The sequence below is a fragment of the Mustela putorius genome, unplaced genomic scaffold (assembly GCF_011764305.1).
Source record: "Mustela putorius furo isolate JIRA1106 unplaced genomic scaffold, ASM1176430v1.1 tig00003863_pilon_pilon_pilon, whole genome shotgun sequence".
Lineage (NCBI taxonomy): Eukaryota > Metazoa > Chordata > Mammalia > Carnivora > Mustelidae > Mustela > Mustela putorius.
In genome coordinates, this window is record NW_025422015.1 from 14600487 (window position 1) to 14672575 (window position 72089).

General features: G+C 35.2%; 1 protein-coding gene across 1 annotated transcript; it reads right to left on the bottom strand.

The window, feature by feature from the left end:
* Window positions 1-4199: 4199 nt before the first annotated feature.
* LOC123387827 (short coiled-coil protein B-like) lies at window positions 4200-39279 on the bottom strand. The gene is made up of 4 exons (XM_045066217.1): window positions 39187-39279; window positions 38963-39139; window positions 4724-4808; window positions 4200-4277 (listed from the first exon to the last, which is right to left on the bottom strand). The coding sequence occupies exons 1-4, from the start codon at window positions 39252-39254 to the stop codon at window positions 4200-4202; spliced, it is 408 nt and encodes a 135-aa protein (XP_044922152.1). The 5' UTR covers window positions 39255-39279.
* Window positions 39280-72089: the final 32810 nt, after the last annotated feature.

Genomic DNA, 72089 nt, shown 5'->3' on the forward strand with positions numbered 1-72089 from the left:
TGGGTCTTAACAACAAAATGAAATGTAGTGACACCATTTTGTTCCAGATTCTGTGCTAGGCATTAGATTTACAGAGAAAGAGTCCTTAGGAAAACACTTTCTTCTTAAGGAATTTCCCTTGTGAAATTAATTAATGTGAGTTTGTTCCTGAAAGGTTAATATACTCCCTCTATGTGCTCAGAAAATCATATCCATGAGCCTACAGCATCAAAAAACAGACTAGATGGGACTAAATTCATCACGTGAAATAGCATCTTATGAAGTCTCATGAGGACCAAACACTGATCTCAACTGATGAAAATCCCCCATCATAATTCTTTTCATATATACATAAAGTCTTAGTCATCATGAAAAGTCCTCACCACTGAGCTAAAAATCAGACAATCCAAGTCCACTACTTATTAGATCTGATGAGTGTCAATAAGTTAACCTCTTTGAGATTCAGTTTTCTTGCTTACAAAATAAGGCTAATCATTCTTCCTATTACTCCACAGAGATCTCATGAGGATGGCACAGGAGGTCAGAAACAAGGACCCACTCTCTCAACAATGTTATGCCAGGCATGGTGTTAGGTGATTCCCCATGTCTTCTCCATTACCCCTCACAGCAAACTTCACTTAGGCATCATTACCTTAAAAGTTAACTTTCTCTCAGCCACATCACATGGTGGCAGAGCTAGAATTTGAAGAACTATCTGTCTGCCTGTAGGATCCTTGCTCTCCCTCACCCTCCCCGTGTAACACCTAATGTAAGTCTGTAAGCCTCTTTGAACATTGGAAGGGATTCTATAATTACCATACAAGTCTGTGTTCTGGGAATGAAGATATCCCCTAACGCACTACTCTGTTCCTTTGCTGATGGCAGTTTTTCTGCTAGGATGTTTCTGGGCTTTTGTGTGTGTGTGTGTGTGTGATAGAATTCATTCATTATTCCCAGTGGAACCCCAGGGGGAAAAGAGACCATAAATACATGTATCAACACACCATCTCTATCTCTAAAGCCCAGTATTTAACTATAGTGCTTTAACTGACTACTTAAGAAGTTTCTAGTTTTTCAGTTTTATAAACTTTGAACATCTTCATGGCTAAGTAGAAATCATAATTATTTCTTAAGTTATACTAAATTTCAAGTTCTCGGATAAAAGGGTTTACAAATTTTCTAATGCATTTGATCAAAATTTCCAAGCATACTCATTCCCCATTTCTACATAACAACTTTTTACAAACTGAGGAGCTATCCCTGTTTCCAGGGGTCAGGAATCTGAATATGGCTTAACTGGGTCCCCTGCTCAGGACTCCATAAGGCTGCAGTTCAGGTGGTGCACAGGACATCATTCCCATATGAGGCCCAGGATCCTCTTCCAAACTAGCATGACTGGCAGAATTTATTTCCTTGCAGCTATAGAACTCATGGTAACTTATTTCTCTAAAGCCAAGAGGAAATGGGATATCTGATCTCAGGGAAGATCTAAGCCTTCTTTCAAACTAATTAAAGACCTTGATTCCATATTGTAAATTTCTTCATCTTGGACATATAATGGAGTATATGTCCAGTGTTTGGTCCTCATTAGGCTACATGAAACGGAGTCATGAAAATGACTTCTACCATATTCAAAGGTCCATCCCCTGCTGAAGAGAGGGCATGAACATACAGGGCATGAACACCTGGCAGGAAAAGCAGAGAAGAAGGATCATCTCAGAATTTTGCCTACCACAACAAGTTACCCTACAAAAAAGGTATGTATTACTATATACCAGTCTCAAAATCGTTTTAATTAACACATAAAAATTCAGACAAATGCAAGAACTATTTACTCCCAGTACATTTATTCTGATTTTTCTTCCATTCTGTTTGTTTTCGTTACCTGTGCAGCAAAATTTTGACAAACCTCTATCCCTTACTTTCCTTCTGTTTGCCATGACTTTTCAATGACCCTATTTAATTCTTAAATAAGATCCTATTCATTTTTCAAAAAGTAAAAGAAAACACAGTGGAATTACGTCTAGATTTTTACCAAAAATGTAATTAGTCATTAATATGTTTCCAGGAATTCTGCTAGTCAGTGATTATTGGGAAAGAATAAGAAAGTAAACCAAAGTCCTTGGTTTTGTAGGTGCATGTAGTCCATGATGAACAGTGAATGACAAATATAACAGGTATTCTGACTAAAATAAAACATTCCTGGTGGGGAAAAAAAGCTATTCATTCATTCATTCATTCATCCATTCATTCATTTTTAGAGAGGGAGAGAGAGAATCCCAAGCAGGCTCCACACTCAGCCCAGAGCCTGATGCTGGGTTCCATCTCATAATTTTGAAATCATGACCTGAGCCAAAATCAAGAGTCTGACACTTAACTAACTGAGCCATGCAGGAACAGTGAGAAAAAAACTTTTAAAGCATAAAACCAGTAGAAGCTCATGAAGAAAAAAAATGATGAATTTCACTGCATAAAAAGTAAGTCCCTCAGTTTTCAAAATAAAAATATGTCGATTGCATTAAAAAATATTTATTCATAGTATATATAGATACAAAAATACACACACTTAACAAAAAAATAGGTAAAACATAAAAACATGAATAGGAAAAATTGTAAAGGATATGGATCCAAACTTCAAGGAAAATTACAAATAATAAATGCTTGAGAAGCTATTCTACTTCACTGGTAGTGAAAGAAATACAAAGACAATATATTCATTTTTAAAATAGATAATTTTACAAAATGTTATCACCAAGTTCCAGTGAAGTGTGACAAACTAGTCTCTTCTACCTATCATATGGAAGAATAGATACAGCCACCTTTTTAAAAATGAATTTATTAAAATTAAGCAGAATGAAAGATCTTATACTTTGATCCTGTAATTCCAAAATGAAAAAAAAAATGGAAGGAATTGAAGACTTCAACAAGAAAGGAATCTTTAAGTAAATGAAATACTATAGTCAATATTCTAAAAAGTCATGGCTTTAAAATTATTTTAATGATGTGGGAAAACAAATGCATTGACATGTTAAAATAATGAAGTATACAACAAATTTCATCCCTTCTAGATAATCAATGCAGATAGAAAAAAAAATAAACTGAAAATAAATACCCTAAAAATTTTAGCCATAATTATCTCAAATGTAGGTATGTTATTTTTATTTTCTTACTGCAAACATTCTCTGTTAGCAAAAAATTCTTAAAAAAATAAAACAGGTACCCCCCCCAAAAAATAATAAAACTGGCCCATAAAGTTATGAAGTTGATAAACAGATTAGAAAAAGTTAATATCGGGGCACCTGGGCGGCTCAGTGGGTTAAAGCCTCTGCCTTAGCTCAGGTCATGATCCCAGGGTCCTGGGATGGAGCCCCGCATCAGGCTCTCGGCTCAGCAGGAAGCCCACTTCCTCCTCTCTCTCTACCTGCCTCTCTGCCTACTTGCTATCTCTGTCAAATAAATAAATAAATAAATCTTAAAAAAAAAAGAAAAGAAAAAGTTAATGTCCTTCACATCTACAAGCAAAAGATTTGGTCAGAATTAAAGCCCTTAGGCTTCAGGCACATTATTGGAAAGCAGAAAGTGAGCATGAAATCTACTTCCTGTTTGAAGACATGGCACCGAGGACCGCGGAGGGGGCGTAATTTATAATGCCGTGTTGATCAGAGAACTACCAACAATGTAGACCATGTGGATGAAATTCAAAAGCTGGAGAAACCAGCCCACCTCGAGAAGCACTTTTTGGCACAGCCTGATTAATTCTATCACAAGGTAGATCACACTGTCTTCACCATATCAGTAAAACCCACAACGGAACAATTGTTCTAGTTTGCCGGTGTGTGGATTAAAAACAATATACACAATTATTCATTGTTGACTTTTTAAATGAAAAATGAAGGGGTGCCTGGGTGGCTCAGTGGGTTAAGCCTCTGCCTTCGGCTTGGGTCATGATCCCAGGGTCCTGGGATCGAGTCCGGCATCAGACTCTCTTCTTGGCAGGGACCCTGCTTCCTCCTCTCTCTCTGCCTGCCTCTCTGCCTACTTGTGATCGCTCTCTGTCAAATAAATAAATAAAATCTTTAAAAAAATAATGAAAAAGGTGAAACAAAGCAGAAGAGACTACAGAAAAAGTCGAGATCATTTATATGAACCTTTATTTTTTCCAAAATTTTTATAAGAACTATGTCAACAAAATTTTCAAAAATTTATTTGAATTTTGATGATTAACACTTATATTTAAGGATATGAAGAGTTATGATGAAGTTGCCAACAATTTGTTCTGCATCTTCATAAACGATTAACTAAAGGAAGAGAAAACAAGCTTAAATCACAGTTAAGAGAGAATTTTTTTTTTTTGGAGGGGAGGAGCATAAATAAAAAAGATCATGATGAAATTATTGCAGCCGATTGCTTTCAAGTTTATTGTCTTGCCAGACTCAGAGATCTTCAAATTAGCACATTCAGCAGTCTGGCTTGCTTTATTTAGGCTTGCACCTCAAGCCTTAAGTGTCTGTCTAAAAGCAGAGGAATAGATAGAATGACCTGTTCCTCTCCCTTAAAATTCCTATGTTAATAGACCACAAAACATTGCGTAAGAGAGAGATTAAATAAATAGCATGCTATATTTTAGTCTTGAAAAAACAGTTAATAGATATTGCATTAAAAAGATGCCAGATACATATTGGACCATTTGCCTTTAATTGCACATCACATCTCTAAATAGTCAGCCACAGTGGATGGGGCATACCTGGAAGAGGACTTTGGGAGAATAGACGTGAGGCCTGTGGGTGGGCCTTGCAACTGTTAAACCATTAGTGAATGGAATCTCTTTCCTAGAGGAGAAATGTAATTTTGTCAGGAGAAAGAGAGAACTGTTTTCTTTTTTTATGAAGCAGAATTCCATTCTAATTCTCTGAGCCTTTTACTATAACTGCTGTAGCATGTGTTTTAAATTACATTGTATGCATGTGTTCCCCATAAAATTAGCCATCCTGACCCATTGTTCCACAGTCCTTCCTTTCATCACATTTTAGAGGCCTGTGTTCCATATTAGCAAATAACCCTTAGGGAAAATTATGCATTTTCCGTACACCAGCTTTGTTACATATTTGATAACACTTATTGTATATTTAAGGATATGGTCGATATAAAAATTTTTTTTAAATAATAAAACAAGTGGCCAATTGTTTCCTTGTGGAAAACAAACTAGGAAGTCAAAATGAATATATCTAGCATCAATATCAAAACAGAATTAGCAGCTCCAGTTTTAACCCATATGTTTGTGAATATATAACTCCATCAATATGTTAACTAGGGTGAAGGCACATTGCCAAGTTTAGAACCCACTCAAATTCCTTGGGTTCTGAGTTTAAAATGAAATTTGAAACTTTCCAGGTTCAAGGTCCTTTTTGGTGCTGTAAAAATGTGACTTCCTGGTTGAAAAAACTAAAATTTTTTGGACACCAGCTTGCTCACACAAAACAATATGATAAGTGTGAATAAATCAGTAACATATGGTTACATTTTCTTTTTAAAAATCTATGATTTTTTTTAAAACATTCTAAATGGAAAATTCATGGTAAAAACATGCATTGGATTTAGCCAACTCTAAATCATTTTAAAAATATTTTTAAGGCATTTTTCTCTCAATGGATATGTGGCAGAATTTCCAGCCCATAATGTTAGTGTAACTGCACTCTTTTCCCCAACCCTCCCCCAAGACCTTCAAATTAATGCACAAGAGAAAACAAAGCGCTGCTAAGTTCTCCTGTCTCCTGCTCTTTTTCTCTCCTACTTCCTTGAGTGTGTCCTGAAAAACTTTATGTATCATTTCTGCAATGGCACAGATGTTTTTAAATTAAATTGTGCTTCAAACTGCTCTAAATGTAAAGCTCTAGGGAATAGCAGCAAAGGCTGTACATTAATGATGAAAAAGAATACATTTGTTAGTAATTCAGAATAGACGTCCCAGAGATGAGAAGTGTTTCCTTGTCCTCAACCTATAATCTATCAATCCATTCATCAAAATTAACTACTACACGGATATTTTCTCAAAATGACTCCTGAGTACCCAAGAGTGGTAAATAAAAATACAACAAAATAATCGAATATTGTAGCATCGCAAATCTCAGTATGTTGGTTTGTGTGTATGTGTGTGTAAAATACTATTTTCTGTATTTTATTTCCTTTAAAATGCTTTCTGTCATCAAGTACCTAGAATTACACTTTGACATTAAGAAAGTTTCTAGGCTGTAGTCAACCTTATATGCAAGCTCACTTAATTGTCTACCTAAATGGTTTCTGAAAACAAGATTATATTATCCCTGTGAGCTTATGACTGCAATTCTATTCAGTTTTCTAGAACTCTACATGTTCATTTCTCTGAATACTGCATGTTTTCTGAATTTGGTCAGGGCACTTTGCCAACTGCACATTTTGAGAGTTGTACTGACTTACTTACTAAGCTCAAACATTGCAGAGATCTGACCTAGGTTTGGACTACCTATCAGAATTTATTACTTAATGGATTTCTAATTTCAGAGTACTAAAAACAATATCCTATTTCTTCTAAACACTAATTACCTTAGTATCGTTGTGACAGACCACTTATTTATCTTAATTTTCATTCAAATAATATATATAACCATATGGACATTGTATATGGAATATTTACTACCGTAGTGTATAATATTCAACTAGGTTATTTACAGAGAGGGAAAAAAAAACAAGGAAATTATTTAATAAACCAAGAAGACTGTAAGTTTTTATATTTTATGTGATAGTACAAATTTGGCAATACCACACAGCATTTATCTATATAAAACTTAGTTCTAAGCCACAGAGAGTTACAGTTCCCTAAACTGTAGCAGATTAATCCATGAAGGTTGTCTCCCAAATCTCTAATTATAATTAATAAATCAAATTACTATGATGACTTAAGTATTTTGTATCATAATATAGTGTGTCTGTTTTCTGCTTCCCATGAAAAGAACATCACCCTACAATTTTCAGGAATGGTGAAAATTTCCTAAAAAAATGGAAATTCAACTGTAATAATGTTGAGTGTAGTTATTCAACTCTTAACAAAGTTTTATTGTGTATCTGTAAAGGAGGAGGTATCTTCCTACATTCTGGAGGTTTTCAATAGCTACATAGATTTTATGCCATACATGTTGAGAAATATCATTCTGCTATGACTATGATTTTTTTCATGTTTCCAAAAATTACCCAGTTTTCAACTTTGTCTTCTTTAGATTTTATTTACATTTAACATCATATTATATGAAAGACATATTTTAACATCCTCCTCCTAAATAAAATTTTATTTAAGTAAAAAGGGAAACAGCATAAAGCAACATCCCTATGTTATAATTACTTGCTAAGTTCTTATACATTTTTAAAAGCTGGAAGAAGTGATGTCTTAATAGATGGATTTGGGAAATTTGATTTCTATTGATCAATTCTTAATCAAGATTAAAGTATCACTCAAACTGAAAATGAGAAGTACATCTTCAAAATGTTTTATTCCATTACCAATCAAGTTAAGAATGACTCTTGTGTTTTACCCTGGCAAGTTTGGGTTCCGTGTAATTGTGAATAATCAAAGTGAATGAAATAATAAAACATTTACAAATGATGAGTATTTCTAATTAACAGGTTATATTAGCAAACATGTATATGCCTAGATTTATGAATCAACAAATAAAAACAATTTTAGTGTCACTTCCTATGTTTAATGACTTTTTCTCTTATTCAGCATCCTCCCACTCAGGAAGAAGATACAGTAATAAAGTAATTGCTGAAAGTGATGCTGCATTTTTTTTTCAAAGTGAAGAAACAGATCTGGTTGAGAAATGTACCTACAGAGTGTAATACCGGCCATTCAGCTTACTCACTTAAATTATCCATATTATTGAACACAGAAACCTAAGGATTGGAGACGAGTGTCAGAAATAGTTAAAGGAAGAGCAAACCTTCTAAAAATGTGTAGGAGTTGGAAATATTGTAAAGAACATCCATGGGTATAGACGCATAGAATTCAAGAGGCTTTAATTTGAAAGAAACCTCCTTTACACATGTAGTTGTTTATTATCAAATTTCTGTCAGATCGCTATGTGTTCCAGTTTACATCGTTTTGATAACTGGGAATCCACTGCTTCATAAGGGCAGCTGAATTCATTTTTTAAAGAGTTCTAGCTATTTTAAACCTCTTGCTTCATCTGCCTCACTAAAAATTCTACTTCTGGATCTGAGTTCTTTCCTCTAAAGTTAAACAGAAATCCACTTTATACATCATTCCTTCATATATATAATCACCACGTCTACTGTCTTCACTTCTTCACTTCTACAAGAGAAATATCCTCGATTCATATAAATATTCCTCAAAGGGCTTGGCCTGCAACCCATTCAATCATCTTGATGCCACTTTTGTCATTATCCTCTGGGAAGAAATTTTCTGGTGATTTAGCAAGAGCGAATTCAATAAAGGATATATGTACAAATATGTCCACTGATGTGTATATGTTCACTTAATTTGGTAATTCAGGATTACGAATGAACAATGAATGTCCATTGGGTGAGAAAGCATGGAAGTGTGATCTTGACCAAATGTTCTCAATGAAATCTGTTTATATCATTAAGGGACTTGGCATAGTGGCTGAAGGTGATTTCAGGTATCCAAGAACAGAGCTTACCCTCACCCCTGATGATGTCACCATGGAAGTGTATGAATATAAGTGGATGGAAGATACATGATAATGGAAGCAAATCTATAGAGTGATTACCATGGTGCCAAACATGGAGTTTTGCACTGCTGTGGACCCTCACTCTGCCCACACATATATGTGTGTGAATCCAAAAGGAAAACCTTACTATTAACTTCTATATCAATATTACCTTTCCTGACTAGCTGTCCAAAAAATTAGTCTCACCATTCTAAAAGAATAGTCTCACCAGTGGAGAAGAAAAAGTTTAAGACCTTCTTTCCCCCACCTGAAGTGTGGACGCTACAATATAGCCAGAAGAAGAGAAGAATCAATGAGCATCACAAAAATCCAATATTTCTGTACTGAATGTTGAAAAAAAACAAAAGTCGGGTTGCTTGATTTTATTTTTTGTTTGTGAGTTTGACTTTGGAACCCACAGGTCCATGAGATGGAGCAATGGGAAACAGGCAGCTACAGCCAATTTGTTGACATTTTTGGCCAAATACAAGACTCTAGATGGCAGCATGTCACTGAGTAGGGTAAAAAGCTAGTTGTTCAAAGGTGACTCGTGTTGAGCACCGAAATAGGTAGTGATGGTCAAGGCATTCATGATTACATACATAGAGCTTAGCACTGCTTACCTAACTAGAACAGCCAGTGACCATGGCTGCAGCAAACATTCACAGCTGCTCTCCCCAGGCCCACAGTGAGCATACTGAGAGTCTTCAAAGGGTAATAGAATCCCAGAAATTTGAGTAAGTAGGAAAATGTCAGAGTTGACTTCTGAGTTGACTTTGGGGGGAAAAAAATTCCATGCTTGGGAACTAGACACCATCTCCCATTCTCCTAGATGTGAATACATACAAAATACATGTAAAATAACAAAATACTACATCTGCATTTCACAGCACAAAGTTCCTTGACCTCATTGGGCAGCTGAAGAGGTGTATTTACTAAAACATACCAGGCTGAAGGAGACAGGATTTTGGCCCAGGGACAGGGGTGAACACATCTATTAGCTCAAGGACTTTGGAAACACTGACAAACATTAAAAGGAAATAGTTGATTGGTGTAGGTTCTCAACTAGATGCTTTTAAATTAATACTATTAGAAAAAAATATTACAAACCCTTTAAAAATCTCCCACTGCCCCCAATTCCATTTTTCTTTTAGCCGCGTATCTCATGCTCTACTTATTTTTCACAATCAATTCATATTATAAGCTCATTTGGTTTGGGTCAACAAAAATTCCAAGATAGATTTTATATGAATTATATTCTGGACTTGTCTTTTCTCTCCTACAGGTGGAATTAATAGCATGAACCTAAATGTAGGTATCAAGGTTGATTCTCATTAAATTTTATCTTGTTAGTTTTGGTCCATTATTTGAGCCTATTGAAATAATTTTTCATCTTGGTTCTCTCATCCATTATATTCTCTCTCATTCTCATCACTGTATAAATTAGTTGATAAATAGTATCCTTTATCCTTGAGGTCCAAATGGGCCAATAATAAATAGAAAATGTTCCTTAAGAAGTGATTTTCTTCAGTCTATTGACTTTTGAGTGCAATCCATTTGCCTATTTCAGGCTTAATGAATGTACAGGTTATGGTCTGAGGTTTTGTCTAAAGACTAATATATATAGCTTTTGGAATAAAGCATCATTAACCATGATTTGTAGAATGATGATCAGTCAAACCATTCTTCTTATTTACTTCCATTTTCATTAATGCACTTAACTTTTATTATTTTTTTCTTCACATACTTTCATTTTTCTATGACACATTCTCTGAAATGTTTAATAGTTTAATCCATAGAAAGAAAAGGAGAAGAGAACTAAAGTCATTGTTATTCCATATGATTCAGGAACTTTGTATGACATATGCTTGATATCTTTCATCTCCACAATCCCATGCATAATGTTTTATTCTCATACTTTTTAATAGGTGAGGAAACTGAGATTCTAAAAAGAATTATGCACATTGGCTAAAAGCACTGAAGTGATAAATGGTGAATCTCTAACCCAGAACCAGGTTGACCTGCTTTGAAAGGTTGCTTATCTTGCTTTCTATGAAGGGTGCACTCATCTGACTTCACAAGTATTCTTTGATGATGTGTTTTAAAATACTGTGCAAAAAAGGCCCTGGAATACAAGGAGAAACAAAACAAAACAACAGAAGTGAGGATAGTAAGGATAAGACAGGTATAAGAATATCATGAATACAAGGTGAATGGGATTGGCAACAAGAAAGACACAAACGCTGCGGTTGGAAAAGAAGGAGAAGGAAAGCTACCTTTGGTTGAGAAAGCTGTGTGTGTCCCATGCCACTTCTTTCATCTGGACTTGCATCTCTGATTGCGTGGATCACTCTGACTTCTCCCCACCCCTTCCAGTGCTGTGAACAACTGCCCTGCACAGGAAAAGAGAGCATGCTTTGGAATCAAGTACACCTGGATCTGTTCCCTGGGCATGTCACTTTACATTTCTAAGGCCTCAGTTCCTTTTTGCAGGAAAACTGTCACATTAACACCTAAACACAAGATTGTAATAACAAATTAAGTTACATCATACATGTCATATTGGTCCACAGTATATATTCTCAAAATGGTTTTCCATAATCTTACTGTGTCTCAAACTATTTTTTCCTGAACATTATGTGCTATGTGTAAGTCCTGTTTTTTGGTGTTATGTCTCATTTCTCTGCTAAGAATCATTAATTACTCAGTTTGCCTTCCTCATCATTTTGTGCCAGATTGATAAAATCTTCCCCAATCCATTCTTTCCTACCTATGGACTTTATGACTACAACTGTGTATGAGTCAGACCAAGAACACTACTGACTTATGAATATGTCTCATCCTCATCCCAGTCTCAGGGCTTTGGCCATTTTTACTCTTCCTCCTCCTCTACTTATTCTTCACACAAAATTGATTCATCACCAAAGATTCAGCTCTGGTCCCATAGTCACAATTAACATCTCCCACCTTTATTGATTTCTTCTTCTTCCTGTGAACTCTTACAGTGATTAGTATTCATAGAAAAGAATTTAGCACTTTATTTCAGACCTTTTCCCAGATTCTACCTTTTTCCTTCAGACAAACCCCCAAACTAGGCCTTCCAACTTAATCCTGTCCTAATTCTCAGGCCAATCAGGATATGAGGCCTATAGGCCTACAAATATCATGTAGGCTCAAACTATGCTATTATTCATACAAATTGGCCCAACATAAGACCCCACGGGTCCAGGCCCCCAATCCAGCACAGCCTCTTAGGCTCCCTGAGTCTGTCAAATAACATCCCCTCAGTTCATCCTTGATGTCAGTGTGTTTTCAGTGTATCTGTTCCTTTTGTTCTCTAATGTTGCCCCAGTTCACACAGTTGAATATCTGCCTTGCTCCTCAGATAGCAGCATTCAAAGTTTGCTTGGAAACTACCTAATTCATACATATACTTCTCCACTCCCTTTGAGTTCTTCGCTGCTCTTACTAGTTATAGTACCCCAAATTAAAAATAACCATAACAACAAAAATAACAATAATATATAACCTCTGCTGAGTGCTTACCTCGTTTTAGGCACTGTTCCAAAAATTTTACATGTCTTATTTCCGTTAATCTCTACAGCAATCCTATGAAGCTTATTAAAATGAAAACTGAAGCTGCAAAGGATATCTCTTCCCCGGTCATAGGGCTAATAAGTGAATAATCCAGGAGAGGATGCAAAGCAAGGTAAACAGCGTCCACAGCGTACCCTCATAGGACTGCTTCAGAATTAAGAGTTGTGTCACTTCATACCCATTAAAGGATTCCCTGAAAGGTAATCAGTTCTGTCAGCTGGACTCAAGATATGAGTATAGCCTAGCTTACCCACTCTGAGCTTCATTTTAATCAACTGAAAATTCTTGAAACCAAACTTGGGCCTCATGCACCAGCTCTAGCATTCGAACTGGTCCCAGCTGGGTCAGTCCCCAGTATCTGACAAGCCCAGTTAGACAGCACAGTCCAGCTCTCATCTGCCTCATGCCATAATACAGGCAAAGTCTTAATCTGAATTAAGAGTCCTAAAGTCAAATAGTATGCAATCTAATTGGTACACCATCCTATATCTGCAAAAAAACAAACCATACAGAATAAACAAGATGTGTAACCCTATACACACGCATATATTCAAGCCCTTTGGGAGAAAGATCACGCCGTGGGAGCAAGATCTGAAGTCTTCAAATGATTTTAAGAGAATTGTAAAAAAAAAAAAAATGTCTGATACAAAAGAAACATAAGAAGCAGGAAAAAAGAAAACAGAACATATAATAAAGAGATTCAATATGTGACCTCTCCAACAGTAGGTTTAAGTAGGGACACTGTTGTCACCTTTATTAGCTATATAATTTTGGGCAACCAAACCTGAGTATTCTCAGTTGTAAATTAAGAATGAAAATCTAGAACTAACTGCAATGTCTTATGGGAAGGATAAAAAAAGAATAATACATATAAAAACATCTGTTACCCTTAAATTGCTATATAAATATTGTATTGAAGCTTTACTCAAATTTATTTACACGTCAAACAACCCCATTGAAATTATCACCTCAAATTCCGCAAACAAATAATTCTAAACACACAACCTCTATCTATACATACAAAGTTAATTACTCAGTACTTTTTGGTAAGTCCTTTAAAGTTTGTGTTGGAGAAAATATTTAGTGAGTTGTTCTCTTTATTTTGCATGTACAGAGTCAACCATGTTCTTAATTCTCCCAACTCTGACCTCAACCTCTGGTTCTCAGTAGTTCTTGGACAATGTCCCCTGAAGGAGTTGTCACCTGAGAAAAATGCACTGGTCCTCCCTCTATTCTCAGGCTAAATCTAACAGAGTTTTTCATGGAGTCCCCTTATTTCTACTGCACAGAAATTCAATGTATTAAAAAATATTCAAAATTCAAGCAAAAACAGCATTTATATGTCTTTATTTTAAAACATCCACATTAACTTCTTGTTCTTTGGTTTTCCTTTTGGACAGTAGAATGACACTGAATACCTGAAAACACTATTACTTTGATTGCCAGAATAATGTACTATTTTCTCTTCTATTTGGTACAGGGTTAGGATTCCATCTTGAGTCTGGAATAACTCTGAGATGGGTTACATAAGCATGAAAACACCTTGTCATCATTTGCTTTAAGACTTTATTTGAGAATGTTTTAAATCCTAGAAAATCAGAGAAGTGTCAGCAAAACCTAAATTTGGTATGGCATTTGAGAATCGCGCGATTAGAGTCCTCTGTTGAAAAGATGACTGAAAACACGGTTGTTCAGAGACGTCTGTGCTATGAATGTGGTAAGAGGCTGCAGCGAGAGAGCTTGGCTTTGATGATGAAGCAGCAGAAACGTGAAATGCCAAAACAGCTCTGCACTTTCACAGAACTGGTTAGAAGTACAGGAGATCATAGGCAAGGAATCATAATCTTGTTTGGCATTTGAGAGTATTAAGTAAAACAACAGCCCTGGGTTTATTTTGTGGACTATTCTATAGGAAGAAGGAAGTGACTGGATTAACAACAACAACAATTTATTTGTTTGGTTCATAGCCCTTTTCTTTGGGACTATTGCTTCAGAAAGCTTGCTTTAGTTGTCACTTAGAATGATAAATATTAATGATTTGAGGACTGTTTTGCATCCCAATCCTTGGAGAAGAAATTGGACCTAATTTTAAAGAATTTCAGATCTACTAACTTTGTTAGCCAAGCTAAGAAGATAAGGACTGCTAGGCTTTTCTTGGGACGGACAATTTTTACATGGTTAAAACATTCTGCCAAAACGTTGTAAGCACACAAAATTTTGATAGGAGAATTTTCTTTTATCAATGGTGTTGATATTAAAAGCAAAAGAGCCAGTTATTTTACCAGAAAAATTAGTTTATTCAGGGATAGCAGAAGAACAGCAATTTGGGAAAAGCAAACTATGGCAAACCATAGACAATTCTGAAGAACAGAGGAGAGGGGCTTGCTTCTATAGGGGAAAGGAGAAAGTTGAGTGGGGCTGTTTTGCTGAGTTATCATTGGCTGGTCAATGACAAATTCTTCTTTCCTTCTACTGAGGTATGTAAAGTAAGTTTCTTTATATGGGGAAGTGCAAGATCTGCTTAGTATTATGAGTGGTAGTACATGAAATCTCACCCTTCAGGTTTAAATGAGGTTTCCTTTATTTTTACTGTGGCAAAAGCAGGTATGATTATCACATTTAGGTTTACAAACCAATTTCTGGTCACTCTTTTCCAGCCTCAAAACTTATTTATCGCTGGCTCGATACAGGAAAAGAGAACTGCCTCTAAAGCACTCGTGGGAGGCCATTGAGCATTTGGAGAGATTTTAGGTCAGTATGTCTTAGCAAGAGGGGGCGTCTCCTCCTAATGTAATAACTGAGGAGCAATTTCATTAACAAATGCCAGTTTGAAGCCTGTCTGGTCCTGGTTTGGCTACATAGAGATAAATATTAATCAGAATCCACTTACTGACATTTTTCTATCAAAATAAGCAGAAGCATAATTCAGATATGAGGAAGTTTTGCAGAAATAGCAAGGGATAAGTTTTGGAAACAGTAACCAAATGTAAGCTCTGATGACAAAGCCAATTCATTAGAATGTACTAGCCCATCATCAACCTCTCCGGCAGCTAGAGGGGACCACACTATCCCATGAAAAGATAGAAGAGGTGGAGGCTTACATTACTATAAACATATTATGAGGAATGGCTAAGAATTGGGAAAATGATACTACCCTATCACCATGTCCCCAAATCCATGACACCCCCAAAGGGCTCTACAATACAGCCTTTGTAACAGCAAACACATACTTTGGATTCAATGCTCTTCTTAACCTACATAAGAAACACCAAAACTTTCAGCCTTACCTGAACCAAATGAAAATTAGATCAAAGAAAACGGAAGTATTCAAAAATTGTGTAGGTGGACTTTCATATCTTTCATCTATAATAAAAGTGAAATGGGACCCCCAACTCCTATTACAGAAATAAAACAGAATGTAATTTTGAGGAAAATTCATGTAGTTCTAAGAATAAAAGTGGAAGAATCACCATTCCAAACCAGTTAGTGGAATTTCCTCTCCAGAATTTTTCCTTCCAAATAGATACAGCTAGAAAATATGAGAAGGTTATTTTAGGCTTCTTGAAACACAACATAAAGAGCAAGAGACACACAAACATGCAGTCTTTCTTAATGAGCTCAAATTGTTGGCTTTGCAGTAACACCACCTGGATTCAAATCTTAGCTTGTTTGCTATGTGAAAATGGGAGTGTTACCTAACCTCTCTGGGCTGAAATTCTCCACTTTAAAAAAAGGGAGTTAAAAAGAGTTAAAAAAAGGAAATAACTCAAAGATAGGCTATAAGAATTAAGTGAAACTCTTAAAGTGATTAGAATGCTTCCCAACATATTTCTAATACTTCATTCACTCATTTTATTTATTGAACACCTGCTCTGTGCAATTAGGATCCTAGTGCTTGGGTTACAGCAGTGAAAAGAACAATGTTTCTGCCCTCATGAACTTTATATTCTAGTGGATTTTATCTATTATGTGATTAAGCTATTATCCAAGAATTTATTAAAAATTAAAATTAAATGTTTTTCATTTCAACATGTACCAATGCACTAATGCATTATAGACATAAGACACAGTCCAGCACTCATTTTAAAGTAACTGAAGCCTGAGGAGGAGAAGTGAGAAAAGACTTTAAAATAACCAAAAACATCTGCACACATGCCCTGAAAGCAATGTTTAAAAAAAAAAATTAAATTTGGGATGTAGAGATCTTTTTGAGAGTTTATTAAATACCACAGATCTGTTTCTAATCAAGTTAAAATACCTACCTAAAGAACCAACAGTTCCACTTCTAGGTAGTTACACTCCCCCCCCAAAATTAAAAGATATGTCCACAAAAATACATGTACAAGAATGTTCATAGCATCCTTATTCATAATAGTCGAAAGCAAGTCAAATGTCTGGCAATAGTAAAGAGGATAGTGGAATTGTGATATAGTCATATGGAAGAACACTGCTCAGCAATGAATAGGAATTAACTATTGATAGATGCAATAACATAATGAAGCTCAAAAACATTAGAAATTAGACAGAAATGAATGTATATTATATGACTTCATTAAGGTGAGTTTAAAAAATAAGCAAAACTAATTTATAGTGATAAAAATCAGTAAGTAGTCACACTATGGTAGGTGGAAAATTGATTGGAAAAGGTGCCCAGGAAACTCCAGATAATGGAAATCTTTTATATATATTTTTTTAAATAATAACTACACAGGTGTATATAATTGTCACAACTCATAGAAATCAACTTTTAAGGTGGTTCCACTCCAATTATCAATTATACATATTAAAAAAGTAAGTCATTAAAAACTAAAAGTAAAAACTAAAGTACAGTAAAACTAAAAGTAAGTCATTAAAAACTTCTCCAGATACCCACATACTATATGTAATATTTCAGATGAAAAATGGACCCCAAGGTAAAATTTTCTCATATAGGTATTAGTGACAATAAGTTAAATATAAATGTTATAATTTTAAAAATGTGTATAGATAATTCAAGAAGAATCTTGTAAAGAAAAGGCTTGGTCTAATTCACTGACATTTTCTATATACTAAATCTGTTTTGACTTGCTTTCCCCACAGATAGTGAAAACAGAAGGCTGTACTTGATCAGGACATATTCACCATTAATTTTGAAAGGTGTGGATTTTGGTCATTTTTACTATTTCTCCTGGAAGGTACGTTGGGTGGAAAAGAAAGTTGTTAAGTGTACTGACTATGAGGGAATCTATTCAAATCTCTCCTTAATCACCATATTGTTCCTTGAACAATATTTTTACACATTCTAAAGAAATATGTGCTCGCGCACTTTAAAAAAAAAAAAAGCAATTTTCTATCAGGGATCTGTGACCCAGACCAAGCCATACAACTGCAAAAAATGCCTATAGAGACTAATAAGGAACCCGACTGTATGCTAATTTCAAATTAGCTTTTATACTAGCTTCAGGCTTCAAAGGGGGCTAGGAGGGAAGAAATACTTATACGAAAGAAAATTACTGTTGATTAGAAAAAGATCATCAGGAGAGAAAAAGACCATCCCATTTCTCTCTCCCTTCTGATTGGAGCAAAAGGCCATGGAGAGAAGAAAACAGAATTTTGTGGAAAAGGAGACAGAAGAAGAAAGCTAAATATAAAAGTGGCAGACTGGCCCAAAGGAGAGAGAGAAAAAAAAAAATCATTCAGACTGAAAGTTTGTATTTATTTCTATGAGAAAAAAAAAAGGGATTAGGTTAAAGAATGAGTTTTAATGAGAAGTTATCTAATAATATTGGCAAATATTTTCTGGGTATTATCTGGATAATAATTTATTATTTAACAGTGCTGCTTATTGATTTACAAAAGAGTTCAGTTTTTACAGAATAACATAATATCACAGGACAAGTGGTTCTATTTTATATATGCCTATGAGCAGTTTATACCTTTAATTCCTTATCCTGAGTCTACTGGCTTCTGTCCCCCTGAGGAAACCAGCTTTTGCTGCAGGTATAGAACCTGAGAGACAATAATCTGTACCCATAGATCTTATTCCTCTAATCCAAGCCTATAAAAAATGACTATTTTTATACATCTTACCTAAACTATTAGTATAGACCAATAGCTTTAAAACTTTTGACCAAGACCCTCAGTAAAAGACACATTTTACTTCATGACCCAAAATACACATCTACGTCACTGAAAGAGAAATCCAAAAAATAAATTAAATCCTTACCCATTGGGATTTGCTTGGATGGATTTTATTCTGTACCGCTTTTTCTGTTCCATTAACGCTAATTGTTGCCCACCGAAATGATTTCCCTATTGCAGTTTAAGAAGCACTTATTACAAATGCTTAATCCACTTCTCTTTGCCTAACCTATCTTTATGATTGGTAAAATGGCACTAAGTGTCCTTTGGCAATATGCTAGATACTGAGGGCCTTAAGACTAACTGAGCCATGAACTTTGGATCTGCAAAAGACCTCAGGAGAACTTGTCAAAAGCAGTTGTGGAGCTAGTAAGATATCTTTTCCCCCTGCCCTTCCTTTTGCTAACTCTGATGCTCATACTGTCCCCCTCTGAAATATGATCGGCCTCCACTCCCAGTGTCTAAGAGCAGGACCCAGCATCCTGCTTTTTCTCAACTGGGCAATTCAACTTGGCCTAATCAGAAACGGAGATTTACTGATTTAATACAGCTACACATTTTAATCAAATTGTGGTAGTTTCCAGCCCCTCAACAAAGGATTTATTGTTCTTTTCATTAACTATGTTTTGCCCTCAAATCTGTATTACCATCCTGAGTATAAATGGTGCAGATGGCAAATCAAAGGAAGGAAGGCTTTTCCTTATAGGAAATGCAGTGTATGGGGTGCCTGGGTAGCTCAGTGGGTTAAGCTTCTGCCTTTGGCTCGGGTCATGATCTCTGGGCCCTGGGATCAAGCCCCACATCGGAGTCTCTGCTCAGCGGGGAGCCTGCTTCCCCCTCTCTCTCTGCCTGCTGCTCTGCCTACTTGTGATCTCTGTCTGTCAAATAAATAAATAAAATCTTTAAAAAAAAAAAAAAAGGAAATGCTGTGTAATTATATGGAGCCAAAGCACAGCGTCTGAACCAAACCTATGTCTCTACAAGATGTCTAAGAGAAAAAAGGACAGTCTCCCAGCATGTTCACTCAGGGCAGCACGAGAAGGATGTATGACAGTGGGAAATGTAGAAGGAGGGTAGGCAGACAGCAAATTAAGCTAGTTGTTGGTGAAGCAATAGGGACCAGATACTCTTTAAGTGCACAAGTTCCAGTCCAGTCATTCCTCATCTCGGAGCACATTCGAACCACCTAAGAAGTCTGCTTAAACCATGATTAGCTGACCAGTGCGCTGTACAATCCAAGCCCTAACACTGGGCCACAGCCCAGAGATAGGGAGAGGCAGATGCACAGAGTCCTAAAGAAGCAGGAAGCAAGTAAATGTAGAGAAGGAAAGTATAAGCCATACGCCGGCCATATTTTCCTAGGATAGGTGTTTCCCCAGGATCCTATGGCTGCTGAATCATAACACAGACCTAATCTAAACTGCTGACACTGTAAGACTCTTAAGTAAGTTAGTAAGAAAAATGGTGGAAAGTTACCCCAAAAGGCACTACCAACTTGAGCAGATCATTATCATCATTAAAACCATATACTATTCTAACTTACACACTCATGTCTTAGTCCTTACCCCTTATGTGAGGAATAATAGCAGCTCACTGCTGTTGTAGCTGGGTTATTCTATCCTGCTTATGATGCTACCCAGCACCCTATAGCCACTGTCTTGAGGGTATTATGGCCATAATAGTACCCTAAATTATCACAGAACAGTATGAGTAAAACAGTTCTATAGTGCAGCTACTCCACGAGACACATGGCCTCCAAGCATTGACCTTAGAACTGAACAACCATTCATAATATTTCTATGAAAAATATGTTCCAGGCTCCAAACATTCTTTCAGGCAAACTTTTAAAACACCGTCTGCTTAGGAACTGTCCCTACTGATCTGAGATACATTTGTTTCGCTGAAGTTTGCTTCAGACTCTTTTTTACAAAGACATTTCCTGCTCTCCCTTGGAAGATGACTTCAAATAATAAATTGTCACCAAAAATGGACATGGAACTTTTAGAAAACAGTCGGGAGGAGGAAAAGATGAACAAGCTGAAAACAAGTCCATTTTGGGAAGGTTCTGAATGTCCTGGTTAAGGGAGCTTTTCACTTTAAAGGACAAACTACTCATCTAATGTGTGTTTCTTCATTCGAGGTCCTTAATATAGAACGCTACAATGTGAAAATAGGAAGCTGCATTTCTATGGCTTTAGCTCTAATGATACGAAGCTGCCTGGAATTTGTAGTGCACGCTATAGCAAGTTTCAGTTATTAAAAGAAAAACTATACTACCAAACCCCTTCCTAAAGTTTTATATGAGGTCCCAGGCTTTATGGACATTCAAGAGCAAATTGGGGCAAATACAGGAAATTCATAGACAGTTTAGCAGATTCAAGCTTCCCAATTATATTAAAAAGTTGAAAAGATGCTCTGGCAGAATCATTCCCTCTCTGGTTACAAGTCATAAATTCCAAAGTGTTGGTGTCAAACTGAGTCGATTGCACTCATTTATTAATATTTGGGATTCAATAAATGAGCTTGCTGAACATTAAGTATTAGCCACTTACTCTTTTACTGTGGTCTAATATAACAGCTCCAGCCAGCGTTTTCAGACCTCTCCCTGAAACCATACATGCATTGCCCCAGGGGGACTTACATAAGCCCCATCTGAGGAGAGGGGAGGGGGCAGGAGGAAATAGCAAATTGCAGGATCTGCTGATCTTGGATATAGGTCTCTGCAGGAGCTCCCAAATGTGTCTTTGTTTATGTTCTGGGCTCTGTGTTGTTGTGGGGCACACATCTAGAGGAAGGAATTTGTTACCTCAATAAAAAAAAAAAAATGTGTAATTAAGATTCAGATGTGGAAGAAAGGTAAAGTGAAAGGAATTAGGAATTTAAGGGCTATCCCAGTGTATTCCAAAGAAAACATTTACACATTTATAAAACATCTTTTTTTTTCTTTTTTAATATCTTGTCTTTAGTCTTATATAATGGTTAATAAATCTCCATTTCTCCACACAAAATAAAAAAAAGGTATGCCAATGATGCATGCATTCAGACCCAAAAACTACCCTACATGATCCATTCATATAATTAATGCAGTGTTTCTTGGCTAGTGTTACTGAACACACTGTGGAACTTACTATGTAGCAGAAAGATCACTGGCTCTGCTTCCTCACCATGCAATGTGAGTAAATTAGTCAACCTGTCTGACCCTTAGTTTTATTTTATTTAAAATGTGCATTATAAGGAAATATTAATGTGATGATTAAAGAATGAAAAAAATTAAGCAACCCAAGTACCTCTAAGATGCAGTTTCTTCCCCCCCTTCCCTTCTCTTTCTACTTTAAGAGCTATAGGTACATTTTTAAAAAGAAATGATATAAACGATCACAGCAATTCTCCAGAAAGCATAATATTTCATTGCAGCTATTGGTAGTGCACGCCACATACCGTTGGGCATGAGTAAATGGGACACCACTTTGGTGGCTGAATCCCGGGGCGGGGGGAGGGGGAAGAGGAGAAGGCAGGGAGGAGGGAAACAGTGGGTTTAAGTGTTAGCCAGAGGGTGGTCATTCCATGTGTGAAGCTCCATGGTGTTTCTTCTTAGACTCCAATCAGGCAGGAAGTGATCCTGTCAGTCCAATGATGTTTAACTGTCCTACTCTCCTTACACAGCCACGCAGTAGGAAAGTCAGGCCACAGAATATTCATGAGAAAGGGACCAGCATTTCCCTGGATAATAAATATGGCAAGCAAGTGAGCCACATGTCATGTAGCATATTGGAAGGAAGCAAAGCCTCTAGCAACATAACATTAAAAGGACTCAACTGATACTAAGCCCTGAGTACTTGCATATGTACACACAAAGAAAGTGACACAAACAGAAACAAAAATCTCCAGTATCTGTTCCATCTCAGTTTAGGAATATGAAACAGAGAATTACCCAGAAGTGCACATGCACTCCCACCCTGTCCCTGTAGACCAGGCATGTGCACATGTTGGACAATGAAGGAAAAGAAATTCACACTATAGCAGAACACAGACAAGAGTTCTGTAAGTGCCCTCACTGTAAGCTGAGTGGAGAAAAATAGATAAGGTATATCAGAACTTCATTACAGAGCATTCTAAATCTATGACACATATTTATGCTAGCCAAGTTTGTAACATTCTCTTTCATTCTTACTGCCAGCATTTATTTTCTCTTGGCTAGAGGAGGGCATGAGCTTTGTCTTTATTGCCCACTTTCAGACTTGTGATTTCCTTGTGTAGTAGATGCTCAGGAACTATCTGCTGAATGAATTAATGAATTTCTCCAGTTCTAAAGAAGACTCTGTCATTTTAGGGGCACCTGGGTGGCTCAGTCAGCTAAGTGTCTGCCTTACATCCAGGTCGCAATCCTGAGTCCTGGGATCGAGGTTTGCAATGGCCTCCCTGCTCAGTGGGGAGCCAGCCAGCTTCTCCCTCTCCTTCCGCCTGCTGCTCCCCCTGCTTGTGCTCTCTCTCAAATAAATAAATAAAACCATAAAGAAGAAGAGAAGAAGGAGGAGGAGGAGGAGGAGGAGGAAGAGAAGAGAAGAGGAAGAGGAAGAAGACTGTCATTTTAGATTAGCAGTTATGTTGACTGACATGAAAATGGACTCATGAAGAGCAGATCAGGAGAAAGGAGCCTCAGCCTGTGGATTAGGTTATTTCTTATTGTAGAGCCAGTATTTTCACTTAATGCATTTGTACTTTTCTATAGTTATTACACAAAGATTTCTTTAGGTCTGGGCTAATGTGACTATATCATCATTTTCTCTTAGTGATTGTAGTCAAGATTTTAATATTCAAAGGAATCCAAACCCCTTTTGTTAGTAGTTTCCTTTCTAGAACATGTGTCCATCGGCCCTGTTTCTGTATGGCTTTGTTTCAGGTGACTGAGGAAAAGCACATTTAGTATGTTAGTATAGTAGCCTGTTGAGAAGTAGCACCTTGAAAGATATAGACATTGGTTATATTTGCATGGGTATCTACTCCAGGGTATAAGTGAGTAAATCTCTGCCTCCCACTAATCAGTAATTTATGAACTTATCTAAATTGATCTTACACTAATTTATGTTTCCAACGTATTCTCTTTCTAGGCAGTGAGTTTCATATCATTATTCCCCTTTCTCCAAAATAATACATTTTATTTTGTCAGAATTTACCACAAGCTATTCATTAAAAGCTAATTAGTCTCCTACAAAATACAACAATACCAAAATGTTATCTTCATCAATACAAAGACTTTTAGTTTTACTATGGTTTAAATTTTATCTGTGTCTTTCCCATTTGTCATGACCTTACAAAGAACCATAATAGTCCAGTCATCATGATTTCCTCTTACAAAAACCGCATTTTTCCCCATGAGGTCATGTATGTTTAACCACTAATTGACTCCCTCATCATAACCTTCAGTGGATGGTGAAGGGGCTTGAGGGAGAATTACCAGTTTCTTTATGGAAAGGAATTTCATTAACAACCCCCCAAAAGTGTCACAAGTTAACCCCTAACACTCCAGCCACTTTTTTATTATTAAGGTATATGTCCTAATGTATATATGTGAAACCCTATAGAATGAACAACACCAACAGTGAACCCTAATGTAAATTATAGACTTTGGGTGATAATGACATATCAGGGTAGGTTCATCAGTTGTAACAAATATAACATTCACTCTGGTAAATGATGTACATAATAGGGGAGGCCATGCATGTGTGGGACAAGGGGTATATAGGAAATCTCTGACAAAGTACAGAGATTTTCCTGTAAACCTGACACTGATTTAAAAATTAGTCTATTTTTAAAAAACAAAGAAAACTACATAGAACATAAACACTGGACACTGTTTGGAGTACCATATATATATTTGCACACACAAAATAATATATACATATTATTATATATAATAATATATTATAATATATACACAAAATAATATATATTATTATATACATATATTATATACATATACATATATTATATATATGTATACATATGTATGTATAAATGCATATACATATATTATATATTATTATATATATATTATATATTATATATATATGTATACATATGTATGTATAAATGCACACACAAAATAATATATATTATTTTGTGTGTGCATTTATACATACATATGTATACATATATATATAAAGATTTTATTTATTGAGAGAGAGCATAAGCAGGCATAGGAGAAAAAGAGAGGGAGAAGCAGATGCTCAGCTAAGCAGGGAGCCTGACACAGTGCTCCATCTCAGGACCCTGGGAGCATGACGCTTTGGCACACAGGCGCTCTGCACTGTATACATTTTATGAAGCTGAATTTATGTAATCCTAGAACAACCTTATGAGAGAGAGATTGATACTGATATACCCTTTCTGATGATGAGGAGACCATAGCAGAGAAAGATGACCTGACCCTGAAAGGCACAACTTCCAAGTGTCTCTGCTGCCCTCTGATAGAGTCTGTGTACTCATCATTACTCTGCTGGATTACTTCTTAGTCATAAACGAGCAAGTCTCTACTCATATATTTCCCTTCCCCACCCTGAGCACACTTCTTTAAAGTCTTAGCTGCAGTTGCTTTCACGGAAGAATTGTATACTTTACATAAATATATTCTTAAAAATTCTGCATGTGTCAGTCTCAAGGATATGCTTCATAAGGGAAAGTGGAAGTGAAATCTCTAATGGTTTTCTCAGTCAAGATGAACATAAGGAGTCATTGGGGTTTTTCATTTGCATCAAATCAGCAGGTTGCCTCACTGGTTCTTTGGCTATCTGCCCAATTCTAAACTACTATACAAGTTCACATTTACTGAGTTGGCACCTTATTGCCTTGGTTATCCCATGATTATTTGGGGACGTTTTTATTTTCTTCTTTTACATTTTCTGTTTTAAGAATTATCTCGATGACCTGAATCACTTCTAAAAAGAGAAAAAAATCATTAAAAAAAATGTCCTTGAAAGAGAGACAACTGAAATTTTTAGGTAATTGGGGTGGCACAGATTGAGAGCTTTCAGGAATAACTGTCTCTCCCCAAAGTTCAGGTTTCTTTCTAAATAGTTTCATGAAAATTATTTTTAAAAATACATATATAAATATGTATATTTACATGCAGGGTTATGTTCTGAATATATCATCTATACACAAAAAAAAGTCACTTTATAAGGAGAGTTGCTTGGAAACAAGAAGAATCTTACAGAATACAAATGAACATGGAAGAATTAGCAATACTTCAAAAACAATAGAGAAATGATAGTAAGAATTAAAGAGATAATTGAAATCTGTCTTTGATGGAAATAGTATCTAAAAGAAATGTTGTAAGCATCTGTTGGTAGCTTTTAAAAATATTAATGATTACAGACATTGAGAAATGCCAACAGTATGGAGTGAATAAAAACTCCTTCCCTAATGAGAATTCATAAGATGAGCAATTGTTTTTATATTTTCTAAACTTTATTTTTATATTTGAGTATTAAAAAATAAAACAGTGCAAAGAGTGTTTAAATGTTAAAAAAAAAGACATAGCAAATTCAGATTTTGATATAATTGACCATTAAAATATAAATCTCTACTTTAACCAAGAAAATGAATAGAGAAATAATAACTTGTGCTCTCTGTGGCATGTTTTTACAAAGAAAAAGTAGAGTGTTTACTTGAAATAATATTGGTCTTCAGTGTTGAAATTTACAGCAGAGAAAAATATAGAAATAATGTGTTCATAGACAGCCCCAGGATGCACACAGTGGATGCATTGTGCTCTCTCGGGTTGCATAACTACTTTGAAAGAAGTTTTCTTTTCTGTGTCATCAAAGAAGAATTTTTGGCACTGCCAGGATACTCCACCATTTGGCCCCGTAGACTCTAAGCATGCCGAGAGACATGTGCCCGTTGGTTGTTGGTTTTTGAAGAGCATTCTGATCTATGCTGAGCTACCCCACTAGACTCAGAAGACTCTGACCCACATGTCACATTCCAGCTGTTGGCTTGTTTGTTTTCAATCTCGATCTAGTTTAATTGGAATAAGGTGAATCACCTTGCAGGTATGTCAGCTGACAAGTGTGCCGTGATAACTGATTAAAGGGGTTGGACTTGAACAGAGAAGACGGAGATTTAATGGGCCCATAGGAACTGTGTTTTGTTTTGTTCTTCTTTTCCCTACTTGTAAACAGATTCCTTAAACTTTAAACTACGAGTCTTAATCTTTGACATGTATGGAGACTTTCCTCTGTAAGACAGTTATTTGGGATGTCTGGCAGTATCCGGACTCCCGTCTTTATCATCATAATACTTGCTACATGTTAAGTAGTATTCAATGTGCTTTCATAGATTACCTCATTTAGTCATGAAAATGCCCCTATTGATTTGATTCTATGTTTTTATTCTTTTTATGGAGAGGAAACAAACAAAAAAAGGCTAAATGACTTTCCCAAGGACATCCAGCTTAGATGGGGAAGAGACAAGGTACAGATACAAGCAATCACAGACACAAACAAGTTTTCCGGCAATAGAGACCCGGCCTTACTGCCCTGCAATGTAAATTACAGATGTGAAAATTATTCACTGAATCAACAAAATGGAAAAAGAAAACGACTTTCCTAGCTGATTTGGTAATTACTAATGGCCAAAATAGTTATCAGGCAGTCTTGGTTGAGATAATTTAATGAGTTTTTAACAATAGCTCTCCTTCCATCAACATAACAATAGATTCCTAATACCTGGCTGAACAATAAAAATGGGACAAAAAATATATCGTCATTTGTGCTTGTGGTCTCAATTTCAAATTTCAGAATGCTGTAACTCATAATAAGTTGTACAACACTCACAGTTCTTAGAACAGGCCTAGGATGGCTAGACAAAGGTTGAATATTTCATGATTAAAAAATAATAACAGGGGGCACCTGGGTGGCTCAGTAGGTTAAGTCACTACCTTCGGCTCAGGTCATGATCTCAGGGTCCTGGGATCAAGTACCGCATCGGGCTCTCCACTCAGCGGGGAGCCTGCTTCTCTCTCTCTCTCTCTCTCTCTCTCTGTCTACTTGTGATCTTTCTCTGTCAAATAAATAAATAAAATCTTTAAAAAATAATAATAATAATAACAGAACACACCAGTTCTCACTCAAAATAAATATGCTTTTTAAGATACCTATATATTTTAAATTACTTCTAATTAGGGGCGCCTGGGTGGCTCAGTGGGTTAAAGCCTCTGCCTTCAGCTCAGGTCATGGTCCCAGGGTCCTGAGATCGAGCCCCACATCTGGCTCCTTGCTCAGCAGGAAGCCTGCTTCTCCCTCTCCCACTCCCTCTGCTGTGTTCCCTCTCTTGCTGTGTCTCTCCCTGTCAAATAAATAAAATCTTTAAAAAAAAATAAAATAATAAAATAAAATAAATTACTTCTAATTAGAGAGGTGTCATTGAGTATATTTTAAAGAGGCTTGTCATAACCAAAATCCTCTAAGGTCATTGCGTCGAATTTCATTTGTTTTTATATGCACAGAGTAGAATTTGATTGAGATTAATGAGTGCAAAGATAAATAAAGATACCAAGCCTGATCTTTGATACTTAGGAAAATACTTCTCCTAGGAAATCAGGAAATCTTTTCCATTTAGTCTAGATCATCTAGTACTCAGACTGAGCTAAGATACAGAAGTGATCTGAGGGTAAGAAAAAAAGATCCTTCCTTCAGACTTTTGAGTTCCCCCTGGAAGGGCCCAGGAAATAATCCCCAGCATGGGGAAAACCCCAGACCAACAGCAACATGGTACTTGAAGGTCAAAAATAAATCTCCTCAAAGGAGAACTGGAAAAATCAGATAGGGAGAAGGGAAAGACAAGGGAGAAGAAAACGGAGGACCTGGGATCTGAGGCAGCAAAGGAAAAAGGGAAGAGAACAGAGGAGCAGGAGGAAAATGGGAAGAGAACAGAGGAGCAGGAGGAAAATGGGAGTGAGGAAGGGTGATGGAGGCCAGAAGAAGAAAAAGAGAAGATGGGCAGAAGGGTGAGCATAGTTTCATTTTCTTTCCTCATCAATGAGCTAGCTTTAAAACCCTGAACTGTACTCTGTAAAAATGAAATGCATGAGGTAGGAAAATACTTATAAATAATTTAAAAATAATAACAGCTTGCTGTCATGATAGTAGAGACTATAGGTCCCAACTACCATAACTGATTTCAAATGTCGCTTTTTAAAAGATGGATAAAAATATCTATCTTCCCCTTGAAAAAAATTCCCATTCCTAATGGAGCTGAATGGGGTTGAAGCCATTTATTACAGATTGTACTTTCTTTGCATTGTCTCCACCCCAAACTACAGTCATAAGCAACCTTCACCAGAGCTGAGGGATTGTTAGACTCTGACCTGTCACATATATAACCAACTTTTATAAAATGCAAGTGGAAGCTAGTGCATTGTCAGTGGCCACTTGTGAACATAAGGAATTCACAAAAAAGGCAACTGAAAATGGATTCTCATGTAATTTAGGTAATAGCACATCTGAAATAGTGAAAAGATTTGGGTGTTCTATAAACACCAAATAAAGCCACAATGGTGACTACGTGTTCGTGTGATATGCATATGTGTGTACCCATACCTATACCACTTAAAAAGGAGGATCAGAAGAGCTAAAAATATCCTGACTTGATGACAGCTGAAGAGCTGATTATTGTCTTCCACTGCTTGCACTGTTACAGTGCTGTAACAAAGTAAATGCCAAGAGGGGAGGAATTGCTCAGGTGGGGGGTGGGGGTTATAAGATTTAATGGAATCAGTTGAGAAGAGGAACATTAAGCCTATCTGGGAAATTTCCTCCCAATGAAAACTGTTAGATAATGGAATCACCTCCTAAGAGAGAGCTCAGAAATTTATCACTGAAGATGTTGAGAACTCAGCTGGACACAACAAGACATTCCATTGTCCCAGAATTCAAGCCTTTTTTCTTTTTAATTTTTTTTTAAAATTCTCTGAATCTCAGTCCTTTGTCTTCATTTTTTAATTATTTTTTAAATTTAATTTTATTTTTTCAGTGTTCCAAGATTCACTGTTTATGCACCACATCCAGTGCTCCATGGAATATGTACCCTCCTTAATACCCACCACCAAGCTCACCCATCCCCCAACCCCCACCCCCTAAAACCCTCAGTCTGTTTTTCAGAGTCCACAGTCTTTCATGCTTCATCTCCCCCTCCGATTTCCCCCAATTCACTTTTCCTTTCCTTCTCCTAATTCATGCCTGTTTATGTCCAAATTTTTATTTGATAAATGTATTCAAGTCCCTTCTATGGGGACTATATATAAAGAAAAAGTGTATATATATATATATATATATATATATATATATATACCATATGTATTCATATATATGTTTATATATTTATATAAATATCTATGTGTGTGTGTGTGTATTACAGGATTTCTAGTGCCTGTGGTTCTTTGAAGAGTGAAGAGGTAGACTAAATGAAGAGTTTTGGGCAGCAAAGCAAAGTTTATGGAGCAATGATACAGAGCTTCCAAATGGGGAGGTGGCGGATTTGGCATTTAGATGTGGTAGTTTTTATGGGCTGTTTTAATCTGATTAACCCTCTAAGTACCTGTCACCCAATCAGGTCTTTATCATCTACTTATCATGTGGGAAGAGGTAGAGGTCTCCCTCCAGGGTGTATAAAATTCTTTTAAGTGTGGTTTCCTCTTGGGGGTCTTCCTTTCTTCCACTTATCTTTCATTACATACACACAACATTTATGCATGTGCATATGTATATATGGCCTCTCTATGTATAGTCTGTGCATACATATATGTATGAATATATGTTACCTACATGTGTGTATATATTACATAAATACATATAGTCTTTACATTCTTTGTGTGTGTTTGTATACATCACACACTGACTACATAGAGATTATGTCTATGTACACATATATAACATATATAATATATTATATATACATATGCACACTCACAGACTACATGTATATATGACATATATATGTGAGAAAAAACTTTGAGATATAAAGTTCTTTTCTATGTATACTTTTAAACTTGTAGGTCACAAATGAAAACACTAAAAGCTGTGATTGATGGATATTTAAGAAATATGCTAAGATTAACAAGACACTTCATTTTCCTTATTACTCTAATTATACCCTAAAAGTCAGAAGTGACCAGGTTTGCATTTCGTGTCAGTTAGTACTTGCTGCTTCTGAGAATAAGCCCAAAGATTAATCTAAAATTCCAATAACAGCAATAGAAAAAAGTACAGATGACAAATTAAAAATACTCAAACTCATAGGGAAACTTAAAGTTCAATGACCTAACTAACTTTTCCTTGGGAAAGGAACAATTACTTTCAGAAAACCTATGCCCCCACAGAATGACGCATCCACTTCCTCCTAAACATAGATCACATTATCAGTGTTGCCAAATATATCAACAACTGCCTGGCTGTTGAACACCATGTTTATCTAATGGACCATAACAGACAGCAAGAACAAGCACAGTTGGAGACAGTGATCTCTAGAAGTATTTTCCAAACCAATACAATTCTTTACATTTCATCCTTTTTTTTTTTCTTTCTCAATTAAGGGAAAGAGGGTTATTAAGCAAGAAAGATGCAAGAGGAGCACAGTTAGATCTGAAACATTTTCTACTGACCAACATGGAGAAACATATTTTTATGTCTTCACATAGCAACTAGGACAGGGAGAATGGAAGGCCATGGAGTGGGGTTTATATTGGCCAGCCAATCAAATCCATTTTGAATTGCATAGAGAAAATTCCTAAGGACCCAGAGATAAATTCTCAACTTTTCCCCTCTCCATAATGAAAGAATTCAAAGCTGAGGGTGAAGATGGGGTTAACAGGACTTTTATGTAATTACTTATAAGAAAAAAAGAATACAGTTGTGCAAACTGTTTCGCATTGTTTAATTTTAAAAAATAACACAAGTTTGTTGTAAAATAGTCAGAAAACAGGTAAGTCAAAAGGAAAAAAAATCACATGTAATCTTACAATGCAGAAGTAAATAAATACTTCAAAAGTTGTGATTCTTCTTTTTAATCTATATCCTGAAAACAGATATTTTAAAAACCAAAAGAGAATCATGTAATCTTGTGCCCTGTTCTTTTTTTTTTTTTTTTTTTTTTTATTCATTACATGCTACATTGTGCCCATATTTTTCAGGCAGTATTTATGTGCCACAATCTTTCAGCTGCTTTCTGATATTTTAATCCAGCATTGTCCCCCATTCATGTATCCAATTCTCTATTGTTGTTATCAAAGTTTTGCTGGCATTCCCAGTCTGTGTTGTATATCCTTACATTGTCCATTTATGTACCTCCATAAATACTTCCTTAGAATAATTTATTTGAAATCTGTCAAAAGGTAAAGTCTCCAATACCCTGTGATATAAACAGTTAAAACATACTTTAGAAAGTTTGTAATAATTTTCTTCCTTTCTACAGCAGGTTTGTTTATTGTGGTTTTTGACAGAGTACCTCTTTGTGTATATTTGCTTGTTCAGTTTTTCACTTACTCAAAACTGTCAATCTTCCTTCATGGTTGCCTTCATGGGTTCCTGTTTAGAAAAGTTTTTCCTATCTGACACTACTTAAACACTTTATAGATAAATAAATTATCCAAATAAACTCGAATTTTTAAAGTGAACCTTTATCTTCTTCAAGTCTCTATACTTTTTTAAACATCTAATTATTATATTAGAGTTTATGTTGATGTGTGTGATAAAAGTCAACAAATTTTCTCAATCCCTTTATCAAATAACCAATTCCGCCCTTCCTGATCTGATGTGCTACCTCATAAAATTATTACATACACATTATTTTTTTAGTTCATTCCATCTGTAAAGTTATTATAACTTCTTTCTCACTTCTCTGAAAGACCCAGGGGTACTGATTATTTCACCTGTATCAGAGTAGCAAAACCTGAGGAAACTGTGATCTTCTATGTTTGTGTTATTGGTTTCAAAAAAAAGAAAAAAAAAAAGAAATCAAATGTTAATCTCCCCTCAAAAATGTTACTACTACCCATGATTGAGATGAACATCGAAATCAGTAGATGAAAATCAAGAGGAGATTCTGCAGCCTGACTTGAATAGAGAGCCAGACTGCAAGAGGAAAAATATGTGCTTAGTCAAGGGACCAGTAAAGTCTCAGTCCTTCTTCCTATCTCCTCATCCTTTTGTGATACTACATTTAACGCAATGGTTCTCAAAGCAACATCCCAGAACAGCAGCATCACGTGGGAACTTGTTAGATATTAACCACCTCAGACCTACTGAATCAGAAATTCTGGGTGCAGGGCCCAGGCTGTACCTAGCCCCTGTGGGTGATACTGAGGCACACCCAAGTTTTAACCACTGATTTAAAAAGACTTTGTCAAGAATGAATCTGAACAGAACCCACATAAAATATCTTTATGAGATCCCAGCCTTTGATGGGATCTGCAATGCAGACCTTTCTTCATTTGCCCTTTCCCCATTTGTTAGGTATGTAATAATTTATTAAACATGTTTTATGGCCCCAGACTGTAGCTGGGTGCTGAGTATGGATACTGAATAAGCCAAATCCTTTGCTTCAGAAAATTTTATGTACAACTATCTATCTATATATATGTATATGTACATATTTTTATATGTACATATACATATATTTTAATATGTATATATATATTTTAAATACGTACCTATAAAAGGAAATTAGTTTTTCATTTGTCAATTTTTATCTACATGACTAGTTAAAATAAATATGTTTTCTGCTTCTTCAAATATAAGCTTTTATGTTGAAAGAACAATCTGTGATAATTTGCAAGATGAGATCCTACAAAAATAATACTAAAAGTATTTTTAATTAAATTGGAAATTAAAAGGAACAAGACATGGAAGAAGCCTAAGTAAATAAGATCTGTTTTAAAGAGTAGATAACTAAAACACAACCAGAGGCCAACAAGTTAGTTTAAAAGATAGTACCATAGCCCCCCTTATCAGCGGGGGATAACATTCCAAGTCCCCCAGTGGATGCCTGAAGTTGCAGATAATACTGAACCCTATATACAATTCTTTCCTATTCATACATGCCTATGATAACATTTACTTTATAAATTATGCACACTAAGAAATTAATAATAACCAGTAATAAAATAGAACAATTATAACAATATACCGTAATAAATTATGTGAATGTGGTCTGTCTCTATCTCCAAGTTTCTTATTGTACTCTTCTTCATGTGCTTATGTGAGATGACGAAATGACTACCTGATGAGATGAAGTGAGGTGAATGACATAGGCATTGTGACCCAGTGTTTGGCTTCTATTGACCTTACCGATATATCAGAAAGAGACTGATCTGCTTCAGGAACACGGTTAACCACAGGTAAATAAAACTGTGAAAAGTGAAGTGATGGATGAGCAATGGACTAACTCTAATTACAATGAAGGCTAATTGAAAGGTTTAACTCTGAGAAGGGGAAAGGACCGGTTGTGATGTAAAAGATAGGAAAAGGACAACAGTGTAGGAGATTTGAGGAGTGGATGTAAATAATAGAGGCAGAGAGCAGGATGATCTTGAGTATTCTAAACTCAAGAAAAAGAAAGAGAAAACCACAATTATTTTTTAAAGAAAGACTAACAGTCAGCTTGGCTTGTACTGATTATTAAACCATTAGTCTTGCATCTCTAAGTCTGTGACTCTTTCCACAATGAGTAAAGCAATCACTTTTCCCCTGATACCAAATCTTCACCTTCCCTTCCAGCTCAGCTCAAGACACAAAACTCTTCCAGGACACACCTTTCATGACACAGTTCTTCCTCACCTTGAAGGTAGTGTTTTACCCTACCTCTTATTCAAACAACTCTCTCAATCAATACAGGAGACCCTGGGCTATTTTTAATATCCAGGACAGGTTGATGAGGGGTAGGGGTGGTACTTACCTTGGGTCATGGCAGAATGATACAAAAGGGCAATTTTCTCCAGAATTTTCTGGGAGCAACTTCCCACACAGTATTTTCTACTTTCTGGGTGGGCGGGGGGACCTCACAACTCAAATCTGATCATACTTCCTTATGGGTTAATATCCTTTCTCCTCCTCACCTCGGCAAATCCTACTCATTCTTCAAGTATCAGTTCTGCTACAAAGCCAATTTTAATTTGCTTAAACAGTTCAAATTCTTCTATTAGAAGTTGTCATTCCTCCAATCTCCCCCACCACACTATGTGTTACAATTATAATTTTATATGTATTAATATAATTAAAGTCCATTTACCACTTGACCACTCTCTCCTGTCTGTTTTTGTTCACTTTTGAGTCATCAGAACCAAGATCACTTTCTAGCACATGTAGGCATTAACAAAATATTGAAATATTTGTTGTATAAATAAATGTTTACATCTTTGAATGTGAAAAGCAAGCCTCTTTCCCCTTAAGATCTTACTGTTTTCTCAGTCAAGAATATCCTTCTCCTGAAATCCATATCTTAGTCTTAACAATTCCATTAGCAGCATCAAATTATTAATGGGGGTCTTTCACCTATTATTATAATACAGTAAGCCACTTCCTCCCCCCATAGCTCTTATATGTTCTTGCTTACCTGTTTTTCTCCCCACCCCTCCAAAAGAATAAACCTCTATGAAGACAAGAACTTTTGCTTTTTATCTTTAACAAAGGAGTGTTGTAAGAAAGGCTGGCAGAAACAAAGATCCCCTCCATCCTTGGAGTAAACTACCCTTAAAAGGAAAAAGACCCCATCTGTTATTCTTAGCATTACTCATGCCCCAGCTTTAAGCTTTAAGTTTTTCTACTGGGAAGACTTTCAACTTGTAGGTGACAGAAAGGAAGGGAATGGCCTTGGGTGTCCTAACACACTTTGGGGGTGGGGGGGAGGGTGGAGCTCAACAACCAGTGATAATTTAAACAAAGAACTTGATCTGGTAGCATGTGGCTGGCATGCTTTATGGCAGTGGCAGCATCTGCCAGCTGCCTGCCATCTTAGTCCCCAAGACAACAAACACCACCCATTCCCACCCGATGGGCAAATGAGCGTGTGGACCAAAACCTGATTGGGTGACAGGTAAATGGAGAGTTAATCAGATTAAAACAATCCACTCCAAAGGGCCCATAAAAACCTCTAGATTTAAATGCCAAATGACAACCCTCTTGGGTCCCCTCCCTCTTGGGAGATTTTGTAATATGGCTCAATAAACTTTGCTTTGCTTCCCACCATTCATCTGGTCTACCTCTTCATTTTTCAAAGCAGGGCAACCAAGAACTGCAGGCACTCTGCAATAATTCTGAAACAGTTTTTTGTTTTTTTGGTTTTCTGATTTTGGTTTTTTCTTTTCTTTTTCTTTTTTATTAAACAGCAAAGCAAAATTGTAACACAATTTTAAATGTTTGCAAATTAGGTCACATAATGAATGCAAAATGTTCATGATATGACTATTGCATACATTCACACAGCTAAAGTCAATCATCAAATCTCACACTGACACAAACAAATGATTATTTCATGAGTAAAAGCACCCCAAATCTAATAACCATAAGCTGATTGATGGATTTCTTTTTCTATTTAACAATATTACATTATTTCTGATATTAATTTCCTTACTTAATGAGATCTACCTAAAGTTTAAAGAATTGTTAAAGAATGGCTAAAAGTGTAATCTCTCCCAGTCCCATCCATGTTGATACAAAAGTTGGGTATTCATCCTTTCTGATGGAGGCATAATACTCCATTGTATATACGGACAATATCTTCTTTATCCATCCATCCATTGAAAGGCATCTTGGTTCTTTCCACAGTTTGGCGACTATGGCCATTGCTGCTATGAATATTGGGGTACAGATGATCCTTCTTTTCACAACATCTGTATCTTGGGGTAAATACCCAGTAGTGCAATTGCAGGGCCATAAGGAAGTTCAAAAGTTTAAGAAGTTTAATTTCTTAAGGAATCTCCACACTATTTTCCAAACTTGCATTCCCACCAACAGTGTAAGAGGGTTCCCCTTTCTCCACATCCTCTCCAATGCATGTTGTTTATTATCTTACTAATTCTGGCCACTCTAAGTGGTGGAAGGTGGTATCTCAATGTGGTTTTGATTTGAATTTCTCTGATTGCTAATGATGAACATTTTTTTATGTGTCTGTTAGCCATTTGTATGTCTTCTTTGGAGAAGTGACTGTTCATGTCTCCTGCCCATTGTTTGACGTGATTATCTTGTTTTGTGTGTGTTGAGTTTGGGGAGTTCTTTATAGATCTTGGTTATCAGTCCTTTGTCTGTACTGTCATTTGCGAATATCTTCTCCCATTCCATGGGTTGCCTCTTTGTTTTGTTGACTGTTTCCTTCGCTCTGCAGAAGCTTTTGATCTTGATGAAGTCCCAAAAGTTCATTTTCACTTTTGTTTCCTTTGCCTTTGGAGACATATCTTGAAAGAAGTTGCTGTGGCCAATGTCGAAGAGGTTACTGCCTGCATTCTCCTCTAGGATTTTGATAGATTCTTGCTTCCCATTCAGGTCTTTTATCCATTTTGAGTTTATCTTTGTGTATGGTGTAAGAGAATGGTGGAGTCTCATTCTTCTACACGTAGCTGTCCAATTTTCCCAGCACCATTTATTGAAGAGATTGCATTTTTTACAATGTATATATTTTTCTGCTTTGTTGAAGATTATTTGACCATAGAGTTGAGGGTCCATATCTCAGCTCTCAACTCTGTTCCACTGGTTTATGTGTCCATTTTTGTGCCAGTTTCATGCTGTCTTGGTGATCACAGCTTGGTAGTAAAGCTTGAAATCAGGCAATGTGATGCCCCCAGTTTTGTTTTTCTTTTTCACCATTTCCTTAGCAATTCAGGGTCTCTTCTGGTTCCATACAAATTTTAGGATTATTTGTTCCAGCTCTTTGAAAAATGCTGGTGGAATTTTGATTGGGATGGTATTGAGAGTATAGATTGCTCTAGGTAGTATAGACATTTTAACAATGTTTATTCTTCCAATCCATGAGCACTTACTTATGGAGCATAAGGAATAACACGGAGGACATTGGGAGATGGAGAGGAGAAGTGAGTTGGGGGAAATTGGAGGGGAAGACAAACCATGAGAGACTGTGGACTCTGAGAAGCAAACTGAGGGTTTTGGAGGGTTGGGTGAGTGTGGTGGTGGGTATTTAATGGAGGGCACCTATTGCATGGAGCACTGGGTGTGGTGCACAAACAATGAATTCTGGAATACTGAAAAGAAATAAAATAAAATGACAAAAAAAAGAAACAATCAGAAATTTAAAAAAAAAAGAATGACTAAAAGTTTGCAAAGAAGTAGAGTTCACAGAAAATTTTTGGAGAAGAAATGAAATAAAATAACAAGAAAGAATCAATTAGTATACATGTAAAATTCTCCCTTTTTATTCATGATTTTGATACTAACTCACTCTTAAGGGATTTTGCAAAAGTTGATCTACTGGGTACTACAAATAAACCTTGAGTCTAAGCTCTTATAACCATTCTCTTCTAGATATAGTTTATATAAGGTTAGTCCAGCTTAATCCACTTTCATGTATATCCCCCAAAGATCTCATCTGTGCCAGAGGTAACACAGATCTGGATTAAAAACATTTGGAGTTAGTTACTACTCTTTACCAAGTACTTTCCCATCGCATTTCTATTTTTCCTCAAAATTTCATATTTCAGACATAGGCAAAACCAGAGCTTATCTTTTCATATACCAAATGGATTATTTTGTACCAGAGGAACTTTTTTGTTTTGTTTTGCCTTTTAAAAAAAAAAAAATTAAAGTCAATTAACATATATTGTGTTAGTTGTTTCAGGGGAGAAAACTTTTAACAATAAATCTCCCCAATTTTACAACTCAGTTTCAAGAAAAATCTTCATTTTTATAGGTATGTTTTTAATTGATTAGAGAAACCAACAATTTTATCTTATTACCAAATACAGCAAGCCCTAAGTGAGAAAACATCTTATTTTGGTTATGTTTTAGCAATAAGAGTTTAGGTTCTGCTCATAGAAGACTAACTATTGAAATTACTTTTACAAATGTGAAACTTTTTTTTTTTTTTTTTTTTTTTGCCTTAGGGGAAGGGAAATGGGAAAGAGAAGCAAACGGAGAAGAAGCACAAGATGGTGGATAGGATATATACAGTTGTGCATTCAATACATGATTTTAGCCCAACTTTTTCACAACATAATGGTTACTCTCTTGTTTTTCTTACTATACCTATAATAAAAGAGCACTAACCCTATAAGTCAAAGCAAATTTGATCAAACATTTACTTTCATGTTCCATAAATATATGCACTAGTAATTACAAAGTATCTATGCAATATTTGCACATTTTCATGAACTAATATAATAATACACAAACCCATGGAAGTCTTCTATTATGTTCCTAATTTTGCCTAGATCTGACATTATTTTCAAAACTATTTAATTAAGCCACAAACATTTGGAATTGATCCAAGTTTTTAAAAAAGATTGGCAGCACTTCCATAAAACAGAAAGGAGACTAATTCTTAACTTTTCTTTGTTTTTTGTGTCAGATATTTGAAAAAATCTAGAAGATGATGTGAAATTTTCTATATATTGTCCCTGAACTTGATTTTCTGATTTTAGCTTCATATTTTCTTCCTTAACTGCATCTACTTTTGCAGAAAGTATTTTAGGTGTGTGTTGGAGGTCCAACACTTCTTGAGAAGTTGTGGGGTGTTTTTTTTGTTTTGTTTTGTTTTGTTTTGTTTTTATTGTTGTTGTTTTTCCTCCAGTTCCACCTGCTTTCTAGCACCAGCTATATCCACGTCAGCATTCACCATCTTGGGCTACAAACATTTAGAACTTGGATACAAAATCCTTGATGAATGGATTGCCTATGGAGACACAAGAAGGGAAAGGGATCAGAAGGACACTTCAGGCCCCGACACTTGGACCAACCTGAAAATAAGAATTTTGACTGGTTCGCTGCTATAGTTCCAGCTCCTGGAACTGTTTTAGAGTAAGTGTACAGAAAAACAAAAGAAGTTGCCATATGTCCTGTGTTAGAATAACAGAAGCAGACTAGCACAGAACGAGGCACACTAGACTCTACCAAACTGTCAGCAGCCAAAAGATGAGTATATTATCCATTTTAGGTTGTTTAGAGTGGGAACAACAAAAATGGGAATAGTAGAGAGCAGATTAGGGAGGTGATGATTTGGAAATATGAGGGTATCTCACAACTTTGGCCATCATAAGCAAAGCAAATGACATCTCAAGATTTGGGAAACTGAATAACATGAGTGGGTAGGACAGGGAGGACTTTTTCAAACCTGAGCTAATAACACACAGCTAATATATACTACTTTCTGCTATTTAAATACATATACATCTGGGTCAAGAGCCTTTACAAGATTCAGGTTACAGTAGAAAAAAACATTGCCCAGTCCTGCATAATAAGTAAAAGTCCGGATACTCCCCTCACCAAAGTGATTTCATCACAGCAGTTAGAATCTCACCCCTTCACGACAACAACTACCAGTATGGGTGGCATGGATGCTGTGTGTCATGACATTTATTTTATTTATTATCACCCTCTGTTATGAGCCAAATTGTGTCACTTTTCCTTCCAAAATTCACATGTTGAAGTCCTAAACCCCCACTACCCCAGAATGTGACTGTATTTAGAGATAGGGTTTTTAAAAAGGTAATTAAAGTTAAAATGATTTCATTGGGGTGGGCCTAATCCCTTATGATTTGTGTGTCTGTAAGAAGAGGACACCGATGAACACACAGAAGAAAGGCAGCCATCTATACGCCAAGGAAAGAGACCATAGAAGAAATAATCCAACCTTGCTGGCACTTTGATCTCAGATGCCTAGACTCCAAAAGTGTGAGAAAAATAGATGTCTATTGTTTAAGACACCAAGTCTCGGGGCACCTGGGTGGCTCAGTGGTTTAAAGCCTCTGCCTTCGGCTCAGGTCATGATCCCAGGGTCTTGGGATCAAGCCCCACATCGGGCTCTCTGCTGAGAAGGGAGCTTGCTTCCCCCACTCTCTCTCTGCCTGCCTCTCTGACTACTTCTGATCTGTCAAATAAATAAATAGATAATCTTAAAAAAAGAAAAAAAAAAGACACCAAGTCTTCAGTATTTTGTTATAGAAGCACTAGAAAACTAATACGGTCTCCATTTTAAAATGTTTGAATTTAAATTTAAGAACTTAGTAAAGTATATGATGTTCCAAATGTCTATTTGTTGACTTGCTGAATCAGAAAGGAAGAAATAGCCAACAGATATATGTAAGTATTAACAACAACTGAAATGAAGTGTTTAGAGGATATTCAGTGGTGATATACCCACCTGGGAGAAAATGTGATGATGAAGAAACTGGTTCTCCAGGAAAACACAATATATATTCTACTTCACCTAAACTGACACCTAAGAAAACATCACTTATACATACTAATAAAAGGGGAGAAGATACAACTGAACCTGAGGGGGGAGAGTGTACTTTAAAAGAGGTGACAAGTAGTCGAAATTTTGAAAGGTAGAAAAAGGATGTCAAAAATAAAATTGTAGGAGCAGATCATGAAAATGACAATGAAAGAAAAAATAGCCTATGGAAGTGATAGAAAAATGAGTCTAAAATGTAAAGTAGGGGCAAAAGAGCAAAGAAAAAGAGTTATTATCACCATAGACCCAAGGCAAGAGTGCTGTAATTTTTCAAGGACCCACAGATACATCTAAAGATTTAACATAACATGTATTGGATCTAAAAACAAAAGCTGCAAAATTAAATATCAAAATATATAAAAGTTTACAAATTATAATATTACATTCTCTAAACCATTGTATGCTATACATATATAACAGTTGTATATCAACTTTACATTATTTGGGAAAAGGAAACTTTTTAACATGTTTGATATAATGTATGTAGTGCATTTAAAATGAGAGCACCGTGGACTTCTGAAAGTCTTAAAATTGCCCCAGGAAAAGATGATTATGAAATGTAGGAAGAGAAGGAGGATAATGGTAGAGACAAATAGTTTTATCTGAGTTAAAAGTCATGAATTCGCTGGCAAACTCTACTCATACACCAAACAGTTGTTCCAAGAAGAGGTAATAATCAGTGCTAAGAACTCAGACATCAGGTAAGAATCTTATTTTTTAGTATTACGGTTGCTCAAATAGAATCCAAAAGTATATTCTTACATCAGCAATGTGTTGGCTTAAAAAAGCACTGGGTTATTATGGCTAAATAATGACCAACACTAATTCAGTGAACTCAGTGAAAAATCTACTATCAAAGGAGAAAACATTTACCAGTTGCTTGACATTATGAAAAAAGAACTATTTTACTTTTTCAAGAGATTGAATCATCACTTCCCGTAGGAATGACCTAATAAAACATACTGCATTGTTCATATCAACATGAATTCATTGTTCAATAAAACATGGCCCGATCTGACCATTAAAAAATACTTTTTCCAGGGAATGAAGATAAGCTGTTGTTTGGTATCTTCAGGGAAATTTATATACTACTTCAAATACAATAAAGGACCATTGATTAACACTGAATTAAAAAGATAAAGCAGACCAGTGTGATTTCACACTCGAAAGGAGAATTATGAAAACTTAATTTAATGCCAAAATATAGAACTTAATGTTTAGTAGGATAGTATGGGAATTTTAGGGAGACTATTACAAATAATAAAAATCAGTATGTTTATCATATTAATAGGTCAGAGTCAACTTTTACAACATTCTGCCAGCATGTGACCCTGAAATATATTTGACTAGGATATTAAAAAAAAAATCTAAGTTTCAGTTCTCAGAAAAGGAAAATCAATTGTTAAGACCATGAAAACTAAGACCATATCTTAAATTTTCCAGTATTACAAATTCTAACACCTCTAAGTACATACTTTCTCCTCTTATGCAGGAGGACTAAATAAATTGGGTATCCTAGGTACTTCACACAATATGTTCAGATTATGAATTTTGCAGTTGTAGAGTATAATTGTTAAACACATACCTTATCTCCTTCCTGAAACTGAAACTGTCATTTGGTATAAATCTATTACCACACATTGAGTGATATACTTTAAGTGCAAGTATCACTGCATCCCATCAATATAAAAGAGATTAACCAGGATGATCTGATTCACAGATGAATATTTCTGGAATAAGAGAATATGGGAAATAAACTCTCACTGTTAATGTGTGCAATCCTGTGAAGAAGTAATGATGGCCCATCATGCTTAATTATATTTTTAAGCTTTGGGTTTTTAAGAGTGAATCTTTAAAAGAGTAATGGTAATCAATACATATGTGTCAAAGCTTTAAACTCACTCCTATTTCACTAAGTATAGTTAGTCCTTGAACAATGGGGTATTAGGAGTGCCTATCCCTTGCATGGTTAAAAAATCCACACATAACTTTTGATTCCCCCAAAACTTAACTATAAATAGCCTACTGCTGATCAGGATCCTAACCAATAACATAAATGATGAACACATATTCTGTATGTTATATGTATTACAGACTGTATTCTTTTTTTTTTTTTTAAGATTTTATCTATCCATTCGACAGAGAGAGATCACAAGTAGGCAGAGAGGCAGGCAGAGAGAGAGAGAGAGAGAGAGGAGGAAGCAGGCTCTCCATGAGCAGAGAGCCCGATGCGGGACTCGATCCCAGAACCCCGAGATCACGACCCGAGCCAAAGGCAGAGGCCCAACCCACCGAGCCACCCAGGCGCCCCTACAGACTGTATTCTTAAAATAAAACTAGAGAAAAGAAAATGCTATTAAGAAAAGTCATAAGAGAAAATACATTTACAGTACTGTATGGTATTTATTTTAAAAAATCAATGTATCAGTGAACCCATGAAGTGGACATCCAAGTCATCAACTGCATATATGCCGAGAATCATCTTTTTATATGTGTGTTCCTGATATTATAGTGGGCATACTAGGCTAGATACTCAAATAAAACATTGTATTCCGAGCTCTACACTGCTTAGTTCTAGAACTGTGTCTAGTCCTTAGGTCTTGAGATCCAAAGTTTCTTCTACCTCTAAAATGGGTATAAATGTACTTACCCTCTTATCTTGCAAGAAAATAGGGGAGGCATAATTGTAACATAATGATTGTAAATGTTATAAGTAAAAATTCAGTCAAATGCTAACCAGATACTCCTAATGACTTGGGCAAATCGCTTCCATTTCTTTGAACCTCAGTTATAAGATAACAACAGTAATAATAGTATCAGAAATGTGTGTAGCACTAATTCCACATGCCAAGCAGTGTTGCCTGTGTTCCAAATTAATTAATCCATTAAATCCTCCAAATGTGTGTAAAAGCTGTATCCTTATTGCCTAGTGGATTTCAAGATACAGATTAAGAGGTCTGTTGATTGAAAGTTGGATCAATAAAATGGAAAAGTTATTTGAAATGTAATATTCTGGCATTCTTCCTGTATAAGAAAAAATAGTAAATTTTTTTAACCTGTGATAAAGGGGAAAAGGAAAAAAAAGGGTAAAAATCTCTGTAGGTAGAATGACCATGAAAAGATATGTTTCTAATTTTTCTTTAAAAGAATGAATTAAGAACAGAAGTATCTGAAAAAGAAATAGGGAAAAAAAGCCTACTGATAAATATGTGGAACAGTCCATGCTGTTAGAATGTGCTATTAAACTTCACCTAAAAACAAAACAACGCTTTATATATGCTTGTAGAAGCCTACCAGTTAAAGGCTCCAGTCTAACTTTTTTATTTAATGGTGTCTGGTTGCTAATTAGTTAAAGACACTGTGGGACTCATTCACAGCTGTGGCTCTGTACATTCAGGACAGGGCAGTTAACTGGAGGGCAAATTATATACTAATAACCTAGGGAGAACCATGATCCATTTTCAGGATTTAACATCAAGAGTGGCAAGAAGGAATAATTATACTGAACTAAACACACACATATAAACGCACAGAGATCATTTTAAAACATTTAATGGTGGTGAAGAGTAAATTATTTAACTCTAACCAGGGATAAGAGCCTTTTGGTTGCTATCACTTACTGCAGTAAATTTGCTGAGGTTTGCATTTCCTGGCGGCTGGCTCTGTTTATTTAAAGTCATTCTGAATGCTCTGCTAGAAAGGATTTCAGAGGTGCTGCCAAATTTTCACTAGATTAAAAATGTGCACTGCTGATAATATTTTTATAAACACTGCACACAGAACGAGAGCAATGTTCTTTAGATATCAACTTGCTCCTCTAGATAGCCAGTCTTCCTGCGAGGTCTTCTCACTTGGCAGAATCAATTCAGTCTGGTTATTTCTGATGAAATGTCCTAGAAAACTTACATCAAAGTCCCCTTATGGGTTAAGTGCTGAATTAGATGTCTCTCATTAACTGGTAAAGCCATGGGACCATTCGTCAATGTGAATGTTGGAATGTCTAAATATTTGTTAGAAAAGTGTCCATGAAGCAGGGGCCTTTCAACTCCAGAAAAGATAACAAATGATGTGATGTCAAATGTGCCTTGTAGAAAAGTATTCAGATTAAATATAGCTTCCCTCACCCTAATGCTCAGGTGCTAGTTGCTTTCACTTTTATTGAAGTAGTTGTAGTTAAGGAATTCTCAGGCTTTCCATTATCCCCTTAGCTTTATCCTGGGATACAAAAACCACAGGAGTTTTATTAAAACAGAGTTGCTCACAATAGGTTTCGTGAGTGGCAGAAAGGAGTCTAAACTAAAAACTCAGGAGTCAGCAAAAGTTAATGGCTGGAGCAAGGGGGAAGTCAAATTGTTAGAAAAGAAAAGCTTTGTCGAAGGAGAAGCAAAAGTTGAAGATAAGAATAGAAAACGCACAATGAGAAATAGAAATGCAGTTCTATGGGGTCAGAGGCATTAGAAAATCAAGCAAGGAGGTCAAACACAAAAAGCAAGAAAGAAAACTCTGGAAGAAAATGATCAAATAGTTCAGAGTGGAAATGTTTGTAATATTTATAATTCCTGCCTGGTTACTCCATCTCTGGATCTCTTCCTTCCGATTGTCTAAAATCACTTTCAAAGCAGAGTTTCTGTACCTGGAAGGATATGGGGCCTTCCCATCAACATAGACCAACCTATCGGCATCATGAATCTTGCTCAGAGATTAGGGGGGTTAACATTGTTGTTTATTTCTTAGAAACAAATATGGACTGATGTTTTAGAGAGCAATTTACATGATCTTTTTAAACTAGAATAAATTGAGATTTGCAGAGTTTCACTTAATGCTTTGAGGTCTCCTGTCTTCCTACCTAGTTAGGGGCACTTCAAGGAGCACAGAAAGGTAATTAAATTCTAGTCACAGAAGAGGGAATGAGGTTTTAGAGTAAGTTCAAGAAAGGTTTCTTAATTCTTCCCAGGTACTTAGACTTCCCTCTGGTAGCTGCTACCAGCTTCTTAATAGAACCTCATTAGGGTAGAGCAGGCATGGCCTTTTAACTTTTAGCAGAGATAACTAAGAAACAGTTATGTCTCAATTTATTTTATATAGATACATACACACATGTGCACATGCACACACAAGCACAGAAATGTAGGTAGAAAATAGATTAATGCCATTTTTCTAAATATAAAAGTTGAGATATAAGAGAGAGCAAATGTAAAAAAATCAATTCAGGTTAGTGGTATTTTAAGTGATTATTTTTCTTTCAGATTTAGTTAATATATCATAAGCTCTTGAGCCTAAGAAGATTGAATATGGGATATCGATGCTAGACATGATATAATTCCAACCCAATTACCATTACCATTGACTTCTTTTTGTGAAGGCTAAGCACCCTCCTTAGAAAAGAACTCTAATTATACTAACGATTGGGCTTCAGGCATGTTTATTTGGCTAACAGGACTCAAAAAGAAACCAAATGCCAGGTACAGAAGGTGAAGGGGAGGAAACACAGGTTCTTTGAGACTCTAAGAAAAAATTCACAATGAGAAATGAGAAAGTCTAGCACCTTGAGCTACATTCTAGAATGCACACTGAAGACAGCAAGGGCATAGGGTGCCAAGAGCTGTTGTAAGAACCTTGACAGCCTTAAACCATAGAAGGTCCTTGGGGAGTAAGTCTAAGTACAGATAAGGCCTAACAAAAGGAAGAACACTTTGAGGGTTAAGCTCTACTGCAGTGGAGAGCCTCCAAAAGAGCCCAACACAACAGATGTAGGGCTGTTGCTCCTCCTCTACCAGTCTTTCTGCAGGGTCTTCTCTTTGTAGGTCTGAACAGGAACTCATTCAAAAATAAATTCATAGCATTTCAATCCTATACAGACGAAGGGGACAAGAAGCAGTCCTAAGCAGAGTACAGCACTGCTTCACATAGTGTCCCAAGCCAAACACCTAGAATTCAGCCTTGAGTAGCATGCCAAGTGATGACAGCAGCAACAGCCTAAGGCAATGACGGCATTAAGGTTGGGAGCTGCTTGCACAGCAGACCAGGCAACAAGATGTCAGAGTACAGAGGAAACGCAATGCGTGGGTGGAGCCTGAGTTCCTGGCAATTTATGGGTGAGAAATAGCCTGACAGGAAAAGTGGGGTGTGCATACCTCTGCATCATGGTGCCCCAATCCAGAAAAGTGTGGGAGTACTCAGAAAGGAGAGAAGAGGACAGGAGATATGCTGCAGTAGAACTAACTGAAAGGACTAAGGAAGGAGCCAGAGAATGGTGATAAGGAAGAAGGAATAGTCAAGAACAATAGCGATGTCTTGAGTCTGAGTTTCTCATGGAAGATTTAGAAAATTATTTTTATAACAACAAATAATACTTAAAAGTAAATAAGTGTTTGTTAACTTCAGTGTCATCTGGTTTCCTGACTAGTACATACAATACAATCAGGAAACAAATCTCCTAGTCTAACACCTGAGATGGTCCCTTTGTCCTTCCCTGCATTCTCTTGGGCACCAAGATGCAGAACACTTACTGAGATCTCTTGATTCCTCCCTTATCCTTGTGCCACATCCGGGACCTGAATTCTCCAAGTGCCACCTCAGCAATAACTTCCACATGTCTTGGTGATTCCTGTCTGATTGACAGAACCTACCACCAGCACCTTTCCAGGGGCTTGAAAGAAAGTTCCTTTACTGATCACACACAAACTTTACTGAACTCTCAAGCAACAATCTCCTCTCATTTCCGAAAGCATAGGACTATACATAGCCATTAACACTATTATGTGAATTTTTATGGACATTTCGTCTCCCTATCAGACCATAAGCTTGTGGGAAGAATCTGTAATTATTCGTTTTCAATAAACCTGCACATGGTATCTGTAGAATAAATATTTGTTAGAATTTTGGCTGGATAATTATAAGTGGAAAAATAAGATAATGGTATTCAAATGATATACAGACTACGTATGAGGTAATGTACTAAAAACAATCAGTGTCTTTTTAGTCTAGTAACTAATACTTATATTGACATTTATAAACTCCTCACATAAACATTGTCTTAAAATTCTTCCATCTAGAGATGTCTAGGAGGATCTGTGTACATATATCCACGCATACCTGTTTTGCTATGTTATTCAAACATACTGCATTTAATAATGGTAGACTTAACTGAAAGAACTGAGTTTTTGTTGAGGTCTGCCAATTACTGAGTCATTTATACTGGCTTTATTTTACCTCTCTAAGCTTCCAGTTTCTCTCCCATAAGTGATTCAATTTCTATACTTGTTTTAAGGCTAAAATGATATGAGGAAACAGTCTGTTCAAAGTAGAGCTCAGTAATTCATAGGTCTTAAATAATACATGTCCTCACAGTGGAAATTGATAGCATATTTGCCCTTTTCCTTTTATCTCTTCCTTCTATTGCTTCTCTCCCTCTCACTTTTCCACTCTCTCTTTCTTCAAACTACTATTTAGTTTACTGGAACAAATACTGGTCTAGGAGCCAAAAGATTTGTGTAGAGTTTAATAGTTGAGTGACCTTGGGCAACATACTTAGTGTTTACAAATCTCAGTTTCCTTTTCCATATAATGAAAAACAAAAATGGATGTGAAAAATGCCATGAAAGCTATAAATCTTTATTAATCTATAAGTTTTTTTATTAGACTTAAGAAAAATAACATAAGGTTATTATGACTGCCCTAGTTGTTTCAAATACTTGCCCTTGAGATCTTGCTCTTGAATTTGAGTATAATACAAAGAGTTTTAAGGGATGCAGATTTTATTTCTTCAGCAAAATCTGAAATTGAAATTTAATTTTAAGTATATAGATACCCATATCAAACAATTCAGTTACTGGAGCACAGGTTGGTAAGGCTAAAGTAAATCAGCTTCAAAGTCATTCTCATTTGCCTTTGTAATGTTATGGGTGACTCTATCTGGACATTGATACATGTATATTTTGAGAAGTAACAAAAATTCAGGCCTTGAATAATGAATATACCCTGTGACAGTTTGAGGGAAAATGGGAAGTTTTTCACATTACCCATTTTACTTCATGGTTCAGAATTCTCTGTTCTCCTCATATAGTCTAGAGACAAGTGGACCTACTGGACATATGGTAATAAAACACCATTCTGATTGAGCCCTACTTTCCTACTATCTCAGAATTATTACAAATGCTTTTCTGCTCATTGCTGGTACTGTGGGAGAATAAAATCAAATAAAACTTAGAAAAGAACTCCTAAAGTACTTTATTACTTAGAATGTTTAATCTCATCAGTAAAATCTGAAAATAGAAGCTGTCAGATATGCAAATACTCAAGAACTGGCTAGTATTTTGCTTAGCTCTTCATCATAAAATTTCTGCATGTTCTGGCAAAGATTGTCAAATCATCCTAGCTGAAAGAAAACTAATTTCCACAAACTGTTATTTGCTATATTCTTCCAAAAGTCTGTCATTACCACCTGTACACATTAGCTAATTATCTCCTGTCTGTTGTTTCAATAAATGTATTTTGTTTACAATTCTCTGTACCACTAAGTAAGAGGTCTTTAAAAATAATTGATAATGGAAAGCTTGAATATGAAAAAAAATAATAAAAACTTGTGGAAAGTAATTATAGTGTAAGGGAAGACTATAGGTAAAGTGCTGCAGGGAAAATGATATAGTGGGTAAGAAAAAGACGGGGGGAGAAGATGCATTCATGTATTCTTTATTTAATACACTCAGTCATTTTTAAGAAGTGAGAAAATATGCACGTAGAAAAAATAAGACATAGTTTTTACCAGGTTATGACTGGTGAGGAGTTCTTCAAAGAGAAGACATGGCATATCACCATTTTAAGGGAAAGTCCTCCATCTGCACCTGCATTTGACTATGGTATGAGTGAGAGTGAAAAATTCATTTATTGTGCAGAAGCACTCAAGTATTTTTGTTCTTTTTCTTAACACAGCAATAATTAATTACTTTGACAAATACAATAATTGAATGCTAATTCATAAGGTGAAAAATTCTAAGTGTTATAAAGTTTTTAAAGGACAGAAGTCTGTTAACATCTAACCATGGGCTCAGAGACTGCATAGAGTCCAGCTGTTTCACACCTTGTTTCTTAAATGGGTTGAAGCTGTCAAGAGAAACAAAGCAGGAACAAGGAAGAAATCAAGCTCGACATCTTATATATAAGATGTATATATATATATATACATAGATATATATATAAGATGTATATATCTTATAATCTTATTATATATAATAAGATTATAAATTATATACATCTTATATATATAAGAAGAAATCAAGCTCAACATCTTACATATAAGATATATATATAATAAGATTATAAGATATATATATATGATTATACTAAAAATATTTATCCATTCAACTGTTTATTAGTGCTGACCTCAGTTTTCACCTATTAGTAATAATACAGCTGTAAACACTTTTCTATTGAAAATATATTGAGAAGTGAAAATGCTAAATCAGTGGGTATGAGTAGGTCAGCTTTGTATATAATGACAAGAAGTTCTCCAAAGTAGTCATACCAATTTAAACCATCATTATCTACTAAAGTTCCAATTTCACTAATTTTATATTTGGTATTTTCAAGATATTTTGTTTGTTTGTTTCAATTTTAGTCATTTCAGTGGGTTGCAGTGGATTCTCAAAATGACTACTAGTTGCATTTTTCTGATGATGAATGATAATTGAAGATCTTATAGGCTTATTAGTTTCGTGTCCTGTTATAAAAATATTTCCTGGATTTTTTGCTGATTTTTCATTGGATTGTCTACAATTTTCTTTTTACTGTTTTGATTTCTTAATGTGTTCTGTTTAAAAGTGCTTTGTTGGACATATTATTGCAATAGAGTCACCTTCTTTGTGTTAGTCTTTCAGATTTTTATTGATGTTTTTAATAAAATTCCATTTATCAATATTTCCTTTATGAGGCTTCAGAGTTTTCTTATTCTCTATTGAAGAATTCTTTGCCTATCCCAAATTAAGAGGTTTTCTTACATTTTCTTCTAACGTTCTATTGACTTCTAATTACCAAGTAGATCTACAACTAGTATGGAATTTATTTAGGGGTGTTAGGTGCAGATATCATGTAGATATCCATTTGACCTAGCATTTTTTTTTTAAAAAGATCATCTTTATGCATTATACTGCAGTCATTTGTTTGATCAATACCACACCATACTGTTTACTTTATAAAACTTATTATCAGGTCATGTAAACTCTTAAACTTTGGTCTTATTTCTTTAAGACTCCACTATTCTTCTCTTAATCTTTGCATTTTAATATATATATTAGAATATACTTGACAATTTCTACAAAATTACCTGTTGAGGTTTTGATTGAAAATGCAGTGACTCTATAGGTCAATTTGGAAAGAATTGCTTATCTTTGTAATAGTGAGCTATCTAATCCTTGAATACAGAATAACCCTCCATTTTTTTCAGTTTTACAGATTTCAGTATAAAAATATTTCACTTCTTTGATAAGATTTATTCCTAGATATTTGGTATTTCTTGGAAACATTGTGAGTAATATATTTAAATTTTAAATCTTACTTAAATTTTAATTGAATAAAATATATAAAACTCATTTCAATTTTTTGTTGGTATATTAAAAAACTATTTTAATCACCTTTATTGAGATATTACTTATATAAGATAAAGTGTACCATTTTATATGATGACATACAACACAAGAGTTCCATATTCTTATCAGTACTTGGTATAATCAGTCTTTTAAATTTTAACCATTATAATGGGTGAGTAATGGTATTAATTTGATTTTAATTTTTTATTTCACAGATGAATGTAGATGTTCAATATCTTTTCATGAGCTTTTTGGCCATTTGTATATCTTCTGTTATAAAGTGGCTAAGTTTTTTGCCCATTTTTAAAAAATTGGATTATTTCCATTATTATTTCTCATATATATGTATATATATATACATAAAGACATACACATACATATATAGCTAAATTAACTTATTTCTAGTAGGTTTTTTAGTTGATTCTTCTAAAATTTTATATGTATGAAACCACTGAAACAAACCAAAAAGGACAAAAATTTGTACAATTTTTTCTTGCAATATTACATTAGCTAGGATGTTTAGTTAAAAACAATGAGAATATCTACCATTCTTTTTTCCTAGATATTAGGGAGAAAGCATTCACTCTATTAGTATTAAATAGAACTTCAGCTATAGGAAGTTCTTATAAATGTCATTTATCAGGTTCAAGAAGTTCTTTTCTAGTCATAGTTTACTGAGTTTTATTTAATCTTTAAACAAGTGAGTGTTGTCAAATACTATTTTTGTATTTAGGACATAATCTGAAATTTCTCCTTTATTATTTTATATAATTAATATTCAAATGTTGAATCAACTTTGATTTCCTAGAATAAACTCTTCATGGTAATAATATTTTACCCTATTTTCTGGACTCAATTTACTAGAATTTGGCAAGTATACTTACATCCATACTCATGAGGGATATTGATCTGTAATTTTCCCTTCTGTAATGTCTGTTTTGCTATCAGTATCAGAGCAATTCTGGTCTCATAAAATGAGTTGTGACATATTTTCTCCTCTTTGATTTTCTAAAAGAGTAAATGTATGATTGAGATTAAACTTTACTGAAGTGTTTAATAGAATTGACCATTAAGGATCTTTGAAAACCTGAGGTTTTTCTGTAAAAAAGTTTTTGATGACAGAAAAAAGTTCTTTAAAAAAATATGTTTATTTGGATTTTCTCTTATTGTCTTGGGTCAGAGTTGGTAATTTGTTCATGTCATTTATTATTTGAAAATATATTGGGATAAGTTTGTTCATAGTATTTCCTAATTATCCTATTCATGTATATAGGATTTATTATGGTGCTCCTTTCTTTTATTTCTGATATTGGTAACTTGTTTCTTCCCTTAAACTTTTTCTTCCTCCATCTAACTAGGGATTAATCAATTTCATTGATCTTTTCTGAAAACCACCATTTGATTTTATTAATTTTCTCTATAGTTTGTTTGTTTCCTATTTCATTTGTGCTCTTTTCCCTATTCTATCTTTCTACTTAGATTGAGTTTACTTTTTTCTTTTTATTGTTTATTTAAGATGGAATCTTAAATGTTTTTATTTTAAATATCTTTTTTCTCTTCTATTATAAGGATTTAAGATATATGGTTTCCTTTAAACCTTGCTTTATCTCTTAAATTTTCAAATATTGAATTTCAATTATCATTGTGATCAAAATATTTTCTGATTTTCATTATGATTTGTATGCTTTCAATTACTTAAAAATATATCATTTAATTTCTAAATATTTGAAGTTTTCCACATTTTTTGTTATTGATATTTTAAAATATTCTTTTGTTGGGCACCTGGGTGGCTCAGTCAATGAAGCGGCTGCCTTCCCCTCCTCAGTTCATGATCCCAAGGGCCTGGGAGGGAGTCTCACATCAGGCTCCTTGCTCAGCAGGAAGCCTGCTTCTCCTTCTCCCTCTGCCCCTCCCCTGTTTATGCTTGCATGTGCTGTCTCTCTCTCTCTCTCTCAGATAAAAAATAAAATATTTAAAACAAGAAATAAATAAAAAAATAAAATATTCTATTGCTGTCAAAGACAATATTGTTTCAACTCTTCTAAGTTTTTTATGCCTTGCTTTTCGTTCACTATCTTGGAACATTTTCACTGTGCAATTGAAAAGAATGTGTATTCTGCTATTGTTGGGTAAGTATTCCACAAATGTCAATAAGGCAAGTTGGTTGATGATGTTGTTTATATACTCTGTAAACTTACTGATTTTATTTACTTGTTCTATTCATATTGACAGATGGGAGTTGAAATCTCCAACTACAATAATGAAGTTGTCTATTTTTTTCCTTCATTTTTATCAGTTATTATGCCAATACTTATATTGGCAAACAATATGAAATAGATATGTATATTGTACTGATGTTTTTTGATGAGCTATGAAATAGCCCTCTTTATCTCTGCTATAATTCTTATCTAAAAGCCTGTATTTTCTTGTATTAATAGTCTCTTCACCTTATAACCCATGCAAGTATGCTTTATCATTTCCAAATTTTACTTTTAACCAATCTAAATCTTTATATTTAAATATTTGTTTCTTTAGAGTCTTGCTTTTTATCTAACCTATTTCTGCCTTTTAATTGGGGTGTTTATCTATTACCTTTTACATAATTTACAGTGCAGTTATTATTTTATAATGTGGTATCTATTTTACTCTGTTTTTTTCATATATTTTCAATATCCCAGCTTTACCTCCACTTTTGGATTATTGGTTTATTTCATTGGTGCTGTCTTTTACTTTTGTTTGCGCTAAGCTTAGTTGAGAATATGCATTATTTACTTCTCACAGCAAATACCTTCAAATAATATTATTTCTCCTCATTAGTAATGTAAAGACCCTTAGTTGTTTTACCTTCCCATTTTGTGCACTGTTTTTAGGCCTTTTTACTTCTAAATATTTATAAAATACCTTTCCTTCTACTTTTGCTTCCATAATATTTAAATTTGTAACTGTTTTTAAAAATAGTATATTTTATTATAATTTCTGGATTTGAGTTTCTACCTCATATTATTTTCATTCTTCCTGAAGAGCTAACTCTAACTTTTTTTTTTTTTTAGTGCAGATTTAATGGAAATAAATTCTCTCTGTTCTTGCTTTTTCTGTAACAATCTTTAATTCTCTTTAAGTCTTGAAAAATTATTTCAAAATTCCAAATATAGACTTGTAAGTTGACAGTTTTGATTTTTTTTCTTTTGAGGGGATGGGGTTACAAATGTCATTCTCCTGTCTTTCAATGTGCATTTGTTTCTGATGAGACATTTTTAGCCATCCTCATTTGTATTCCCCTATATATAATATATTTCTTTCTCTTACAACTTTCAAGATTTTCTCTCCATCATTATCAGGTTTTTTTCTCCATCAATTTATTATTTTATCTGTGAATTGTCTGGACTTTCTAAGTACACAATCCTGTGAAAAAATAGACAACTTTGCTTCTTACTTTACAATTTTTAAGTATTTATCTTTTTTCTTGGTTTATTGCACTGAGTAGGATCTCACTATGATGTTGAATAGAATGGTAACAATTAGCATCTTTGTCTCACTTCTAATTTGGGAAGAAAAGATGTGCATCAGGAGCCCACTAGAGACACAGAGTCACGTGGTAAAGACATGGCCAACTATTTGTAAGGAAAAACTAAGTTAGGTTCTTTTCTACATTAATAACAACAAGTAGGTATACTATGCTTGTAATAGACTTTGGGCAATGCAGACACCTTAATTTATCTATCAACTATAATTACCTGTATTAGAATAGAAAGGTCAGAGTAATCATATAGTCCAACAATCTCATAAAATGCTGAGACCTCCTCTCCAATGTCTCCTAAATTAATATGACGTCTTCACTTAAGCATTTCCAGAAATAGAAAGGTACATTTTATTTTTGAAATTTTTTGTTACAAAAGCATACATCAAATAATTTCAGAATCTACATGTGTCCTCCCTTATTCAAACAAGTAGGTTTTCCTAGGCACTCTTTCTACCACAGGTATCACTTACAATTAGGTTTGCTTGAGGAAAAGAATAGGAGTAGGATGGGGGGGTGCAGGAAGCAGTAGCATACACAAAATAGAATTTTAGGTCTCCCTAAAATAAAATATCTGGATAGATTCCCCAAAGAAGCTTCCCAGACTTTGTCATACGTCGCTTCTGCTTAGAGTCCACTGACAAAACTTACTCATCTAGCCATAGCTAACTGCAAAGGAGCTTAAGAGCTGTAGTAGGCACTTGTTTTGTAGTAAATTTCGGCTGGCAATCAATCACTGCTCAGGACTCCAGCAATCCCCTGCTGTGGTAACTCATCCCATCTCCTAAGGCTGTTCCTCCTGTTCTGCTACTGCTTTCCAACCCCTCCTTCTGCTGTGGCTGCTGAATACCCCTGCTGTCTACTGTGCCATGATTTCTGTTTACTGCCCTTTCTCTGTGGCTCTGTGTCCATCATACTGCAGTAACTCTCCTACTATGCCTTAGATTAAAACCCTCCCAGAAAGTGGATTTTGATTGTTTTGCATAATTACTGCATAGTGTAGAGTGTCCCAACGGGGCACAGCTGTCAGACTAATTCATACCCCAGCATCCTGGCCAGCAGAGAGGGCTCCTTACAGTTTGAATTCAAATTCAAATTTTTCCAGACCATAAAAATTGCTCTTGTATTCTATGTGAACTACAAAGGGCTATTTAAAAGGACGTGTAGTATGGGATTTATTTAGTTTTTTCTAGACCACAGGTAATCTTCCTAATAGATTTTGCATAGAAAATTGAAAAGAAAAAGACACTAATTTCAGCCTGTTAAAAGTTACTGGCCAGATGTTGTAAACAAAACAAGACAAACAAAAACCCCACTAATGAAAGGTCTCCCTGGAGATTTAAAATCTTTATATTCAACCTAATGCCCTTAAAGAGAGTATCACATTTCATTGACAAACAAGGCATTTGAGCTAAATTAAAAGGTTTGAAAATGTCCTTCTCTGAATTAAAGTCTAAGGGACAGGTTCTGAAGTTTACCTACTTTCCTAGAAGACTTTTACTTCTTTCTGCCATAAACTGAGTAATTTTTTTCAATTTGACTGGATGCCACTCAACCTTCTAAATTAGGCCTATAGTTGGATGTTCAGTTCAGGTGAAGTTGAATCAAGAGTCACACTTTGTTCAGGTATAGGAAGCAAGCAGCTAAACTAGAAATTGATTTAAAAGGTAAAAATAAAAGTTCTTTTTGTTCAGAATTCAAGAAGAGGGAAAAACAAAGTAATTAAATATTTTAATTGGTAGGCTTCCCAAAAATCAGTGGTCAGTTGTTTTCCATGTACTTGACTCGAGAAATAATTTATCTGGGAGAAACTAAATTTAAGAAGAAGCAATATATTTAACTTCTTTTAAACAGACCTGACATAGTTATGACCTTATCTCCACAAGTAATTCAACATTTTCTTTTTCTATCTTTTTTTTCTAAAACCATCTAATTTGCAGTTACAATGTTCATTCTAACTGATAGCCTGCAAAAACTCACTTCTGGGTTATTCACAGCAAAATGATTCTTTTCCCCACCCCCACCTGATTCTGATGTGATGAGGTAACTTGAGCAGTTGTGTGAGTAACTCATTTTCTTCATTGCTGGGAAAACATGAGTTGCCTGGGAGGAGGGGAAACGCTTTTTTAAAAGCGTAAACCTTGGCCTGCTACAAATTTGTATTTTAAAGAAAAATGAAACAAAGTTTGAGTTTTCTCTCTCTTTTGTTCACCTTCCTTTTGTAGAAAAGAAGGATAATTGCCATAGTAAATGTTGGTTTAGAAGACTGCTATATTTGTACAGGAATTTGGGAAAAAATACATTGGAGAGACTATAAATATTTTTTAAAAATTACAAAGGCAGTAGGGCTGGAGGAGGTAGAGAACTTGAAGCCAAAATAAGAGAAAGAGCAAGTTTCGAGAGAACATCTAATAAAGACTAAAGCATGGCTTGGGTGACTTTTACATATAGGCAGGCAGGTTCTGCTCATGTGTTGAAAATATTTTTTCCTGGTTTCTGTATTGTTCCTTTTCCTCAACCCTGCAAGGAGCCACAGGATAAAAAAAAAAAAAAAAAAAAAAAGACAGTAATTAGGATATTCAATAGGAATTACCTGAGCTGACAACTCCCACAGGGCAGGTAGCAAATGCCAGGGCAAAAGTCAGAAAGGGACATGGGCCTCTGCATAGGAAATTGACACCTTTGTGCAAGGTCTTTGCTGATCTCATTGAATGAAAAATCCCTGAAAACCCAGGAAAGTGTTTTACATGTGAAAGTCCATGGTTGTTTCTGTGAACACTTATCTTTCTGTCTGTGAACCATTATCCCCTCTAGCCTTCTTACCTCACAATTCTGTCCCGTTACCCACTTGCTTGCTTATTTTACTTTGGCTTTTTTTTTTTTTTTTTTTTTTTTTTTTGCACTTCATTGACTACTCTTCCAGCCCTTTTATGTAGCTCACTACCTTAGGTTAGCCCTCTTGTCTGTGTACTCTGTGCTCCATAAATGTTTCAATGCTTACAAGTAATACGAGGAGGACAGTCCTTCAACTGAGCAAGTAAGTAATCTAATTTGGTATCTCTCATCTGCCCTAAGCAAATGACACAGGCAATGGGCCCCCAATATTGATGAAGTTACATGCTTCCCAAATCAAGAGGGCTTAGCCCAGGCAGCTGCACCTGAGGACTCCACATGTTCACAAATTCTGAAAAAAGCAAAAGTTAAAAGAGAGATCAATTATGAAATGTACGTATCATAAAGGGTCAAACGAAATATAAGTGTTGGTTTGTCCTCTTCTTGAAACAAAAAAGCTGACAGCTGTATATCCATTGGAGTCATCGAGTCTCATGGAACAACTATACTTCATCTAAATCCAGTAATCAACAGCACAAAAACATTAACAAAACCTTCAGAAGACAGTGAGATCTTACAGAAAACTTCCTATGTTTTTGAAAAACACATTTGTTCTCAATAAATTTTGTTTTTGTTCTCAATAAATTTTAAGTTTACATTGCAACTATTTTTGTTCTCAGTAAATTTTAAGTTTACTTCACAACTCCAAATGTTCAAATCTTGGTGTAGGGTATGACATAAGAAAGAGCTTCCTACAAAATATTTACAACTTTCACACCATGGGCCATGACATCTGCTTACCACAACACTGTCACCTCGTGTATATAGTTATTGCTAATTATTGCTCAGCTCTGGTGGAAGGGGATTTTCCATAGTTTTGTCTTCCTACTAAACCTTCAGTTTGTGTTGCCAAGCAGTAGCACAAGAATTACAGGCAGAGATGCTAAAATAAAAGTTATATCGAGCCAAAATATCCCCAAGTCATTTTTTTTTTTAAGAAAGCATTGCCACAACTTCTACTAAAAAGTTTGAAGAAAAGAGGATAAAAAGGGTGTGGAAAATAAACATGTAGACCTTCAGACCACGGCACAGCCTCAGTGTAGGGAACTTTTATTCACACTTACCATGTAAACATTCTCTAAGAACCTCAGTGGTCAGGCTTAAGCATGTTAAGTAAGGAAATGGTACGGACAATAATCTGAGGGACTAACTATACAGCAGAGGTTGATCAGGGTCATGAGGAAATAATCAGAGCTTTGACAGTGTCAGAACATATCCTAAAAAAACTATGGTTCCCAATCGTGTTTCTAAACCAATAGTGTGCCACAGATATAATTAAATATTCTGTGGAGGAGGAGGGAAAAGCATGCCATAGCCAAAAAAATTGGGGAACACTGGGTTAAACAGAACTCTTTACTGTAGAACTTCTCTGCACCATTAGTATGTAAGTCCATTTTGAACCACCAGAAGGAGTGATAAAAATGCAACCCTTTCCAAACTAATTGGACTGTAAAACTCTCTGATCACAGAGAACATCATTACCACCCAGAACACCATTCTCCCAAAGAACGGCTTGGAAAATGTGTTCTGTGAAGTTAAGTCTTTGATATCAATATCTTTATTGAACATTATGGCTCTTCATCAAAATGATGACTTAATATAAGAATAGCTACATATGTAATTTATATTATCTCATTTAATACATATCTAATTTAATCATCACTTTCCAGAAAGTATAATCAAATAAGCAATCAACAAATTTATTATGCACAAGCATTCTGTAATACATGATCATTGCTTAAAGTTTATACAGATTTTAGAAATACATATTGTATTTGAGAGAAAATTTTGCATTTCTTTCCATGTATTGTTTTCATAAGAAAATGTAGTATGAACAATTATTGCATTAATTGTACAGTACCTGCATCTTAATCTTTTTATCTCCTCTACTGTTTACAAAGTTTTCTGGAGATTTTCGCAGTTCAGTAAATAGGTAGAGTGGTTCAAAATGAAAAGATTGTTTTGTGTCCAAATATTTATTAAGAAGTCACTCAGATTATTGTCTGTACCATTTTAAAGCTGATGATTGAAAACTCACCTGTGAGTACCAAGGAATTGTTTCTCACTTTTGATAGCTAGAGTGACTCCTTTCTGCATTTTTCCTACTCTACTGGTATCAAGTCTGAAAAATCAGGGTCTCTTTCAGATGTAGATAGGGCCCCTTTACAAGCACTGAAATTGTTGAAGCAGCTTATTTTTATACAATAAAGCCTACATATAATATGTGTCATCCTATAACCCTCATGCTAATCCAAAATAAATAGAAATCAAACATGAACTGAAATCCTTGAAGCATAGCTCCATGGGAAGGCAGTGTTTTAAGATATTTACATTTAAAAGAAAGGCAATAATTCTTTTACCTTGAAAAACCTAGGTAATTTTAGAAGTTTGGGAGACAGTTAAGTTTTATCCAAGGCAAAAATGTCCACATAACTTAATGTTCACATATCTTAAAAAAAAAAAAAAAGACTTTTAATTCAATAATCATTTGCTAATATCTGCAACTTTCTTTAAGGCTAAATAAACGAGGAAGCCATCTTGTTTTCCACATCACTGGCTCTAGCAAGCTATAGAAGATCACCATGACAACAGGAGCTGGTCTGCCTGGTGTGAAGACAACAGTATAGGCCTCATTTCCTAAATGCATGTTTCCACTAAAGTTGAATCACCAATTAAAAGACTCCTTTCTGTCCTTGGGGGCTTCAGAGATGCAAATGGTGTTGGGAAGGCTGGCCGGTCAGCTGCTATACCTAGTAACTCCTCCTGATTATCTAAAAATAAAATTACTATTGTTTAAAAAGATGGAAAGTATTTTTGAATTATACAGAATAGGAGTTAATACTTAAAATCAAAAGACTTGCTTGAAATTGTGAACTACTTCACAACAATAATTGTGATCACTCCTTAAATCCCTGAAAAAAGACAATTCTGAATGTGTTTTTAAGTATCTTATTATGATATTATTAGATACACAAAAATGTTTGTTATTGCTTTGTCAATCATTATGTGAATAGCAAATACAGACTTAATGACAAAAATTAATATTCTTCAAAAGATATGAAAAAGTGTAATGATTACAGAAAAGTAAAATTTAGGGTGTGGTGCATAAACAATGAATCTTGGAACACTGAAAGAATAAAACAAAATTTTTTTAAAAAGTAAAATTTAAATTTTATCCTGATGATATTCCCTAAGAATACCTTTATAATTTAAGGCAAGACCATAAAATAATTTTTTAAAGACCGAGGTTCATAAAAGAGAATTTTCTTGACATTTAATGCTCAGAAGGCAAATGTCATTAATGGGTTTTGATTTAAAAAAGAAGTGTATGTCTATTTTAGTGGATCAGTAAAAAAACTAAACAGTTTAATGGAAGTATTTTTGAATAAATACAGTAATTTTAAAAATAGAGATCAGTATTAAAATTCTTTGTGCACAATGACAGATGATAACTAATGCTTGTCACCTACTTCTCTAACATATATTAGTCTCTGAATTTCCCTTTTCTGTACCAACTTGATGAATAGATATTTCAGCTTTGACTTTTTATAGTCCTTATTTACAAATGAAATGCTAAAAATATCCAAATTATGTTACTCCATATATTTATCTTTATAGTAAGAAAAGGAGGATACAAGAAATTCAACATAATTAATTTTCAGGTAAAATTACACATTTCCATCAGTAGGCATGTGATAAAGATATATGTTATTAAATGGAGCTATTTAGGAATTAATGTGGACAAAATTAACAATACACACTAGCCAATTTTCTGTAACGTGTGTTTGTATATTTAACTGTTTCTTTTTATACCTAATTAAATATTTGTTGCAAAGTCTCATGGGAAGCTCATTTGCATGTACCTTGTTATAATGGCTAAACATTTTCTCACTAAGTATCGCCTGATGAATAGATATTTCACAAATGCCTGGCATTGACACAACAACAAACTATGGACACATGTCATTATTACTGTAGTTCATCAGACAACTCTCCATGGTTCTCTCTGCATAATTAGGCTCATTTAGGAATCACTCATTTGCTTATGAGTAGTAACCAGTCTAGCATTGCATTTTAATTTTTAAAGTTTAATTAAAGAAAAAATTTGTTCCGTTTTTTTCTACTTATTTGAATATGTATATATATTTGAATGTGAGTTCTCACACAAGTCTGATTTTTAAGAGAAAATGTCACAACAGGAAATAAATTGTCAAACGAAGATACAAACTGAAATAAGAATGAACAACAAAAATGTTAACACTGTATCTTCTCCACACAGTTATAGTGAGAATCACATGAGACAATTCAAGCAAATAAAATGACCAAGAACAGTAGGTTTCACTAAGTATCAATTTCCTCTTAGCTTTTTCTCTAGAATGAAATAATTTAGAGTGACCTCAAAAGAACAGTAGGTAACTTGTGAGTTACTTTTTCTTAAAGATTCACAAGGTACACTGATGTGGTATGAACAGATGTTGCTTATGTTTAAAATGTTGCTAATGCTTAAAATCAACTAATGTTAGTTTTAGTCATGTGACATAAGAGCAGAAGTCATTATGCCTTCTTCCACTTCCTATGAGTAATTGGTGCACTGATTAATAAGTCTTTAACACATTCAAATCAATATTTTCAATCTAAATATTGTTTTACTATTTCTTTCACATATTTCTAACTTCCTTAAATATCTATCTTTACAGATGTTCTCAACATCTTCCAATTTAGCATCATCTATAAATTTAATTGAGTGCTTTTTTTATCCCCTCTTGTAGATCATTAAAAAGTGTGGCAAATTAAACCACAATGAACTCCTAATAGACCCCATATTGCCTTGTCATGTAAAATGTTTTACCTCACAAAGCACCAAAATGAACAATAATGTTTTAAATATTGCAGGAGCTATGCTGGTATCTCATTTCTGCCAAAAGAAGAACCCTGAACATTCCTTGCTAGGAGATTACTAAAATTTGTAACAGTTATGGCAGCCATAATTTAGATATATGAATAAGTTATATTAAATCAACTGGGCTAAAATTTCTAAAGACACTTGAATCAACAGTTTTATATGACATATGTGAAGCTATTTTTTATGTACATATGTGAATGAATGAATGCATATGTCAATGCAGAAACTCAACTGCTCAGAGAACAGACTAGGAAATAGAATCTAGGGAGAGGAATTAAGGGGCACTGTGACTTTTTTCAATATCTTTTTTCCAGTTTGTTTGTTTGTTTGTTTGTTTGTTTTACAGTGAGCATGACTTACTTGAGTATTTAAAATTCAAACCTATTTCTATATATTACAGAATGTACCTGCATGATCTGCCTTTACCCCTCCCAGTTGTGGCTCTTAGAATCTGGTGACATGAAGTTGCTCAAAGAAGAAAGTGACATTTGCTGCTTCAGGCCAATTTATTTTAAAATATCAAATTGTGTGCATCCAGTCTATCAACAAATGTACCTTGAGAACATATTTCATGGGAGACATTTTGCTAGGTTGTCCAGGATATGCAGAGTTCATTTATGAAAAGACAGTGTGGTTTCATGGTTAGGATGAAAAGCTCTGACTTTAATAGCTACTAGCTGTGTGGCCTGAAACAGATTCCTTGGCCTCTCTGAGCATCTCTTTCCCCAGCTTACAAATGAGTATCACCATATTGCCCATTTCATAGGATAGTCATGAGGATTAAATAAGGTGGTTTTTGTGATTTTTGTAAAACCTTAAGAATAGTGCCCAGTGCTAGGTAAGAGCCCTCTAAATGTAGTATTTATTTAAATGAATGAATTCAATACAAAGCTATTGAGAGATGGTGCCAGCTATCTTACATCCTTTTGGTAAAAGGAAGGTTGTAGGTCAGGTGCTATAGACTGAATATTTGTAGGCCCACCCCCCAAAATTCTTATGCTAATACTGAATCCTCAGCAAGATGGTATTTAGAGCTCGGGACACAGAGAGAAGACAGCCATCTATAAGACAGCAAGCAAGCCTAACCAGATAATAAATCTGCGGGCACCATTATCTTGAACTTCCCAACCTCGTGAACTGTGAGAAATAAATTTCTACAGTTTACAAGCCACCGAGTCTGTGATATTTTGTAATAGCCAGAGTGCACTGAAGATGGCAAGCCAATAAGCATATAAAATATAATTAATCAATTAATTAATTAATTAACAAAAGCAGTCGAATGAATTACAATAAATGATCTCTTGATGGAGTTTATGTTCTAATTAAATGGAGAAACAAACCAAGTAAGCCTTGTGATACAATCTGCTACATTACCACAATCCTCTGAATAAAGCCATGGGGAAACAGAAACAAGTGATTTGTTGTACCTGTGAATAAAGTTTCAGAAAGGATATGATATCATTGTTAAAGCCTAAAATAAAAATATAAAATGCAGGCCTTGAAAATCATATTAAGCCAGGCTTTCCATGCATGCTTTCTCTCATGTTTATAGATGCAAGTCCAAACTCATTAGCCTTTGAATAAAATATCCTACATAATCTGACTCCAAATTATCTTTCCAGTTTCATCTTTTTCACTCCACCTTAACATCCTTAACAGAATTTCATCCTATATCCCTATCATCTCTTATCCAACAGTGGTAGGAACAGACGTGCCTTAAAATTTACAATCTCTCTGGTTTTAGAATGGTAATTTAGTACCCAATTTAGTACCCAATTTAGATGACCAGAGGTCTGGGGTAACACCATATAATCAAGTACATCAATGCATCTGCAATAAAGCAAGACTAATCACCTAAACGCCAGTTCAAGTGAGGTTCTCTTGACAGCTGAGGTCAAATCAGATCAGGGTTAACACCAAAAGAGTAAAGACAAAACTTATAGTTTATGAAACTTTTGGAACTTTGGATTGTTTATTTCTGTCACCTAAATGTGCTATGCTCTTTTCTTCCCCTTGAAAATCTGTTACTAATGCACTTCTGCTTTTACCTTTCAAGGCCCAACTCAGATGTCGTCATCTTGATGAAGGTAATCTATGACATGCGTGATATGTCTCTGGGTCTCATTAGCACTTTGTCAGTTCCTCTCTTTGATGATATTGTACATTAATTATTCATGAAAATGTTCGACACTTCCTTTTAACTGAACTTTCCAGGGCAGGAATTGTATCTTACTTTTCTTAGTATCCTCTGTCCATAATATAGCACCTGTCATGTGGTAGATGCTCAGTATTGGTGGTGGAATAACCTCATAACCATTCAGGAATATAAGGCAAGTATACAAGTGCACAAAAATCTATACTCAAGCTTCAAGCGATTGAAGTCATATAAGTAGCTCAGACTGAAGGTTAAGAAAAAGTTTTACTTTATATCCATAGATTAAAGAGAGTATTTAGGAGACGGCAACTGAAGAAACATACTTATGAAGAAGACTCCAGGCTTAAAAAACACATTGAGGAAGCGGTCCAGATGAGATAGAGGAGAGATTAATGCAGGGAACAAAAAGGAGATAAGGCTGCACCTGTGAGCTAAACTGAATAGAACTGGGAACTTTGTTCTCATCCTACAGCACATCAGAGACCCGTATTTTTATGCTTCTGTAATGGACAAGTGAAAACCTAGGAGAATGAAATTGGGCAATAAATCCTCCATTCCAGTATGTTATGATTTGGCAGGAAAACAATTTATACTGACTAATAAGCAAAACAATTTTTTAGGTGGACGGTTGATGAAGGAAATCATTGCTCATTCCTACACACTGAACCATGAAAAGCAAATACAGGTAAGTTGATTTGACCATGAGGCAGTAAAATCAATGAAGAAGAGGTTAATAGTTTTCTAAAGGAAAAAAATAAAAGATAAGTGATGGATAAATTTTTAAAATGCTTTAGTATTTTATTCCAACACTAGAAAGAAACAATATGCTGGCAAATTTGATGAAAGTGCAGAAGACAATTCAGAATTCCCAAACCTAAGGGAAGAGGGAATATGAACTTTTGCAAAATTTTCATTGGTGGTGGTGGGATTACAGAATTCTTTTTTTTATGTGTTTTTTAAGAAAAACACATAGTGTTCTGTAGGAACACACTAATTATTAAAACTGAAGTTATATATTTGATGACTTCTTTTTTCAAAATATCTTGGCTTTACTATCAATGGTTTCCCTTTCCTGAATTGAAAGTTAGTAAAAATTCATATTTTCAAATGACATACATGACAGCAGATCCAGACAATTCTGTGGTGTGATTTTGATGAGTTCATCACGGAAATCTCTCTTCCTCCAGTATCAGCGTCTGGCCTATGATGGAGACTAAATATCAATCCTGAGACACCATGCCATTGGGCAATACATCTACCTATTAGTTTTCTACTTGAAAGTAAATTTTTTCCAAAAGGTAACTGTTTAAGTTCATATCAGCTATGATAATGTTTAGCACTTATTCATTCGTAGGCATCTGCAAAGTTGAAGGTAGTGAGGGACAATGTAGACACCGCATTTAGAATTACACAAAAGTGGTGCCTGGGTGGCTCAGCGGGTTAAGCCTCTGCCTTTGGCACAGGTCATGATCCCAGGGTCTTGGGATCAAGGTCTGCATCCATCAGATTCTCTGCTCAGCAAGGAGCCTGCTTCCACCCCCACCCCGCCCGCTCTTTCTGCTTGCTGCTCTGCCTACTTGTGATCTCCCTGTCAAATAAATAAATAAAATCTTTCAAGAAAGGGAATTAAACAAAAGATAGGAAGCATGTGTGTGTTGGGGCCTGGGTGGGGGAGGGGGATGTTGCGAAGAGGAGTTGGAGAGAGAGAAACTTCACTTTGTTTCATAAAATTAAGCACACGTACGTAGAAGTGCATTCCTGAAATGCCAGCTCCTCTTTCCTTGCAATACATGGGTTCACAGCAAACAAAATTGACCCTCAGTTAATCATAAAATGGCATAAACCAGGACTTGGATCTCTCAGCCATGCCTGTTAATTCCAGTATTACTCTGCCAGATCCTTCTGATTTTTTTGAATTGCTCTCTGTTAGAAATCATTTTAGATTCCTAGGCAACTCTTTAAGAGATTGTATTGTGGAAACACTTACTAGAAAACATATATCACATTTACAAAAAAGAAAAAATAAGCTAAAACAGTAATAAACACCTTCTTTTAAAAAAATTGAGAATTATTGACATAGAGCATTATATTAGTTACAGGTATACAATGTAAGGATTTGCTATTTGTGTACGCTGTGAATGAACACACAATAAGTCTGGTTAGACTCCATCACCAAATAGTTACAAATATTTTTTCTTGTGATGAGAACTTTTAAGATCTACTCTCAGGAACTTTGAGATATATAACACAGTATTGTTAATCATAGTCACCATGTTGTACCTTACATCCCCATGACATGTATTTTATAACTGGGTGAACATGGTCAAAAGGTACAAACCTCCGGTAATATACATCTGTAAGTAAATATTTATATTAAATCAGAGAAGGTGGCTTCTTAAGTAAAAGCCATAGTATTGAACTACTTAGAAGTAATAACACCAATAAGTAAAGAATCCATTAAACTCTCAGTCTTATCCATTTTAGCATGAACTTTATTCTAATTTAATCACATGTCAATTAGATACTTAGTTCCTATCAACATAACTGCTCAAATCCTTTTTGGAACCAAAAGAAATAATAAATAAATCTTATTTTGCTAAATTTAATTGAAGGCATACAAAAAAATGTGATCTATGTTTAGAGTAATAGATTGGCTGACCTCTCCAACCACTTTCTTATATAACCTCCATAAGGCCTTGGAAGTTTTAAGGCAGAATTCACAATTTTAAATATTAACATAGTCTCATGGCCCTCCAACTCACAAATTTAGATTTTTTGCTGTCCTTTTTTTCTGCATTTATCTAGGACAATATCATGTCACCATGGAGTCTGAATAATTTTATGATGATTACACAGAGATAAGCGATGACATATAGTTTATGAATTTTGAGAAATATATCTCTCTCTCTAACATAGACACACACACACACCTGTAAATACATATAATTCTATTAACTTATGCCCTAACCTATCTGAACAAGAATAAATAATGAGTTATTTTAAAAATGTGTAAATACAGAAAGATTAAAAAAAAAAAGTTATGACAACATAATGACCACAAATAAACACTAAAGGAAAAATCCAGAGGAAAAATGCAGGCAGGAAATCCTACCTGAGGAACAGTGCTGTAATTGGACCAACTCCTAGTGTATTGTTTCCTAACAGCCCAAGCAAAGGGACAACATGATGGATTACAGGGCTATCATTTTCTACGGAAAGAAAGCACACCAGTTCATCAACAGAGGCAAACTTTCCTATCCCTGAGTTCGAAGATGAATTTGTCAAAACGCTCTTTATATAAGGGCAGTGAGCTCCATAATGTCCCCCATAGCAATTTTACAAGCAATATAAAGACGTTCCACATGGCTATTCCTTATATTGCTCTGACACTGAAGCCAAGTGCACATTAAAAGTTGTAGTTCTGGAACGGCAGTGTGAGAGGTGAAGCTGGGGAATCGAGAGGAAAAGGAAAAGGTGGCAGAAAGAAAGGGTACAGATATGCATGTTTCTGCAATGTGGTATTAATGGAAATTTATAACAAGCAATATTGAAAACCTGATCATTAATAATTACTTAAAATATCTTGTTTGAATATCAGCATCTCCCCGAGCTCCTGGTAAAAGATATATGGCAGATCATCTAGGTATACTAAGGTGCCAGTCATGCTACCAGACACAAAGATGGTATATTATTATGACAACTGAATAAAATTATTATGAGTTTGCCATAGTAAATATCCAAATCACATGCACATGAAGTGGTGTGCAGATAGTATCTGTTTTTTTTTGTTTTGCTTTGTCTTGTATTTCTCCAGAAAATGGCTCTGTATTTTGAAGAAGAGCTCGGTAGAGTTGTCAAAGTTCTGCCCCACATGCACGTAGCTTGTGTGGTCGCTGAAACTCTTGCGTCACTGACGTGTTTAATTGGCTTCGTGGAGATTTTAGAACATCAAAACCATATTTCAAAGCTCCATAATTTGCTTAGAAGGACAGGTGTTAGACACGCAAGCCATAAAGATGATTTTGTTGCCTGTCACTTATTAAAGAAAATATTAGCTTCAGATTTGAAACTTTCCTTTAAACTAGAAAAATGTATTTGGACATTACAAGAGATTTTATGGTTAGACCTGGGTTTTAATCTCAGCTCTGACAAATATTGGGTAAGTGAGTTTGATCCATATGGCTTAAGCATCATTATCTTCAGTTACTTTGTCTATAAAACAGCAAGGATGATGCCTCCCTTGGAGCTTTTCTGAAGGTGAATGCACCATGTCCGAAAGATAATACAAATATTAAATCATTCAATCAATCAACCTGCCATAGTTAGCAAGCATTCTGAATATTACAGTCCCAGCATCAGAACTAGGTATTTCTTTCTTCTCAGAAAAGCAAAGTCTCCAGTTTATTCCACTGAAGAATTGTTTATCATTCTTTGCTAAAAAACTTTTGGTCTCTAAATGCCAGAAAGTACATAAAAATAAAAAATATGTACATAAATAAAAGAGATTGGGAAGTAGCTCAGGTAGCAAACATATCTCACTTCGGCTAGCAATGCGAACCACAAAAATCATGAGTTTTATTCTGTCCATAACCTTTAGGACTTATAATTGTTTTTTAGGTGAATTTGGATAAAGAGATTTCACAAAGACTATCTAAAACAATTTCCTAAAGAAAAACTTTGCTAATATTTTCGTGATAATCTTCATGGAAATAAATTTTTACTTAAACTAAATTCCAGTGAACCAATTACTCCAGGAGCTGCTACGATGAGTGAAACCAAGTGATTTCTCTCTGGCACCGAGCTAACACATTTTCTCAGTAGACCATGACTTGACACCATCAGCTCATTTTGTACCAGTGGGGGCAGAGTCCCAAAATATGAAAAAGGGTCTCAAAAACCTGAGCGTATGCTAAGAGAGTAGCACTTTGCATGACTTTATCATGAAAGTTTGCTGACCTTGAGTGTGTTTATATGATAAATATGAATGAGCAATGCCTTTCCTTCCCTCTCTCAGGACATTGTATAAATGAAAACTATAATTCTATAATCAACTACTGCTTTCCTTTTATCTTGTTTATTATCTACAAAAAGGAGATGGTAGTGACTCTCATACCTGTTTATCTTCTCTCATGTAAAGGCAGTTTAGGCTTCTTAATTAGACCGACCTATATGCTAATTTTGCTTTCTCCTATTTACTAGTTGAGGGAGTTTGAAATCACACCTACAAATCTTTTTAAACCTTGGTTTCTTCATTTCTGTATAGGACTGATAACAACCATCTCGTGTTTAAAGTCAACTTTTCTGCTCTCGTGGGGAGTAAAATGATGTTTCATTCCCCTCTTCATTAATGCACCAGTATATAGAGGCAGACACTCACAGGGGATAAATGAAAGCCCAAGCAAACTTCAGTGCCACCTTTTTTCTCCAATGTTGAAAAGATAAGGAAAGGGAAAGAATTCCAGTCAGCTAGGGATGTTAAGGGTTACACGTCTTTACCACTCCAACCAGGCATGGGATACACTGACAACAAAGAAGGACCGCAGTCTTATCTTGACAGCCACTTACCCTGAGAAACCCTGTTCTTCTCTCACAAGCCAAAGGAATAACAGAACTTCTATCAGAAGATCCCAGGAAGGATATGAGCAGAATGTCAAGCCAAATTCATGTCTGTGGTCTCTGACTATCCCAGAGAAAGACTCGAAAAAGGCCCTAGTCTTATAGGTTCAATGGAACTGGTTAGATCCTGGGGAAAGCCTGGATTGAACGGGAGTAGAAGGCAGCCGGATCACATCTAGAGTAAGGAAGTGTTTAAGGGTGGAATTTGTTAAGGGTGACCAAGAAGACGGGGCTTACCATTGGCTAGGCAACCCCGGCCAAACACAGCTTTTTAAATGATAGCTAAAATTCAATCCTAAATGTTTAGTGATTTCCAAATCAGACTGTGGTGTTCGAGTCAAAGGCCTCAGACATTTTTGTATCTGAAGCCTATAGCTTTTAAATTTCTTAGCAGACGGTTTTGTGACCAGTTTAAATCTCATTGTAAAGTGGTTTCTCCCTGGAACAGTCTAGGAAGATGGAATTGTCCCAGGACCTCTTACCAAGATGAGATCCAAATGAAATGCCATAGGAAAAGTGTCTGGCCCATAAGAGGCACTCAACATGGACTAATTTCTTACCATTATTAGATTCATTTCTCCACTCATACCAAAAAAAAAAAAAAAGTAAATATATTTGTTGAACATCTCCTATGTTTTAAGCATTACACTTGATCCTGGGGCTAAGTAATGCTGAGGAAGGCAAATCCAGACCCTCATAGAATGTAAAGTCTGGCTTTGACCTTCCCAGAGATGGTCTTGAAATGTGATTTCTTAGAATGAGCCATCTACCAGGAGTTAAAAGAAAAAAGTTAGGATGCTAGTTCTACCGTTAATTAGCTATGATGTTTGAAAAGCCATGTAATACTCCTGGATGTTAGTTTCTATAGAGAAAGTACTTTGGACAAATAATTTCTGAGACCCGTTTTTTCTGAACATAGGTAACTAAATGGATATCAAACATGAGTCATTGGACTTGTCTGTGTATAGTTCAACCAACCAAGCTCATTAGTCTGCTCAAAAGTTTTGAGCAGACTATACACACACACACACACACACACACACACACACGTGCACGCCTATGTGCGGACACACTTTTGGGTGTTGGGTTTTTGGGTTTGGGAGGTTTTTTGTTTTCTTTTTTGTTTTTGTTTTTGTTTATGCCTGATCCTATTACCACTTTCTCTTTATACTTACTTGGCTAATAATGACAACAGTGTCTTTTTGGCCCAATTTTAGCCATGTTACTGTGGCACAAAGGTTTGTAACCAAAGTGACTAGCAAAGCTTAAAGTGCAATCATTGACAAACAGATCTCAGGGCACCCTCTCCAGCAGTGGACAGCTGCTCGGAAGCTGTCTACACCATGATTTAACACTGTGAACTTGTTTTGAAACAGCTCTTTTCGACACCAGATGTCCAACAATGGCTATTTTCACAGACCTTACAGAGTCTCTGCAATGCTCACGCATGTCATTTTGCTCCAGAATGTGCTATATCAATGACATGTCTTGACACCATCTCCTATCTCAGGTTTCCTGAAAAAAGGAAGGCACTGAGGTGAAATGCAGAGACTCC

Excerpts from the sequence above, each read along its gene's own strand:
- LOC123387827 (XM_045066217.1), bottom strand. The coding sequence starts at position 39,254 with ATGGTGAATGCTGACGTGGATATAGCTGGTGCTAGAAAGCAGGTGGAA. Across the intron at positions 4,809-38,962 it reads GACACAAAAAACAAAGAAAA|GAAAGAGATTCCATTCACTA; the intron begins GTTAAGAATTAG and ends TTTCTCCTCTAG. Across the intron at positions 4,278-4,723 it reads CTCCCAAAGTCCTCTTCCAG|TTAATCGTTTATGAAGATGC; the intron begins GTATGCCCCATC and ends CTCTTCCTTTAG.